At 45.3% G+C, this 72,089-nt stretch overlaps 1 long non-coding RNA gene across 1 annotated transcript in view; it reads left to right on the forward strand.

Moving 5' to 3' along the window:
• The window catches only part of LOC142738921 (uncharacterized), a 14,440-nt gene extending 13,788 nt beyond the window's left edge, over positions 1 to 652 (forward strand). The window contains exon 2 of the long non-coding RNA XR_012880603.1: positions 431 to 652. This is a non-coding gene — a long non-coding RNA (uncharacterized LOC142738921). The remainder of the gene's footprint in view (positions 1 to 430) is intronic.
• Positions 653 to 72,089: the final 71,437 nt, after the last annotated feature.

Consider the following 72,089-nt stretch of genomic DNA (forward strand, 5'->3'; position numbering starts at 1 on the left):
ACTGACCACATCTGCTGTGCTGCATCACGCCAGGTGTCGGCTGGCAAGGTCCCATTCGAGCCTAACCATTGCTACTGTCTGAACTACCACAGGTACCCTTACTTGGACTATAGACATTGACTTGGTTCTCTGTTTGGCCAGCTGCTATCCCGCTACGGCGGTACGGCCCAGCGGGTCCACATACCCACAGAACGTGACAATTTGGTTACTGTATGGCTTTATAATTTCAGTAACGTATGACTGTATAATTTGGGCATGGTAGGGCTGTATTATAAATAGGAGCCCTACATGTTTTTACCAAATTCTCCACAGTCCTTGAACTGACCCGTATGCTGTATGTGCTGCTTTTGCATGGGATTGTAATTTTCAAATATGCCTTTTTGCTTGACATTCTTCTGTATGTTGTTTAATTTATTTTCTTGTATTTCAGTCACAGCTGGCGGTGTGGAAGGACCTTGTCCATTCAAGTTACGAGTTAGTAGGAGAGCAGTCACCTGACGTATCTACTAAGACGTGCCCACCGCGGCTGCGGTGGCAGGGCTTGCGAGGTGACAATGTTGGAGAAGAACATATTCCACCCTGAGCTAGCTATGGACAAGGTTTCCTCCATACTTAAATAAAGCTGTGGCCTACTCCCACTTTATACCCACAACTAAGCCTCGTGTTTGTTATTTACTACACAGAATACAGGCCCTATGTATCCCGGTAGCCATCAAATAAAGCATATTTTATTCTACTCCATGGGAGAGATTATTAAACAAAGTTACTTTGCATATAGTAACTTAATGAGCTACAACGGGGACAGGGACCAATGTGAGTGATGACAATCTCTGTAGGGCATATGTTGGCGCATATGTTGGCACTCGCTACAGTATATTAATAAATTAAATAATAGTAATAATAAAATTAACACCTTTAAGAAAGCCAAAAAGCATGAATCACACATTAGAGCTGCATGCAATGTCTATGATGTAAGTGAGTGTTGTACTGCTATTACTGTATAGGTGGCCTACAGGAAATAGTATATAGGATGTTGTTACATCTTGTCACAGAGATTAAACAATTCTAACGTTTTGCTATAGATGTTGAATACTTAAAGTAACACTGACATGATGAAACCACAGCATGTAACCTACATTGTAGATCCATTACATCATCCGTTATGTCAGTAGTAATGAGTACATTGCCCACGCTGTGTACCATTACCTCATTGTTACGTGGCAGAACTTTGAACACAGCAGTTAGAATAGATATTTCTTTAATAGGCCTGGACATATTTTATCAGAACCGTGAACAATGAAGGTTCCCACTAATGGAGCCCCGGGATAAGATGCTTCTGCTGCAATGTAAATGTAACTCTGCAGGCAAAATGGTAGCATTATTAAATGTAATGAGGAGAACATATTAAGACTGGCGTGGCAGATGCCAGTCCTAAACTGATCTACGTTGGCGGTAAATGCGCCAAAAATATTTAGAGCTGCACACGTATTAATATATTTGGCGCATTTTTGTCTGTCCGTGCATCAGGATGCAAATCTACGCTTGCTATGATCAGGTGTAGATTTGCGCTATAACTTACGCCTCTTTATATATTCCCACCATTGTCCACTGAAAGCAATGACCGTCCAATTATTTCCGTCAACTCTTGTGATTAAGAATTAAAGGCTGCCCAGATCGACTCTCGCCCAGACAACGGTTCTACTCATGCGCTCTTTTCCATCAGCTCAACATGCCCTGGTAAGCAAGGTTGTTTGCATAAGTAATCCTTTCAATCCTTCCCATGTTTTTTGTTTTTTTTTGCAGCTTTAAAAGTATGAGTTTAAGTAATAACCAGATTAGCACATTGTTAAGCTTTGTTTGTACTTATTAGGCGGGGATCAGGTCCGTCAACCTTTAGGCCTTATTCACACGAGCATATTTCACATACGTACGCTGTCCGTTTAAATAACGGACAACACATTGATCAATGCAATTCAATGGGGCTACTAAGACGTTGTGTTCTTTCACGAAGTCTGTGTCTGCTGCATGTAACTCATGAGTGCGTGAAAACAATGGACAGCACACGGATGACATCAGTTGCTAAAGAATTTAAGAGAAAAATAAATATAAAACCAGAATGTGCTTCCAGAGTTGAATTACGGATGAGAAAAACGGCCCAATTTCTGCAGAGGCAAATTGGACACACACGTGAGAATAAGGCCTTAGGGTAAGTTCACGCGGGTGTATTGGTGGCGTAATTTCCATCCACATATATTATACAGCAATTCTGCAGCATATTTTAGTAGCAGCAAAGTGGATGAGATTTCGACAAATCTCACCCACATGCTGTGGGAAAAATCCACAGAAAACACAAGCAGATTCTCAATTTGTAGCATGTTCATTTTTCTTGCAAAAACGCTGCAGAATTTTCCACACAGAAAACCTGGTCGGTAATTCTGCAGTGTTTATACTACGTGTGGACGTACCCTTTAACCCCTTAATGACCAGCCTATTTTAGACCTTAATAACCAAGCTATATTTTACGTGTTTCCATCGTCGCATTCCAAGAGCTATAACTTTTTTATTTTTGCGTCGACATAGCTGTATAAGGACTTGTTTTTTGCGGGACAAGATGTATTTTTTAATAGCACCATTTTGGGGTACATATAATTTATCGATTAACTTTTATTAAAATTTTTTGGGGGGGTAATGGAAAAAAAACATAAATTTCACCACTTTTTTGCGTCTTAGATTTACGCCGTTTACCGTGTGGTATAAATAACATAATAACTTTATTCAGTGGGTCATTACGATTGTGGCGATACCAAATTTATATAGATTTTTTATGTTTTACTACTTTTACACAGTAAAAACACTTTTTTTCCAAATTATTTGTTTTTGTGTCGCCAAGTTTTAAGAGACATATTTTTTTTATTTTTATGCCGATGCAGTTATATGAGGGCTTGTTTTTTGCAGGACGACTTCTAGTTTTTATTGGTACCATTTTGGAGTACATGCGACTTTTTGATCACTTTTTATCAAGTTTCTCAGGATGTACAGAAAACAGCAATTCTGGCATTGTTTTTTAAGTTTTTTTTTACGGCGTTCACTGTGCGGGTTAAATAACATTATAGCTTTAAAGGTGGGATTGTTACGGACGTGGCAATACCAAATATGTGTAATGTTTTATTTTTTTCTGTTTTTTTTTCATATTAAAGTATTTTATAAGGGAAAAAGTGGGTTTTTAATTTTTTTTTATTTGGGATTTTTATTTATTTATTATTAACTTTATTAAACTTTTTGATAACTTTATTTTTAGTCCCACTGTGGGACTTCACTATGCGATCTCCTGATCGCTTTTATAATAAACTGTAATACTTCTGTATTGCAGCGTATTATTGCCTGACAGGCACCTGGCAGGTCATGCCTCAGGCCGATGGGGGGACAGAGGGAGCACCCTCCATCCAAAACACTTAGATGCGGCACTCGCTATTGAGTGCCGCATCTAAGGGGTTAAACGGGTGAGATCAGTGTTGATATCGATCCCGCCTGTTAGAGCAGGTGCCAGGCTGTCTTTAGACCGCCCGACACCCGCTTTAGCCGGCACAGGACACCCGTGCCGGGCTTATCTCACAACACTGTGAAAAGGCGGCGCTCTAAGTACCCTTAACGTCCACCGTGAAAAGGCGTATTGGCGGTCTAAAGGGGTTAAAGTAAGTTGGAAAGAATGGGAATGATGAAACAAGATGTGCTATACTGCCTTTCATTGAGGGCTCCTGCTAGACAGAGACATGTTGCAGCCATCAGTTCCTGAATGGTGTATTCATATGTTAATCTTCTATACACCACCTAAGTTGTACATACACACACCATAGAATATGATATTGTATGGTTGGACAGACTTATCATCTTCATAAACTAGTCACCAAGCTGTTCATGACTGTGGACATATACATGTGCATTATGGGTTATGTATCTAAGCCACATGTAAGTAAATTGTTATTTCATTCATATGTCAATAGGTGGCGACATACTCAACAATTTTAACTTATTGACTATACCTTACACAAGTTTGAGACTATCCCATAGAGATGAAACATAGACCTGTAGCAAATCCTGATGCAATGACAATAATTACTTCTGAAACACTGAGTAAAGCCTGAAAACATGACCTACTGGGGGTACTTGGGGACTGGAGTTTAGAAACACTGCCTTACACCATGTTTAGGTTAGAGTAATTTAGAATACATATAATTACATAGCAAACTTGGATTTAAAAAAAAAGACACATGACCACGTTCAACTAGGAAAAAGAAAAATACAAACAAGCCAATAGAGTGTGGCTGTGGCTTAGGGCTCGTCCACACGTAGTGGAATTGCTGCGATTTTTCCATCCGGAATTGCGGCCGGAAAATACGCAGCGGAATACAGTAGCAGCAAAGTGGATGAGATTGAACAAATCTCATCCAAACGCTGCGTAAATATTCCGAGCAGAAATTGACCTGTGGTGCGTATTTTTCGGACCGCAGCATGTCATTTCCTGCTGAGGAAAGTGGACTGCTGCGTTTTTCAGAGGAGATGTCACCATCTCCCAGTATTGTGATAAATGCAGCAAAATACGCACCATTTAATGCAGTTAAAAACACAGTTTTTGCCGCAGCGGAAAGTCTGCTATTTTCAACGGAATTCCATTACGTGTGGACAAGTCCTTATAATGTCTAGAGTTGGGGCTGACATTTTGTCCAAACAAACATTTGGCTAACAGCTGTCACTATCTAAGTGTAGTTTAGGCCAGGATCACGCACACAGTTTCATGCGGTTTTTGTGGCAATTTTTGGCTCCGTTTTTTTAGCCAAACACATGAGTGGACACAAAAGAAAGGAGATGCATCAGTCTTCTCTTTATAACTTTCTTTTCCACGTCTGGCGTTTGCTAAAAATAAAAGGAACCGAAAACTGCGTGTGTGATCCTGGTCTTAGGGCAGGACCACATGGAGTGGTGGTTGGACGACCAGGATGCAGGTTTTGAAATTGATCGTCAATTTCCGTACGATTTTGCCGCTAAACAGCAGTTTTATTGTTAATAGTCACACGGTTTTGCGAGTAAATTTGCTGTAGGATTCTATAGCTCCTGGCAGCCATTCTGGATACGGGAGCCATGGGGTCGAGCAGGACACTATCTACCACTGAAGAGTTATCAGCAGCCGGCAGCATGGACTTTACACAGGCCGTGAATCACTTCTGATGGCTATAGGATCACATTACAATATCCCCTATGACTAAATGAATGGATGGCATGCTTATCTACAGGGATTAGAGATCTCAACAACTGTAAACCCAGATTTAAAGCCGTTTGTTGAAACCATTTTCTTCAAGATAAGCAGCCCCAAAATTGTCTAGCAGGCGCCTTTTTCCTGCCGCCTTCAGGGATAACATGCTTGTTCGATGGAGTCAGGGAAGACAGCTGTCAGCTGAACAATCATTCAATCGTTTATGTCTAAGACCAGCTTAAAATGAAACCATAGCTACATGTGAATTACTTAAAGAGGTTGTCCAGGATTTAAAAAAAAACAAAAAACAGTACCACTATTATCCATGGACTGTGACTAGTATTACAGCTCATCCCCATTCAAGTGAATGTAACTGAGCTGCAATACCAGACACTGCCCATGGACAAAAGGGGCGCTGTTTTATAGAATTTTTTAATAATTTATTAGTAATGTCTTAACAATTTTCATTTAACATGTAACCATTTTTAATTTTGTGGAAGGCTATAGGGTAGTAGTCTCTGTCTAGCCTCCTGGGAATCATATATAAATTTTGCTTCTCTGTCACTAAGTGACATTTTCAGCCAGTAAGTAATTTGATGCGTCACACTGAGTCACGAATTGACGTTTTTGTCTTCCTTTGAAACACTGTGAGAAAAACTACACCATGAATCTCTGTGACAATAATGCCATTCGTGTTATGACAGACCACAGTTCTGCCAGTCATTTTGTAGTTCTTTATTGTTTTGACTGACTTTTCGTATAGTGAATAAAAACAAGTCTACAAGACAGGGGCATAGCTAAAGGCTCATGGGCCCAGGTGCAAGAATTCAGCTTGGGCCCCCCTACCCCTCCCCAACACCACTAAACCCCTACGCGTGCCTACGCCCAGCCACCTTGCCCAATGGCCCCCATAGCTGCCCCCACAGTATAATGCTCCCCATAGCTACCCCACACAGTTTATTTCCCACCATAGCTGCCACCACACAGTATAGTGCCCCATAGCTGCCCCCACACAGTATAAAGCCCCATAGCTGCTCCTACACAGTTTAATGACCCCTATAGCTGCCGCCACACAGTATAATGACCCCTATAACTGCCCCCACATAGTATAATGCCATCATAGCTGCCCCCACAGTATTATGGCCCCCACACAATATAATGCCCCCATAGCTGCCCCCACTCTATAATGCCCCCACACAGTATAATGCCCCCCATAGATGCCCCACACAATATAATTCCCTCCATAGCTGCCCCCACAGTATAATGCCCGCCATAGCTGCCCCTACAGTATAATGTCCCCCATAGCAGTATAATGCCCCCATGCAGTATAATAATGCCACCATATCAGACCCCTCCCATACCCAGTATAATGCCCCCATATGGCCAAGGTAGGAGGGATGCAAAAAAAGAGCCATTACTCACTTTACAGATCACCCTCGTTCCAGCGCCGCTGCTTCCGTTCCTCCCTGCCACTGTTTATTGACATGACGTGCCTATATACCCAGGCCCGGCCTTAGGGGTGTGCGACCAGTGCGAGTGCTTAGGGCGCTGCAACCTCCCAGCATGTAGGGGGCGCCACTGGGCTCTGCTTTGTCCTCTGCTTTTATTTACACACACGGAGTAAACAGGAGCTGAGGAGCAAGGGCAGATGAGGATGCTCTGCCAGCAGCCCATCCTGCAAGAAGCCTGTGATCCTGTCAGCAAGGTGGGATGGTAAATGTCTCTGTGTTTGTATATATTCCAGTGTGTGAGTGTGTGTGTGTGTGTGTGTGTATATATATTCCAGTGTGTGTATGTATTTTCCAGTGTGTGTGTGTGTATATTCCAGTGTGTGTGTGTGTGTGTGTGTGTGTGTGTGTATATTCCAGTGTGTGTGTATATATATTCCAATGTGTGCGTGTGTGTCTATATATGTGTCTGCTTGTGTTGATGTCTCTTTGTAAGTGTGTGTTCAATATTAAGGAAGAACAGATAAAATGAAAATATCTGTGCTGCACCTATATACTCTACTGGCCCCTATATAATATGCTGCCCCTATATACTCTTCTACTCTTTATATACCCTGCTGACCCTATATACTCTACTGCCCCTATATACTCTGCTGGCCCTTATATACTCTGCTGCCCCCTATATACCCTTCTGGCCCTTATATACTCTGCTGGCCCTTATATACTCTGCTGCCCCTAAATACTCTGCTGGCCCTTATATAATCTGCTGGCACTTATATACTCTGCTGCCGCTTATATACTGTGTTGGCCCCTATATACTCTGCTGATCCCTTTAAACTCTGCTGGCCCTTATATACTCTGCTGGCCCCTATATACTATGCTGCCCTCTACATAATCTGCTGCCCCTTATATACTCTGCTGCCCCTATATACTCTGCTGCCCTCTATATACTCTGCTGCCCCTTATATACTCTCCTGCCCCTTATATACTCTGCTGCCCCTATATACTCTGTTGCCCCCTATATACTCTGCTGCCCCCTATATACTCTTCTGGCCCTTATATACTTTACACCATATATATATATATATATATATATATATATATATATATGTCTCTGTGTGTGTTTATATGTGCCTGTGTGGGTATAGTTATCAGATTGTGTTATCTGTGGTGTTACATGGGACTCCAGGTAACATCTACTACATTAACTGTACTCAGAGAGTTATCACTGTGTTATCTGTGGTGTTACATAGGACTGCAGGTAACATCTACTACATTATCTGTACTCAGAGTTATCACTGTATTACCGATGGTGTTACATAGGACTGCATGTAAAATCTACTACATTATCTGCACTGTGTACATGTGTGCCTGTGTGAGTATATATGGTTATGTATGTGAATGTGTCTTTGTCCTTGTATATATGTGCCTTTTATGTATTTGTATATGTTCCTGTCTGTGTATTTATGTGCCTGTGTGTGTGTGTGTGTGTGTGTGTGTGTGTGTGTGTGTATATATATATATATATATATATATATATATATATATATGTGTGTCTGTAGGTCTATATATTTACCTTTATGTATGGATATATTCCAGAATGTGTGTATATATACTTGTGCCTGTTTGTCTAAATATCTGCCTTTATGTATGTACAGTATGTATGTACCAGTATGTGTGTGTCTATGTGGTTAATATTTGATTTGTGGAGGGCAACAATAGAGAGCCCCGCACAGAGCGCCATCCAACCTAAGGCCGGCCCTGCGTATACCCACGTTATCGCTGCAAGTACTAGCCTCACCGATCCTGTGCCATATACCCACTGAGATCAGTGATTGGCTGTAGCGATCATGTGGGTATACAAGCACATAATCACTGCAGTTATGTCAATACACAGAGGCGGGGAGGAACGGAAACAGTGGCGCTGGGGATTCGTGAGGTAAGCAATGGCTCTTTTTTTTTTTTGCCTCCCTCATACTGTGGACAATTTTTTAAATAACTCGGAAAACCCCTTTGAACTATAAGGCCCCATGCACACGAACGTGCATTTGCAGCCGCAATTCCCCCAATCCATGAGTGAATTGCGGCTCCATTAATTTCAATGGGCCCATGCACGTGACCGTGGTTTCCGCGGTCCGTGCATGTCCCAGGAGCCTGGACCTCAAAAAGAATGGACATGTCTTATTACGGCCGTGTTTTGCGGTCCAGGCTCATAGAAAATAATGCACGCGGCCATGTGCACGACCCACGATTTGCAGGCGGCTCGCGGGTGACACTCCGCAGCCGGCCGACCCGAAAATCACGGCCGTGCACATGTCTACGGTTGTGTGCATGAGGCCTAAGTCTGGAGCAGGGCCGGCCTTAGGTTGGATGGTACCCTGTGCAAGACTCTCTATTACTGCCCTCCACAAACCAAAAATTAACCACATACACTACCGTTCAAAAGTTTAGGGTCACTTAGAAATTTCCTTATTTTTGAAAGAAAAGCACAGTTTTTTTCAATGAAGATAACATTAAATTAATCAGAAATACACTCTATACATTGTTAATGTGCTAAATGACTATTCTAGCTGCAAACGTCTGTTTTTTAATGCAATATCTACATAGGTGTATAGAGGCCCATTTCCAGCAACCATCACTCCAGTGTTCTAATGGTACATTGTGTTTGCTAACTGTGTTAGAAGGCTAATGGATGATTAGAAAACACTTGAAAACCCTTGTGCAATTATGTTAGCACCGCTGTAAACAGTTTTGCTGTTTAGAGGAGCTATGAAACTGACCTTCTTTTGAGCTAGTCGAGAATCTGGAGCATTACATTTGTGGGTTCGATTAAACTCTCAAAATGGCTAGAAGAAGAGAGCTTTCATGTGAAACTCGACAGTCTATTCTTGTTCTTAGAATTAAGGCTATTCCATGCGAGAAATTGCCAAGAAACTGAAGATTTCCTACAAAGGTGTGTACTACTCCCTTCAGAGGACAGCACACACAGGCTCTAACCAGAGTAGAAAGAGAAGTGGGAGGCCCGCTGCACAACTGAGCAACAAGACAAGTACATTAGAGTCTCTAGTTTGAGAAATAGACGCCTCACAGGTCCTCAACTGGCAGCTTCATTAAATAGTACCCGCAAAACTCCAGTGTCAACGTCTACAGTGAAGAGGCGACTCCAGGATGCTGGCCTTCAGGGCAGAGTGGAAAAGAAAAAGCCATATGTGAGACTGGCTAATAAAAGGAAAAGATTAATAAGGGCAAAAGCACACAGACATTGGACAGAGGAAGATTGGAAAAAAGTGTTATGGACAGACGAATCGAAGTTTGAGGTGCTTGGATCACACAGAAGAACATTTGTGAGACGCAGAACAACTGAAAAATGCTGGAAGAGTGCCTGACGCCATCTGTCAAGCATGGTGGAGGTAATGTGATGGTCTGGGGTTGCTTTGGTGCTGGTAAAGTGGGAGATTTTTACAAGGTAAAAGGGATTTTGAATAAGGAAAGCTATCACTCCATTTTGCAACGCCATGCCATAACCTGTGGACAGCGCTTGATTGGAGCCAATTTCATCCTACAACAGGATGATGACCCAAAGCACACCTCCAAATTATGCAAGAACTATTTAGGGAAGAAGCAGGCAGCTGGTATTCTATCTGTAATGGAGTGGCCAGCGGAGTCACCAGATCTCAACCCCATAGAGCTGTTGTGGGAGCAGCTTGACCGTATGGTACGCAAGAAGTGCCCATCAAGCCAATCCAACTTGTGGGAGGGGCTTCTGGAAGCATGGGGTGAAATTTCTCCCGATTACCTCAGCAAATTAACAGCTAGAATGCCAAAGGTCTGCAATGCTGTAATTGCTGCAAATGGAGCATTATTTGACGAAAGCAAAGTTTGAAGGAGAAAATTATTATTTCAAATAAAAATCATTATTTCTAACCTTGTCATTGTCTTGACTATATTTTCTAGTCGTTCTGCAACTCATTTGATAAATATAAGTGTGAGTTTTCATGGAAAACACAAAATTGTCTGGGTGACCCCAAACTTTTGAACGGTAGTGTATATAGAAACGCACATACTGGAATATATATACTGTACATACATAAAAGGCACATATTTAGACATACAGGCAAATATATATACACACACACACAGGCACATAAATATACACATACTGGAACATATACAAATACATCAAGGCACATATATAAACATACAGGCACATGTGTACACAGTACAGATAATGTAGTAGATGTTATCTGCCGTCCTATGTAACTCCACACAGATAATGTAGTAGATGTTATCTGCAGTCCTATGTAATACCACAGAGAACACACAGTGATAACTCACTGAGTACAGATAATGTAGTAGATGTTACCTGCAGTCCTATGTAACACCACAGATAACACACAGTGATAACCAGGGCCGGCCTTAGGATAGATGGCGCCCTGTGCGAAATGATCTTTCACCACATCATTAAAAAAAAAATGCCCCATAAAAAAATTATAATGCCCTTTTAGTGCCCCCATACAGTATAATAATAATATTTAATAACTAAATATATTACAACCCCTTCAAGGACACAGTATTTTGTCCTCTAATTGTGCCCACAGTATTATGCCCCCTGTAGTACCCCTACTGTTAAGGATCTGCCAGGCACAGCTTCTGTATCCACGCCCATAGGTAATCAGTCTGCACCGGCTTCTATGTCTGTGAGACTGACTCCATCTTCCACCACTCAGGATGGCATGCTTAGGAGTGGGAGAGCCTATCACAGCCTGGCCAGATTGAGCTAGCTCCCGCCCTCTGTCTATTTATACCTGCTGTAATGGCAGGGGGGTAGGGAAACAGACAGTGAGCCCTAATCTACCCACCACTCAGTCCCTGCCTACTTGCAAAGACCCGCCCTAGGCGACGGGGTACAACTGGGCGACGGTCCCTACGCTCAGTTGGTGCACAACAGACAAGGGGACACAAGCAAAGGGAAATGGGGCAGTTGCCCACGGCAAAACTGTGAGCAACAAGAGAGGTGAACGAGCCGAGTCAAACCAAGAATGTACGAGGTACCAAACGCAGAGCAGGAGAGTAGTCAGTAAGCCTGGGTCAGTATGAAGCAAGGTGCAGCTAGGAGCTGCAGCAAGGCCAGGAAACCACACGAGAAGAATCACAAGCAAAGGAGGAACAGGAAAGGCAGGTATAAATAGACAGAGGGCGGGAGCTAGCTCCATCTGGCCAGGCTGCGATAGGCTCTCCCACTCCTTAGCCTGCCATCCTGAGTGGTGGAAGATGGAGTCAGTCTCAGAGACATAGAACCAGGTGCAGACTGATTACCCATGGGCGTATACACAGAAGTTGTGCCTGGCAGATCCTTTACAGTACCCCCCCCTTTTATGAGGGGCCACCGGACCCTTTCTAAGTGGACCTGGTTTATTGGGTAAACGAAGGTGGAACTTCCTGACCAATACCCCAGCGTGAACATCCCGGGCGGGTACCCAAGTCCTCTCCTCAGGCCCGTATCCTCTCCAATGGACCAGGTACTGGAGGGAGCCTTGGACCATCTTGCTGTCCACAATCTTGGCCACCTCGAATTCCACCCCCTTAGGGGTGAGAACGGGAACAGGAGGTTTCCTCGAGGGAGCCCAGGACGGGGAGCAGCGTTTAAGGAGGGAGGCATGAAACACGTCGTGTATACGAAAAGATGGGGGCAACTCCAGTCGGAAGGAGACAGGATTTAGGACTTCAATGACCTTATACGGCCCTATAAACCGGGGAGCAAACTTCTTGGACGGGACCTTAAGGCGCAAGTTCTTAGACGATAACCACACCACATCCCCGACCATAAACAAGGGGTTAGCAGAACGTCTTCTATCAGCCTGAGTTTTTTGTATACTCTGGGACGCCTCTAGGTTCTTCTGAACCTGGGCCCAGACTGTGCACAGTTCCCGATGAACGACCTCTACCTCTGAATTGTTGGAACTACCAGGTGAAACGGAGGAGAACCGTTGATTAAACCCAAAATTACAGAAAAAGGGGGAGACCCCTGACGAGTTACTGACCCGGTTATTAAGGGAAAATTCGGCGAGGGGAATGAATGAGACCCAATCATATTGACAGTCAGAGATAAAACACCTTAAATATTGTTCTAGAGACTGATTAGTCCTCTCAGTTTGGCCATTAGTTTCAGGATGGAAGGCAGAGGAGAAGGAGAGATCAATCTCCAACTTTTTACAGAAGGCTCTCCAAAACAATGAAACAAATTGTACCCCTCTATGTAATGGCAGGGGGGTAGGGAAACAGACAGTGAGCCCTAATCTACCCACCACTCAGTCCCTGCCTACTTGCAACGACCCGCCCTAGGCGACGGGGTACAACTGGGCGACGGTCCCTACGCTCAGTAGGTGCACGACAGACAAACAGACAAGGGGACACAAGCAAAGGGAAATGGGGCAGTTGCCCATGGCAACACCGTGAGCAACAAGAGAGGTGAACGAGCTGAGTCAAACCAGGAATGTACGAGGTACCAAACGCAGAGCAGGAGAGTAGTCAGTAAGCCGGGGTCAGTATGAAGCAAGGTCAAATAGCTAGGAGCTGCAGCAAGGCCAGGAAACCACACGAGAAGAATCACAAGCAAAGGAGGAACAGGAAAGGCAGGTATAAATAGACAGAGGGCGGGAGCTAGCTCCGTCTGGCCAGGCTGCGATAGGCTCTCCCACTCCTAAGCCTGCCATCCTGAGTGGTGGAAGATGGAGTCAGTCTCAGAGACATAGAACCAGGTGCAGACTGATTACCCATGGGCGTATACACAGAAGTTGTGCCTGGCAGATCCTTTACACCTGCCTTTCCTGTTCCTCCTTGCTTGTGATTATTCTCTGTTGGTTTCCTGGCCCTGCTGCAGCTTCTTGAACTACTTGTCCCTGCTTCGTATTGACCCTGGCTTACTGACTACTCTTCTGCTCTGCGTTTGGTACCTCGTACACTCCTGGTTTGACTCGGCTTATTCACTACTCTCCTGCTCTGCGTTTGGCACCTCGTACTCTCCTGGTTTGACTCGGCTCGTTTACTACTCTTGTTGCTAACGGTGTTGCCGTGGGCAACTGCCCCGTTTCCCTTTGTTATGTGTTTCCTTGTCTGGTTGTCTGTCGTGCACTTACTGAGTGTAGGGACCGTCGCCCAGTTGTACCCCGTCGCCTAGGGCGGGTCGTTGCAAGTAGGCAGGGACTGAGTTGCGCGTAGATTTGGGCTCACTTGTCTGTTTCCCTATCCCTGTCATTACACCTACACAGTATAATGTCCGCTTAGTGGCCCCACACAGTATAGTGCCCCCTGTAGATTTTGCCATACAGCCTCCCTGTAGACAGTGCCATAATCCCCCACCACCTCCTTGTAGATCGTGCCATACAGCCCCCCTCACCTCCCCCTTGTAGGCAGTGCCATACAGTCCCCCACCTCCCCTTGTAGACAGTGCCCCCAAACAAAAACAAAACTTTTACTCACCTAAGCCCCGTTCCAATGACGAACTGAGCTGCTCAACGACGGGATCCTGTAGCCTGGTACAGAGTTTCCCAACCTTTTCGGCCTCGAGGCAGTACTGGAAAAATAAAATTTCCTCACGGCACCCCTACCAAAAATTGTTTTGAGAAAGACAGAAAACAGCTAAAAAAAAAAAAGCACTACACTCGTAGGGTATGTTTACACAGCGTTTTTTGTAAGGCAAAAAAAATCTGACTCAGAATTCCTTCAGGAAGTGACAGCGTTGTTTGACATTTTATTTTATTTTTTTCTTAAGCCGTTGAAGCGAATGCAAAAGATGCAGGCAAAAAAGCACCAAACGAGCTCCGCAGGTATTTTCTGCCTTCTATTAATTTCAATTGGAGGTCAGAGGTGGAAACCACTTGCAGACTATCAGACCCACACTCACAGTAAAATGACCATCAGCCCGCCCCCCTGTAGATAGCGCCACACAGCCCCCTTGTAGATAGCGTCACACAGCCCCCTGTAGGGAGTGCCACACAGCCCCATGGTGGGGAGCACCACACAGCCCCCTGGTAAGGAGCGCCACACAGCCCCCTTGTAGGGAGCGCCACACAGACCCCTGGTAGGGAGCGCCACACAGCCCGCTGGTAGAGAGCGCCACACAGCCCCCTTGTAGGGAGCGCCACACAGCCTGCAGCTCCCTGGTTGGGAGTTCCACACAGCCCCCTGGTTGGTAGTGCCCACAGCCCCCTGGTTGGTAGTGCCACACAGCCCCTTGGTTGGTAGTGCCACACAGCCCCCTGGTTGGTAGTGCCACACAGCCCACAGCCCCCTGGTTGGTAGTGTCACGCAGCCCACAGCCCCCTGATTGGTAGTGCCACACAGCCCACACCCCCCCTGTTAGTAGTGCCACACAGCCCACAGCCCCCTGGTAGGTAGTGCCACACAGCCCACAGCCCCCTTGTAGGTAGTGCCACATAACCCACAGCCCCCTTGTAGATAGGACAGTGACATCAGGGGAAACTCCTGCAGCTGCAGCGGAATCTCCGTCCACAGCGTTGCCGACGCTGTGACCGGGGATTCCACTCCAGGGGTCTTACGTGTTCTGTGCAGACGGGCGCCTCAAAGAAGTGCATGTCACTTCTTGGGACGTAATTGGAGCCGTTTTTCATTGACTCCATTGAAAAACAGCTCCAATTACACCGCATTCCAAATTATTATGCAAATGTTATTTTTCCGCTGATTTTCCTAAATAGTCGATGCAAATAACAGTCAGTATAATCTTCAAGCCATCAACCGTTGGAGTATAATGCAAATATTATTGAACAAATTTCCTAATGATAACAAGTTTTTTATTTAGAAGTAAAAAACTCAAAATGCACTGTTTCAAATTATTATGCACAACAGAGATCAAAACATTTTAAAGGTTGTAAAGAGAACTAAAATGGTAATTTGTTGAATTTGCAGCATCAGGAGGTCATATTTACAGAAATCAAGAACTCTTTCAATCAAAAAAAACTTAACAGGCCAAGTTACATGTTAACATAGGACCCCTTCTTTGATATCACCTTCACAATTCTTGCATCCATTGAATTTGTGAGTATTTGGACAGTTTCTGCTTGAATATCTTTGCAGGATGTCAGAATAACCTCCCAGAGCTTCTGTTTTGATGTGAACTGCCTCCCACCCTCATAGATATTTTGCTTGAGGATGCTCCAAAGGTTCTCAATAGGGTTGAGGTCAGGGGAACATGGGGGCTATACCATGAGTTTCTCTCCTTTTATGCCCATAGCAGCCAATGACACAGAGGTATTCTTTGCAGCATGAGATGGTGAATTGTCATGCATGAAGATAATTTTGCTACGGAAGGCACGGTTGTTCTTTTTGTACCACGGAAGAAAGTGGTCAGTCATAAACTCTACGTACTTTGCAGAGGTCATTTTCACACCGTCAGGGACCCTAAAGGGGCCTACCAGCTCTCTCCCCATGATTCCAGCCCAAAACATGACTCCGCCACCACCTTGCTGATGTCGCAGCCTTGTTGGGACATGGTGGCCATTCACCAACCATCCACTACTCCATCCATCTGGACCATCCAGGGTTGCACGGCACTCATCAGTAAACAACACGGTTTGAAAATGAGCCTTCATGTATTTCTGAGCCCACTGCAACCGTTTCTGCTTGTGAGCATTGTTTAGGGGTGGCCGAATAATAGCTTTGGGCACACTTGCAAACCTCTGGAGGATCCCACACCTTGAGGTTCGCGGGACTCAAGAGGCACCAGCGGCTTTAAATACCTGTTTGCTGCTTTGCAATGGCATTTTAGCAGCTGCTCTCCTAATCCTATTAATTTGTCTGGCAGAAACCTTCCTCATTATGCCTTTATCTGAACGAACCCGTCTGTGCTCTGAATCAGCCACAAATCTTTTCACAGTACGATGATCACGCTTAAGTTTTCTTGAAATATCCAATGTTTTCATACCTTGGCCAAGGTATTGCCCTATTTCATGCATTTCGGCAGCAGAGAGATCCTTTTTCTTTCTCATATTGCTTGAAACCTGTGGCCTGCTTAATAATGTGGAACGTCCTTCTTTAGTAGTTTTCCTTTGATTGGGCACACCTGGCAAACTAATTATCACAGGTGTCTGAGATTGATTACAATGATCCAAAGAGCCCTAAGACACAATACCATCCATGAGTTTAAAGGACGGGTGTCGCAGATTTTTTTTTTTTTATATATATAATATTGCTTTTAGTATGTTATTAAAATACATTTTATTTATTTGTGTGTTTGTGTTTTACTTTTTTCTTTTTTCTAACTTTTACTTCACTATGGGGGCTGCCATTTTGTTTTTCATCTCTGTATGTGTCGATTAACGACACATACAGAGATGGAATACAGCAGCTACAGTGCATAGGAGTCAATGAACGGGAGCCGTTCCATTGACTTTGCTCTATGGCTCTGTACTGCGCAGACGCAGGTCAGAGTCACACAGAGCAGAGCAGCTGTTTGCAGGGAGAGAGCAGGCACCATCTTGAAGACCAGCTGCACTGCAGGTAAAGGCCTGTGTCTCTGCATGTCCCACTCTCTATCTCACAGACCGCCGCTCTCGTGACCCCCGACGGCCCCCCCCAACGCCCCCCCCCGACGGCCCCCCTAACGCCCCCCCCCCCCGACGCTCCCCCTAACGCCCCCCCTTGTATGAAGGACACACGATGCAACTGTACTGGGAAAGCCCTGAACGATAAATCTCTAGTTGTGCTGAGACTGAGAGGTTCATTAGTCACATCCCCAAACAGTCTCAGCACAACTAGAGAGATTTACCATTCAGGGGTATGGGAGAGCTGGGTGACCACCATTGCCCCTCCTACTGGAGTGTGAGAGGTTCATTAGTCACATCCCCAAACACACTCCAGTAGGAGTAATGGTGGTCACCCAGCTTTCCCAGACCCCTGAACGATAAATCTCTCTAGTTGCGCTGAGACTGAGAGGTTCATTAGTCACATCCCCAAACACACTCCAGTAGGAGTAATGGTGGTCACCCAGCTTTCCCAGACCCCTGAACAATAAATCTCTCTAGTTGTGCTGAGACTGAGAGGTTCATTAGTCACATTCCCAAACAGTCTCAGCACAACTAGAGAGATTTACCGTTCAGGGGTCTGGGAAAGCTGGGTGACCACCATTACCCCTCCTACTGGAGTGTGAGAGGTTCATTAGTCACATCCCCAAACACACTCTAGTAGGAGGGGTAATGGTGGTCACCCAGCTTTCCCAGACCCTGAACGATAGATCTCTCTAATTGTGCTGAGACTGATACGTTCATTAGTCACATTCACAAACAGTCTCAGCACAACTAGAGAGATTTACCGTTCAGGGGTCTGGGAAAGCTGGGTGACCACCATTACCCCTCCCACTGGAGTGTGAGAGGTTCATTAGTCACATCCCTAAACACTCCAGTAGGAGGGGTAATGGTGGTCACCCAGCTTTCCCAGACGCAGATATAACCAGGAAAGGGCTGGATTGACGGGCTGAGGGTGCACAGGGTTTTTGGTGACCCTCTCTGTCATGTGATCGGACCTAGGTTACCGATTCATCAGACGGGGTTCATGTGACTATAAATCTGTCCATAACAAGAGACCGTGCACTCAGGACAAGCCCTGCCCTCATGCCGTAGTTGTGTGGTTCTGTCTGCAGTGATGGTGGTGGGTGGCTCTGACACCCGCCTCCCCCGTCGGGTCATCTCAGGACAGAAGGGGTGTTCGGATTGGAGACACAGCGCCGCACCTGTCCTCAGGTTGTGTCTGGTATTGCAGTTCACCTCCATTGATGTGAATAGGACAGAGCTGTAATACCACACACGACCTGAGGACAGGTGCGGCGCCATGTTTTCCTGGACGACCCCTTTAAGACTTTTCCCGTGTGTGTGTGGCAGAGCGGAGTGTGCACAGGCGCCGCTGATACTTCATAGCCGCTTATCAGCTGTTTTGAAGAATCAGCGGCGAGCACCCCCCCCCAACAAACACACAAATCCCCCAAACACGCAAATTCAAGTGTAATCAAGCGTTTTTTAATGTGTTTTTTATTTGCACGTAAAATGTGCAAAAAAAAAAATCATGTCAAATACACGGCGTGTGAACCGGTCAACTGAAAAGTCATTCACTTCATTTTCATCATTCTAAGACCTAGTTTCAGGCGTAAACGAGGCATTTTACGCCTCGATTTACGCCTGAAAAGACGGCTCCAATACGTCGGCAAACATCTGCCCATTCATTTGAATGGGTTTGCCGACGTTCTGTGCCGACGACCAGTAATTTTACGCGTCGCTGTCAAAAGACGGCGCGTAAAATAACAGCCTCGGCAAAGAAGTGCAGGACACTTCTTGGGACGTAATTTGACCCGTTTTTCATTGAATTCAATAAAGAACAGCTCCAAATTACGGCCGTAATTGACGCCTCGCAAAACGCAAGTACGAGCAATTACGTCTGAAATGACGGAGCTGTTTTCTCCTGAAAACAGCTCCGTCATTTCAGACGTAAATGCAGTTAGTGTGTGCACATACCCTAAGGGTATGTTCACACAATGTTTTCAGCTGAAAAATCGGAAGCAGAACGCCTACAAGCATCTGCCCATTGGTTTCAATGGGAAATACGGCGTTCTGTTCCGACAGGGCGTTTTTTACGTGGTAGTTTTCCAAAATGAAGTGCACATCACTTCTTGGGACGTTTTTGGAGCCGTTTTTCATTGACTTTATAGAAAACAGCTCCAAAAACGGCCATTAAAAAACGCGAGTTTGATTAAAAAATGGCTGAAAATCATGAGCTGTTTTCCCTTTGTTTAGTAAGCATGTGAACATACACTTAGCCTTTTGGTGTGTCCTATAACTTCTTCCAGCTGCAGAATCACACCCAAATGGCTGCCGGACACTGCTTAGCAATTTGAAGACACCTTTTCCTGGCTTGTGATAGGGGGGGGGGGGTGAGGTTCCCTCCCACATTTACAGCAGCTGTGAGTCAGGTTGCTTTGCCTTATTCACCTTGCTGTAATTCTGGGAAGTGCTCCCCCTGGTGGCCAACATTGGAAAACATGTCAAATTATAATTTAGTTTGTAATACTTTCCACCATACAGAAAAAAATAAAATAATACAGCAAAAAACGTAAAAAATATAATATAAATAAGTAACGACACTTAAAAAATAAGGTTTAATTTGCGACACATTCCCTTTAGCAATTTGAAGACACCTTTTCCTGGCTTGTGAGAGGGGGGGGGGTGAGATTCCCTCCCACATTTACATCAGCTGTGAGTCAGGTTGCTTTGCCTTATTCACCTTGCTGTAATTCTGGGAAGTGCTCCCCCTGGTGGCCAACATTGGAAAACATGTCAAATTATTGTTTAATTTTTAATACTTTCCACCATACGGAAAAAATAAATAAATACAGCAAAAAATATAATAGAAATAAGTAACGACACTTAAAAAAAAAGGTTTAATTTGCGGCACATTCCCTTTAACCCCATTTTAGGCCCTAATGACCAAGCTATTTTATTCATTTTTCTATAGTCACATTCAAAGAGCTATAACTTTTTTATTTTTCCGTCGACATAGCTGTATGAGGACTTGTTTTTTGCGGGATTAGTTGTACTTTTTATTAGCACCATTTTAGGGTACATATAATTTTTTTATTAACTTTTATTAACTTTTTTTGGGGGGATTATAAAAAAAACTGAAATTCCACCATTGTTATATGCGTTTTAAATTGACGCCGTTCACTGTGCGATGTAAATAACATGTTACCTTTATTCTATGGGTCGGTACGATTACGGCGATACCACATATGTATAGGTTTTTTATGTTTTACGGTTCCAAGAGCCGTAATTTTTTTATTTTTCCATCAATGTAGTGATTTTTTGGGCTTGTTTTCTGCGGGACGAGACGTAGTTTTGATTGGTACTGTTTTGGGGTGCATGGGACTTATTGATTCATTTTTATTATGACTTTTTTGGATGGCAATGTGAAAAAATTGCAATTTCGCCATTGTTTTTTGTGGTTTTTTTTACGATGTTCACCTTGCATTTTCAATTACATATTAACTTTATTAATTGAGTCATTACAGTCGCGGTGATACCATATATGTGTACTTTTATTTATTTTTTACACTTTACTAAATAAAACCCCTTTTTATGGAAAAAAATGGTTTTATTTATTTTTTTACTATCATTTTTATTATTAATCTTTATTTCACATTTATTACCTATTTTATTAGACCCACTAGGGAACTTTACTGTGCAATCTTAAGATCGCTGCTATAATGCTTTTGTATACTTCGTATACCAGAGCATTATTGCCTGTCAGTGTAAATCTGACAGGCAATCTATTAGGACGTGCCTCCGGCAAGTCCTAATAGGCATATGTCCAGGGCAGACCTGGGGGCTTTTATCAAGCCGCCGGCTGCCATGACACCCCATCGGAGACCCGCGATTGCATTTGCGGGCCGCTGATGGGTGACAGGGGGAGCTCACTCTTTCTGTAAACAAGTTAAATGCCGCGATCTAAGTAAACTTCGATCGCGGATGTTGGAGCAGGAGCCCAGCTGTCATCAGACAGCAGAGCCCCGGCTCCAGCCTGCACGGGAGACCCGTGCAGGACTTAGACTGGGCCAACGTGAAAAGGCAACGGCCTAGCCTAAAGCCCCTTAGTGACCAACATGAAAAGGCGTATTGGTGGTCACTAAGGGGTTAACTACAATCTTTGATGTAATGGCTCTAAAAGGTCATGGCTAATGACACTATAATTCATGATAAATAAGAATGCAAAACGAAAAAGCATGTCCTAATAAATTATTTTTACTATATTCCTCATGACTAGTGTTTTTATGTCAAACTAATCTCTTTGTGAAGATGACTTTTTGGAGGGGCATTTACAGTAGTTCCCTGTTAAACATTGTTGAATTATGGCCTTGTAGTGAGGAGCATAGCTATATGGGGTGCGGAGGTAACATCTTCACCCGGGCCCAGAGGACCATTTACCGCATAGTTAGACCAGTACTATAAATGGCACATGATAGGTACGGGCGGCGTTATAGATTTTGCATTTGTGCCAATGAGCTTCAAGTTACACCTCTGTTTGCAAGTGGCCCAATAATAAGTGTACAGTTACTAGTAGAAAACTCAGAGTTGGATAACATAATGCCCCTCGTTGCAGTTTTTACTGTGGAATAGCTGCGTATCCACAGCAAAAATCGCAAGAGGAAAAAAACGCCCTTATTTCCACTCTAAAAAAAATAATACGCATACAGGCTGCAGCCTATGATTGACTAGAGTGGTCACATAGGGTCAAATGTTAGTACAAGAGGACGGCTGCACAGAGACCAGCAGGGGGAGCAGGGACACGCCGCTGAGTTCTTTAGCGAAGGTGAGTATGGTCTTTATTTTCCCGTTCTGCTTCTGCTTTCAGCAGTAATTCCGGCTGAAGATCAGTTGGTATTCTCTGTGGAATCTGGGTCGGATTTGCTGCAGAATTTTTCGTAGCAAATCCGACTCGGGTGAACAAACCCTATAGAGATTTGTCAGGACAAAAGTGATCATTAAAGCCTATTAAAAGGTCTTTAGTGTTATCTGAGATTCTAAACATATTTGCATACTGTTGACTCGGCTGTTTACATCAGCTGCATCTATCCTTATTGAGAGCAAGTACATAGCTTGCTATTTATTCTCTTGTTTGCCAGAAAGACTCCCCAACCGGCAGGTTCAGACAGGTGGATAATTAGTAAGACAAGCTGGGATTTCTAATGACATAAGTAATTTCCTGATGAAGCCTCCTTTTAATGGATTTAGCTTTATTCTGCATATAGTCAGCTGTTTAAGGACGCCTGCTGCTAACCTGCTTTTCTCCCAAGGAGTCGGAGATGCCAAAGGAAGACATGTTGCTGCATCACATGTACATGTCTTTTATTGTCATTTTTACCATATTGTACCTTAGTAATTTTTACAAGCAATAGCAGCTGCTGTTACTTTACATTTAGGCTCCAGGAGAAACGGACCTGTTGCCATTTTAGTTCAAATGTACTTTGTGCGCCATAACAGTATAGAGGACATGACAAGTGTGACTACACTGCGTGCCTCATGCTGGTGGCGGCGCTTAGCTGTTGAAAGGCACCTGTTCCCACCTAACAGGGAGAAGTGCTGCAGAAGTGCCTGTCAGGCATAGATAGATAGTGCCCCCTGTAGATTTTGCCATACAGCACCCCTGTAGACAGTGCTATACAGCCCCCTGTAAACAGTGTCACCACCCAACTTGTAGATAGTGCCACCACCTCCCCCTTATAAATAGTGCCATACAGCCCCCTGTAGATATCGCCATAAATTCCCCCTGTAGATAGCGCCATACAGCTCTCCCTGTATGTAGTGCCACACAGCCTCCTCCCTTGTATATAGTGCCACACAGCCCGCCCTTAGTGGATTGCGCCACAAACAGCCCCCTGTAGATAGCGCCACAGTCTACCCCCTTGTAAATAGTGCCATAGAGCCCTCCTAGTAGATAGTGCCACACAGCCCCCCCTTAGTAGTGTCACACATCCCCCTTAGTAGTGCTACACAGCCCCTTGTGTACAGTGCCGCACAACTCCCCCTTGTGTACAGTGCCACACAGCCCTCCTTGTATATAGTGCCACATAGCCCCCTTGTATATAGTGCCACACAGCCCCCTCTCAGAGGATGCAGATGCAAGTGAATATGGCTGCCGCTAGCACCGGGACCGATGGGGCCCGTGCCTTCAGGCCCATAAAGTTAGGGGCCGGGCGTCGTGGGCCCCGTAGTGGCATGGCTACCGCTGTAGCAGCCATAATGGCTACTAGCGGCACCACTGTGCATAGGGGGCCGTGTCGGCAGGCGGCACGGGACCCCTAATGCAGTGGGCCCCGTAGTAGCCGCTACGGGTGCTACAGCGGTAGTTACACCACTGTCTATGACATCAATATGCCCTAATAGTTCATATGGAGAGGGGTTGTTGTGGTTTTCTTATGCCCTGTACCACTTTATTATGTAACCTGTTTCATTACTCTGGTCATTTGGGATAACTATAGCATTCTTGCAAAACCTCTATTGAACACATATATACCACTTAGTGGCGGCCCGTTTTGTTATTGTGGAACTCATTATTATATTGCATTTTGAATTATATACCTAATAAAATATTGTTTTTACTTTGACCAAATGTTATTTTATCCCATACCTTGCCTGCGGCCAGCCTTTTAAATGTCCCGGACACAACACCTTTAATGCATTGTGCCCTGTTTAAAATAAAAAAGGGCAGTAAACCGTCTTACAAGATCCCTTTAACTAACACAAAGTTCCCAAACTAATATAAATATGGAGAGGAGCCTTTTTAAATTTACAATTTATTGGAAAGATTAAACAACATGAAGATATTTATAAAAAAAAAAAGATGACTACAACATACATATTTCGCCATACTGTGTGTATACCATATGTTTAATTGCTTTGCTTCCGGTGGTGTGTTAAAAACATGTTTTCCTGCATTTTATTAGGATGATATAAAAAAGTTGGCTGGGCTTTCCAAAGATTTCACTGAGTCTACCCTTAGGCTGTGTTCACACAGAGTTTTTTGCAGGAGGAAAATTCCTCCTGTAAAAACTGCTCCAGACGTTTTTTTCACAGTGGTTTGACAAAAACTCGTCAAAACACTCATCGAGGCGTTTTTTTCCTCTTTCTCACTGATTGAAATGTGGTTTTGGAGGCGGAAACCGCCTCAAGATGGGTCATGTCGCTTCTTTTTACCGCGACGCGTTTTTTTTTACTCGCGGTAAAAAAACTCATCCAACTCCCATTGAAATCAATGGGAGGCATTTTCGGGCGGTTTTTGACGAGTTTTTCGGCACGGTTTCCGCGTCAAAAAACTCATAAAAAAAACTCCGTGTGAACAGGGCCTTAGGCTACACTTATTTGAAGCATATTATTTATTTACTTAGATATCCATGATGTTCATTTTGAATAACTAGCAACTCATGGTGAGTCAGCACAAGATCATCCCATCTACAAGGCCTCATGCACACAATCGTATTGGTTTTGCGGTCTGCAAAACCACGGGTCCATTGCAGTCGTTCGGACCACAAAATCCCTGTTGTGCATTCGTGTGCCATAGGATGGGGCCCTAGAAAAGAATGGGTACGCAATTTATCTGCAAAAATGCGGATAAATTGCGGCCGCAAAACTACGGTCGTGTACATGAGGCCTAGAGACATCAAGCTGTTTTCATTTTGTTTAAACACGCAAATTAGATTCATGTTATAACTTCCCACCTTTAAAAATTAAACAGCTACAAGTCCTCAAATAATTTTCCAGTGTGCCTGACACGCAGTAACTATACTAAGTGCAGATTATGGCTGGGGTTGAAGAAATGCCATGCAATTGGTACTAGCAAGGCACTTCAAAAAGGTCCCCTTAGTCAATTAATTCATGCAGCACCCTAGATACACAAGGCAATGGCAATGTGGACCTATGTGTGAGAAGCAGATGTGCCATGTTTTTATTATGCCTCAGTAACATTTTGGTCTTGGAGCAAATGTCTGCCAACAAAGGATGTAAAAATAAAATACAATACAAATGAATAAAGAGGATTTTATAATTATTACATAAAGAATAAACATTCTTAAGCATTGGCATAACTCAGGCAGAACAATTATAAGTTGCGGATAAATAATTAAAGGTCATTAAAATATACAATGGAAAAGCAAGTATTATATTTGTAGTATATGTCCAAAATTATTTTGCAGCTATTTTTTTTTACTTGGAAATGAACATAAAGTTAAGTAGGCCTAAGTAAATTCAAATGTTCATTGTATATACTAAGTTTTTAAATCCCACTTACAGCTGAAATAATTGTAAGGCTGGGTTCACACGAGCATGTTACGTCCGTAATGGACGGAACGTATTTCGGCTGCAAGTCCCGGACCGAACACACTGCAGGGAGCCGGGCTCCTAGCATCATACTTATGTACGATGCTAGGAGTCCCTGCCTCTCCGTGGAACTACTGTCCCGTACTGAAAACATGATTACAGTACGGGACAGTTGTCCTGCAGCGAGGCAGGGACTCCTAGCGTCGTACATAATGCTAGGAGCCCGGCCGCCTGCACTGTGTATGGTCCGGGACTTGCGGCCGAAATACGATCCGTAATTTACGGACGTAACATGCTCGTGTGAACCCAGCCTCATAGTTTGGTAGGCAAGTAGCCATGATCACACATTGATGTAGTAGCTGTGGCGTAACTACCGCCGTAGCAGCAGTAGCGGCTGCTACGGGGCCCGCGGCATGAGGGGGCCCGTGTCGCCAGCCGGCACGGGCCCCCACCATGGCCGGAGGCTCCGCTAGCAGCCGCTATGGCTGCTACAGCGGGACGCCACTGAACACTACGGCAGAGCAGGGAGGTATCTCCCCGCTCTGCCATTAACTGGTTCCCGACCGCTGGCGGTATTTTTACGGCCAGCGGTCAGGGTCCTTAAAACCCGAGCCATAGACATTCTACGGCTCGGGTTTTAACTTGCTGCCCGCGCGATCGGGCAGCTGAATGTCGGGTCTCCGGCTGTCAGTGACTGCCGGGGACCCTGAGGAGAGGATAGAAGCAGCTTTCGCTGCTTCTGTCTTCTCTGATCACTTGTACACAGCGCTCAATGCGCGCTGTGTACAGGAATAGAGACAGCAGCAGCGGCGCTGTCTCTATTCCTCCCGGTGATCATGTGACTGGTCACATGATCGCCGGGTGCCGTTAGTGGCAGACTGCTGCTGGGTCTAATAAGACCCAGCACAGCCCTATTAGTGACAATAGTCACTATCAGAGGGCTGATTTCCCCTGTAACTGGGGCTGCTGTGCAGCTCCAGTTACAGTGGAAAAACATGGTGTAAAAGAAAGAAAAAAAATATATAAAGTTCCCCAAAGGTCTTCTTTGACCTTTGAGGGACAGACCATAGTAATAAAAAAATAATAAAGTAAAGTGCAAAAAAAATGTAAATAATAAATACACATAAAATACCCACCCCCCCAAAAAAAAACGTTCCCCCCGCCAAACATTGTTGTAACGCTAGCGCTGACCCAATTACCCTAATATAGACATGTAATATATAAAAATTTACGGTAGACAATGGCGATCACAAATAAAAGGTCTATTTTAGGGTAAAACTATGGTATTACCAAAAACAAATAGTTCAAACGTAAAAAAGCTTATTTTTTTACTATTATTTTCAAACTTTATGAATAAAAATTCTAAAATAGCAAAAAAGGTGTGTATAAAAACGATAAAAAATGAAACCTGCATTGTCTACGGAAAAAACGTCGCAAAAATCACGTCGTTAGCCCAACAAATAAAAAAGTTATAGCCATTTAACTAACACGTGCTAAAAATGGCTAAACGGTGTCTGGTCCTGAAGGCGCAAAATAGAGCAAAAGACCTGTATCCCCTCTCCACAGGATATCCACAGGACAGGGGATACATGTGTGATCGCTGGCATTGATAGGGAGAATGGGGGACTGAAAGTCCCCTGAAGTTCTCCATCACAAACCTCGGACTTCCGGGGTCTGTGTCGGCAGCTCCGGAGAAATGAATGGAGCGCCGGTCGTGCTTGTGCGCATGCGTGACCAGCGCTCCTTTCATTTTTATTGAGCTGCGCAGACGCCGGAAGTCAGAGGTTAGTCATGGAGAAGTTCAGGGGACTTTCAGTCCCCCGTTCTCCCTATCAATGCCAGCGATCACACATGTATCCCAGATCCTGTGGAGAGGGGATACATGTATTTTGTAGGACACACTGTAGGTCGCATTTTTGTTGGGAGGGGGGACGCTGTATGGCGTTCCCTACAGGGGGGGACGCTGTATGGCGTTCCTTACAGGGGGGGGGTGGCTGTATGGCGTTCCCTACAGGGGGGGAGCTGTATGGCGTTCTCTACAGGGGGGGCTGTATGGCGTTCCCTACAGGGGGGCTGTATGGCGTTCTCTACAGGGGGGGCTGTATGGCGTTATCTACAGGGGGGCTGTATGGCGTTATCTACAGCGGGGCTGTATGGCGTACTCTACAGGTGGATGTATGGCGCTATCTACAGAGGGGGGGCTGTATGGCGTTATCTACAGGGGGGGGGGCTGTAAAAAAGGCACTATCTACAAGGGGGGGGGGGTTGTGTGACACCCAGGGGAGGGGGGGCCCCAGTCAAAAGTTTGCTATGGGGCCCAGTCTTTCCTAGTTACGCCCCTGTGTAGGAGCTGCTAGACTGCATAGCCAGGAGTTCAAAGAGCAGGCAGAAACCTTGAAAGACTCAAGACTGAACTCGCAAGTATACTTAAAGAGGCTCTGTCACCAGATTCTCAAATCCCTATCTCCTATTGCATGTGATCGGCGCTGCAATGTAGATAACAGTAACGTTTTTTTTTATTTTTAAAAACTTTCATTTTTGGCCAAGTTATGAGCTATTTTATATATATGCAAATGAGCTTTGAAATGGACAACTGGGCGTGTTTTTTTTCGTATGTCCAACTGGGCGTTTATTGTGTTTTTCGGCGTGTTTACTTGTTTTACTAACTGGGCGTTGTGAATAGAAGTGTATGATGCTGACGAATCAGTGACCAATCAGCATCATGCACTCCTCTCCATTCATTTACACAGCACATAGTGTTCTTACTAGAACGATGTGCAGCCACATACACAAGTGTCCAGATACTGAATACACATGGCCTCCAGCCTGGACATCCTGTGTATTCAGAATCCTGACACTTCTGAATCTTTTCTATGAGATTCCAGCAAGCCACGTGTAATCTCGCGATATTACGAGGTAAACGATATTTCGTTTCCCTTGCTGGAAATCTCACAGAAAAGATTCAGAAGTGTTAGGGTATGTTCACACGGCCTATTTACGGACGTAATTCGGGCGTTTTTGCCCCGAATTACGTCTGAAAATAGCGCCTCAATAGCGCTGACAAACATCTGCCCATTGAAAGCAATGGGCAGACGTTTGTCTGTTCACACGAGGCGTATATTTACGCGCCGCTGTCAAATGACGGCGCGTAAATAGACGCCCGCGTAGAAGAAGTGACCTGTCACTTCTTTGGCCGTAATTGGAGCCGCTATTCATTGACTCCAATGAATAGCAGCGCTAATTACGGCCGTAATTGACGCGGCGTTCAAGCGCCTGCACATGCCGGTACGGCTGAAATTACGGGGATGTTTTCAGGCTGAAACATCCCCGTAATTTCAGCCGTTACGGACCCCCGCCGTGTGAACATACCCTTAGGATTCTGAACACACATGACGTCCAGGCTGGAGGTCATGTGTATTCATTATCAGGACACTTGTGTATGTGGCTGCACATCGTTGTAGTAAGAACACTATGTGCTGGGTAAATGAATGGAGAGCAGTGCATGATGCTGATTGGTCACTGATTCGTCAGCATCATACACTTCTATTCACAACGCCCAGTTAGTAAAACAAGTAAACACGCCCAGTTAAAAACACAATACACGCCCAGTTGGACATACGAAAAAAAACACGCCCAGTTGTCCATTTCAAAGCTCATTTCCATATATATAAAATAGCTCATAACTTGGCCAAAAATGAACGTTTAAAAAAAAACAAAAACGTTGCTGTTATCTACATTGCAGCGCCGATCACATGCAATAGGAGATAGGGATTTGAGAATCTGGTGACAGAGCCTCTTTAAGGTACAAGCTCACATCTATAAGACAGACTATTTACAAGTTGGATGATGACTTAATGTTAAAAATACTAAATATTTAAACCTAACCCTTTGTAAAATGGATTACAAAATAAATTAATTTAAATTACGGATCCAATTTTAGCTGTATGTTCTTTGTGCAGTACAAACATCACTCCTTAAGGGGGGATTCACACGAGCGTGTATTCGGTCCGTGCGGGCCGCGTGGTTTTCACGCGGCACGCATGGACCAATACAAGTCTATGGGGCAGTACCGGCAGTCCGTGCTTTTTGCGCAGCGTCTGTCTGCTGCGCAAAAAGCGCGACAGGTTCAATAACTCTGCGTATTTCGCACATTACGCACCCATTGAAGTCAATGGGTGCGTGAAAACCACGCAGGTCGCACGGAAGCACTTCCGTACGAACCGACTGAAACAGCGCACCAGCTGTCAAAAGGATGAATGTAAACAGAAAAGCACCACGTGCTTTTCTGTTTCCGAACATCCAAACGGAGTGTCTTTGCGATGAGCGAAGTCGGACAAGCGAACCGAGCTTCACCGGGTTCGGCCGAACTCGTTTTGGCCGAACCCGGCAAAAAAATTATCGGTACGCGGCGTCAGGAGATAGTCACTGTCCATGGAGCTGAAAGAGTTAAACTGTTTCAGCACCATGGACTGTGACTTCCGATCCCAATATACATGAACCTGTAGAAAAAAAAACTAAGTTCTGGCTTACCGATAACTCCCGGCATCTTCCTCCAGTCTGACCTCCCGGGATGACAATTCAGTCCAAGTGACAGCTCCAGCCAATCACAGGCCAAGCACAGGCTGCAGCGGTCACATGGACTGGCGCGTCATCCAGGGTGGTGGGGCCCGATGTCGAGAGGCGCGTCACCAAGGACGCGTCACCAAGGACGCGTCACCAAAGCAACGGCCGGGAAGTTCTCGGTAAGTACGAACTTTTTCTTTTTTTTCAACAGGTTTTTCGATATTGTGTTCGGTATTCACTGTCGAGGGTGCTGAAAGAGTTAGCTCTTTCAGCACCTTGGACAGTGACGGGCGTCGACTAGCCTCATCTCTATGATGGCGGCTGCGCGAAAATCACGCAGCCGCACATCATACACGGATGACACACGCAGCTGTCAAATGGTTTTTGCGCGCGCAAAACGCTGCGTTGTTTGCGCGCGCAAAAACGCAACGTCCGTCTGTATCTCCCCTAAGGCTCATTTACACAAACAGATAATCAGTTCGATTCCAGTGCTAGCGAGCGAGCATGTACAATAATCGCTTAATATAAAAAGGTGTAGCGGCTGAATGACTAGCGATAAAACACTAGTTGATCATACAAATAATCGTTTATGTTAACATAAAAATAGACTAGTGTATATGAGCTGATCACTACTGGCAGTGTAAAAACCAGCGTAGATAGTGCCACACTCAGTACCCCTTGTAGTGCCCCACACTGCCCCTTGTAGATAGTGCCACACACTGCCTTGTGTAGATAATGCCACACACAGCCCATGTAAATAGTGTCACAGTGCCGCAAGTAGATAATACCACATTGCCCCAGGAGATAGTGCCACACACTGCTTCTTGAAGATAGTGTCACACACAGCCCATGTAGATAGTGCCACACACTGCTCCCTGTAGATAGTGCCACACACTGCTCTCTGTAGGTACTGCCACACACTGCCCATGTGGATAATGCCACTGTGTCCCATGCAGATAGTGCCACACACAGCCCCCTGTAGATAGTCCCACACAGAACCTGGAAGATGGTGCTACACCCCCTGTAGATAGTGCGACGCACCGATTTGTAGATATTGTAGTGCCACACCCCTGTTGTAGATAGTGCGACACACTGGTCTGTAGATGGTGCCACAGTCCTTCCTTGTAGATCGTGCCACACACATCCCTTGTAGATAATGCCAGACACACCCCTCTGATAGTGCCACACACAGCTACCTTGTAGATTGTGCCACACCCCTACCTTGTAGATAGTGCCCCACACAGCCCCCTTGTAGATAGTGCCACACACCCCCTTTTAAATAATGCACATACTCCCCCTTGTAGATAGTGCCACCCGACTTGTGGATAGCGCCACACCCCACTTGTAGATAGTGCCATACCCCCCCTTGTAGATAGTGACACACACCCTCTTGTAGATAGAGCGACACACTTTCCCTTGTAAATAGTGCCACCCCTATAGATAGTGCCACACACTCCTCCTCTGTAGATAGTGCCACACTCCCCCTTGTAGATAGTGCCACACACACCCCTTGTAGATAGTGCCCCCAAAATAAATAAAAAAGCGTATGCTCACTCAGTCCTGCAGCCTATGAGGCGCTGAGATTGAACCCTTGCATAGGCTGGTGCGATCCAGTGACGTCATAGCGCCGGCCTGCGCAGGGATCCTGTCCCAACATCTTGTAGGCCGCAAGCCTAATATGGCCTGTAGCCTAGTAAATGGCAGAGCAGGGAGCTGATAGCTCGTTGCTCTGCCATAGTATTCAATTGTATCTGTGTCCTGTGGACACAGATACAATTGAATGTGGCAGTCACCAGGGCACCGGACCAAAAATCCTGGGCTACGGCCTCGGATGCCCGGTGCTAGTGACGCCGCAGGTCTCATAGTATGTAAGGGCCTTCCGACCCTGGTCACAGGGGGGTTTCCGAGAAACTGGAGACCCTCCCTGCATGTGCCCCTGACTGGCTACTGAATACCAGCTTGGGGGGAGATACACATAGGAGAGATAACAGCTGCTGAACCCGAGCTTGGGGGGTGCACATAGGAGAGAGAGCTGTCAACTTTTGCTAACTTTTTAGTATACAGAGTGATTACTGAACTCCGTCTTTACGATGCTAATCACCAGGAGAGAGCAACGCTTCATAATGCACTTGGGGACGCTGAACACCAGGAGAGAGAGCAGCTCTGCATTGTGTGCTTGCCAAGTATTCAGCACTGCTCTCTCACCTGGTGATCTGCGTGGCCAAGCGCATAATGAAGCGCCGCTCTCTCTCCCTATGTTCAGTGCCGCAAAGCATGCAACAGTGCTGGACACCAGGAGAGGGAAGTGTTCCAGCAAACCATGCCCCAACTGCCGGTTGTGGCACACGTTGCTGACCCCTGCCCTAAACTAATACAGACCTTTTAAACTAATACAGACCCCAGACCAGACCATCTAAATACAGACACCTAAAATAATACAGGCCCCAAACCAGACCCACTTAATACAGACCCCAACCCCCTTAAACTAATATAGACCCTAAATACTTACATAGCAGCTGACACACTTTTCTATGGAGTCTTCGGGTCCTGCCCACATTGCCATGTGGCCTTATGTCTGCAGGTCCTTTCGCAGGCCATACACAAAGCAATTTTGTCCAACAAAACTGCAATGTGTTTTTATTCTTTGAGCCCCGGGAGTATCAGGCCCTGGGCTACCGCCCTAAACGCCCCTATGGTCATTCACCACTATTGATTACTTACAGCAATCGTATTGACTATCGCTAATACGAATATCGGATCGTTTAAATGGACCTTAACTTGAAAGTAAAGATAACCTAAAAAAAAATGTACCCCTGATCAGTATACAGGGTTGGACTGGTTCCCTGGAGGTTCCACCAGTGGGCCCTCGATCCAAAATTATAATGCAGCTCAAACAAAACAAGCCAAAGAAAGCTTCAGCAGAGGACACCTGCACTTTGAGATTATATGCAGCTAGGCTTACAACCCCTTTTTGTAATGAAGCCAGTCTGGAGATTACTGACCGTATCTGATCCGGTTTCTGAAACCCCCGGGCAATCCGTTGTTATTGTCTGGGGAACTTGGGTCCAGCCGTACCACTTAATGGTCGTCCATTTAATATATGGATGAGTCTGGTCCGTCAGAGAGGGAGCTGCTGATACTTAGCAATGCTGGTTCAGAGGGAGTCCTGAGTAGAGGACCCCCTTTTATAATGTCCATATGCCCTAATTAGTAAAGGGGTTATTTAGCGGGACAACAACTTTAATAATTTTTGGAGCACAAAGGTTATTTGAGTCCTTATTGATAATGTGACTATAAAGTCTATAAAGCAATAAAAAATGTGTGTTAATTTATTCTGGAGGTTTATTTGTACTACAGACCGACTTCACCCCAGTTTACATACAAAACTATGATATCTTCAGAGGCTTTACAAAACTGCCAAATAAAATGAGGTGTACAAAATATAACCAAATAATATAAATATATTTGAAAGACAATTGTTTCTTAATCTCTTTGTAAAATTGTCTAAACCACCTTGTGCACAAGTTTAGAATAATCTCATTGGCCCGTAAAAAACATAAAGAATGCGGTAAATATAATCGAATGTAAACCAATTATGTTTGACTTAAGTTATTCCACTGAGTCTTTTCCATTTACGCACAAAAAATGTAGGCAATAAACATTGCATATGTAAAGAGCTTAAAGTAGAACTTTGTCTAACAATATCCGGAATGTTGTTTATAGGGCACTAAATAATTTCAGTGATACATTCTAATGGGATTTCATAATAAGTAGCTTACAGGAAATACCATCTCTTTATACTGTAAACTCTAGAAGGACAAGCAATGGTCTCCTAGGTCAGTTGAACTTGAATATTAAACATCGATTTAAGTTCATTTGGCAATTCACACTTTACAATCTGCACTATGAAGGTGATTTCACGTGAATTGACTACAGCACGGCCAAGGTACTGCTGCAATGGGCCAAAAAACTGTGGTAACGTGCAAATTAGCGCAGTCTTCAAATGCTTGTTAATTACCGCTCGTGTTTGCGGGTAAATTGCAGTTTTTGCTTTCAAAACCATATAGCCAATAACAATCAATTTGAAAACTTCCAAGATTTGTGGCTTAACTGCATGTTTGAGCGGTTTTCAGCCGCACCTCGACCGTTCTGTGGTTTCTGTGTGTGAACTTAACCTAAGTAGATGCAGGCAGTTTCTTACTTGCAGTGTGAGTTTGCCAAGGAAAATAGCTGGATGAGCTAAAAGAGTAGAAAGCTAGAAACCATAGGCAATGATGGAAAATAGACAAATATAAAACATGATAGATAGATAGATAGATAGATATTACATAGATAGATAGATAGATAGATGGATATGAGATAGATAGATAGATAGATAGATAGATAGATAGATAGATAGATAGATAGATAGATAGATAGATAGATAGATAGATAGAAAGATAGATAGATAGATAGATAGATAGATAGATAGATAGATAGATAGATAGATAGATAGATAGATAGATAGATAGATAGATAGATAGATAGATAGATAGATAGATAGATAGATAGATAGATAGACCACATAAATTGATTGAATGTTGAAACTTTTTAGCTGTCTAGATAATCTGCAAGCCTGGTACTCCACCAGTTTCAAGCATTAACTACTTTGTTTACTTAAGATACCAAATATATTTTTTTTACATAGTATTTATCTCAATTAAAGGGGGCATAATATAAAAGGAGCTAGCAGAGCTAATAGCAAGAACATTAAATTAGGCTAAATATTTTTGAAGAATTGAAATCATAATTTTTAGTATAAGAGTTTGTTCTTGACTAGTATCCCAGGCAGCGTGGCATTTCAGTAACATGTACTTCCAAAAAGATGTAGTAAATCAAAATGATGAAGGAGAGAGAATTTTATTCCAGCAATTCATTCAGCAAGCTTGCATTTAGAAAGCATTGTTGGTCCAGTTCCATGTTTAAGGTTTATGTCAATGCCTAAACTTAGATGGGTAGAGACTAAATGTAGAACATTATCTCAGTGTAGGAGTGGCAGAGTAGATGAAGTAGCTACAACACATATATGGGTACAAAATACACATTCCGTTTCCTTACAATAATATGACAGTCAGTATAACATATACAAGGATTATCAAATTGAATAACCTTTTTTTCATATAAATATATTTTTTCTTGTTCTAATAAAGTTGTTTTTTTTAAATTTAATTATTTTTTTTAATTGTTTTTATCTTTGGATTTGTATATTTTGTCTTACATGTGATATATCTTTTTTATCTTTATATATACTTCATACGTATTCAGTCATATTATTTATTCACTTAATGGATCCACTTATAACATAATATATATATATATATATATATATATATACACATATATATATGCATATATATATATATATATATATATATACACACGTGTATATATATATATATATATACACACGTGTGTGTATATATATATATATATATAGTAGGAATAAAGAACGAGTAACGGCACCAGGACTTCAGTGTTGGGGAGATGTTGGTTTATTCACCACCAGGTGGAAAGAATGAGCGACGTTTCGGTTCACACCTGAACCTTTCTCAAGCTAATTACAACAGTGCATAGTGCCACATATAAATAGGGATACAAAGCATATACATTCAACAGTGCAATTAATAATATATACGTAAAAAATACATTAATATACAACATATAGTTATACACAAGTAAATACATACCAATATGTGTGTCCAATACATGTGTTTAAGAAACAACATCTCATAATATGTGAAAAATAATACAAAAAAATAAGGTAATGTTATAATTACCCTAATCAAAAACACCAGCTCATAATGAGGGGGGAGGAGCAGAGGGAATGTTCCAAGTAGAAAAAGTAATATTACATCATAAAGAATCATAAAAACTTACAGTGTCAGCTCTCGGTGATACATGGAATAAATCATGGCGTCCCGCAGTCGATAATGCGCATGCGCAAGATGGCGAACTACCGGAAATGCGTCACGTGGAACGCATACCTGAAACACAGTATAGCCGCGCATGCGCAGACAGTGGATTCTGTCTCGACGTATGTTTACATCAATATGGAAAGAAAACTCAAAAGAGTATATAACCAACAATCTATAGTTTTTTATATATATATAGATAGATAGCCCATATTATATATATGGGAGATATATTCGAATGTCTATAATAAAAAAGATTCATTTATATAGTCTAAGGGGAATGGCCACGGATCACAGCATAAATGGGGAGAACGGCTATGTCTATGAATAGGTGGCCGTATCTCACAGAGACAACATAGTCTCAACCACCCACTCATGTCTTTTTTGAATTAAGGACCCCATTATAGACATAAAATAGAAGAGTAATGTTTTATCACATATATTGATTATAATTCATTCCACATGATTACCACAGAGAGCATGTAATACACATAGAAAGTTTCTGATATACATCAAAGAAAATCTATATATAATCCTTGGAACAAAAATTGTTGAGGAAACGTGACCTCTGCTCCCATGATGTACATCCCTTCATATAAGTTGGTATCTGTGAATAGAAATATTTTATTAAAAGTTAGAAGATATTCAAAAATGAATATACATAAGAATACACCTATAGTTATGTAAATTTAAAACAATGTCATGCTTGGGATGTAATATGTGTAATCATATGATTAACAGGTTCCCGACCGCTGGCCGTAAATATACGGCCAGCGGTCAGGGTCTCTAAAGTCCGCCGTATAGACTATTTACGGCGGCACTTCAGAGACTGTGCACGCGCGATCGCGTGCACACAGCTCTGTGCCCTGGCTGTTGCTAACAGCCATGGGCACTGGGCAAAATGTCAGGGGTCAATCTTTTGGCCCCTGAACATGTGATCGCTGTGACAACCAATCACAGCGATCACATGCATTTCTGCATAGAAAACAGTGTGCACGCGATCGCGTGCACACAGCCCTGTGCCCACGCTGTTACCAACAGCTCTGGGCACTGGGCAGAGTATCAGTGACCAATCTGATGGTCCCTGAACATGTGGTCGCTGTGAAAAACCTATCACAGCGACCACATTTGTTTTATTTAGACTTTTCTGGCAGTAAATCTCCTGCCTCTTTTCTTCTCCTCAAACATTGTTTCAGTTTGAGGAGAAGAAGAGACTCGGGAGAATTGCTGCCAGAAGATTACAGTTACAGTTTTACACAAAAAATACAGTTAGGGCATGACCACACGTGGCGGATTTCCTCCGCAACTGTCCGCATCAATGCCGCACAGAATCTGCGTTGCAGATTCTGCTGCGGATCTGCACAAAATGTGCAGTAAATTGATGCGGACTAGCTGCTGCGGACTGCGGTAAAAGTACTTCCCTTCTCCCTATCAGTGCAGGATAGAGAGAAGGGACAGCACTTTCCCTTGTGAAAGTCAAAGAAATTCATACTTACCGCCCGTTGTCTTGGTGACGCGTCCCTCCTTCGGCATCCAGCCCGATCTCCCTGGATGACGCGGCAGTCCATGTGACCGCTGCAGCCTGTTATTAGCCTGTGATTGGCTGCAGCCGTCACTTAGACTGAAACGTCATCCTGGGAGGCCGGACTGGAGACAGAAGCAGGGAGTTCTCGGTAAGTATGAACTTCATTTTTTTTTTACAGGTTGCTGTATATTGGGATCGGTAGTCACTGTCCCGGGTGCAGAAACAGTTACTGCCGATCGCTTAACTCTTTCAGCACCCTGGACAGTGACTATTTACTGACGTCTCCTAGCAACGCTCCCGTCATTACCGGAGCCCCATTGACTTCCTCAGTCTGGCTGTAGACCTAGAAATACATAGGTCCAGCCAGAATGAAGAAATGTCAAGTTAAAAAAGCAAGACGGATCCGCAGCACACATAACATGTGCATGACAGCTGCGGACTTCATTGCGGAAATTAGAATCTCCATTGAAGTCAATGGAGAAATTCCGCCATGAGTCCGCCACTGCTCCGCAACAGACAGAGCATGCTGCGGACACCAAATTCCGCTCCGCAGCCTATGCTCCGCAGCGGAATTTTACGCCTCGTCTAAACGAACACTGCTAAATTAAAGTGTAAGTCAATGGACAAACGGCTCCGCTGCGGATTAACGCTGCGGAGTGTCCGCAGCGGAATTTAAGTGAAATTCCGCCACGTGTGAACCCAGCCTTACACTCTAAAACATTCTCTGTATAGATAGATTTCTATCTATCTATACAATCTATCTATCCATCTATCTTTTTTTCTATATATCTACCATTCTATCTTTTATTCTATTAGAATAGGCAGGTAGGGAGTATATAATTATATATATATCCACATATAATATAATATATATAGCAATAGCGGTTCATTTTTTTGTTAGCGGTAGTGTAGATATATATAGCAGTTAGTTTGTGTGTTTTATATAAAAAAAAAAAAATAAATAAATAAATTTGTTTAGTTAGTGTTAGTGTTAGTTACGTTATGGCGAGGAAGTTGTTTAGCGCCGAGGAGGCATACGCCATGCTGTGGTCTGAGTCGGAGACCGCATCAGAGATGGCGTCCGAGATGGAACCTGTTTTAGGTAGTGACGATGACAGCGTCACTTCAGGTTCATCTTCAGGGGACGTTGTCCCTGATGCAGTTGAAACTGCAGAACTTGAAAGCGCAGGGCCAAGTAGCGCTGTAGCACGGGACAGCCTGGTCCCTTCAGTCCAGGCTCTTGTATGGGCACCTGCCCCATCTTTTGGGCCTAGAATCCACGGATTTACTGCCACTCCTGGCATAACCGTGGACAATACAAATTTTGTCCAAATGGATTACTTCCATTTATTTATAACGGACGACATCCTAAATCAGATTGTCCACGAAACAAATTTATATGCCACTCAATATATAAGGCAGAAACCTTCATCCACCCATGTCAGAGATTGGACGCCCACCAATTTGCTGGAATTAAAACATTTTTTGGGGCTCACCCTAAATATGGGTATTGTCAAAAAGCCCTCCATTATGTCTTACTGGTCAACAAGACCCGCCCAAGCCACCCCAGTATATTCTGCAGTAATGCCCAGGTCTCGTTATGAGACAATAATGAGGTTCCTCCACTTCAATGACAACGCACAGGCCCCCCCAAGTACCGATGCAAACCGGGATCGGTTGTTCAAAATAAGACCGCTAATAAATTCCCTGAATAATTTATTTCTGCAACTCTACACCCCTGAGCAGAATGTAAGTGTGGACGAATCCCTCCTCAACTTTCATGGCAGACTTAGCTTTCGCCAATATCTACCTTCAAAAAGGGCAAGATATGGCGTTAAGCTCTACAAATTGTGTGAAAGCGGGTCAGGATATACCACCGCCTTCAGGATTTATGAAGGGCGGGACCGCACAATAAATGTTCCTGGATGCCCCCCCCTGATCTTTCCACCAGCAGTAAGATCGTGTGGGAGATCATGCAGCCTCTGCTTCACAAGGGGTACCACCTGTACTGTGATAATTTTTATTCCAGTGTGCCCCTGTTTAGGCATTTGCATGCTGCAAGGACTGGGGCATGTGGTACCATGCGCAAAAACAGAATTGGTTTTCCACAGCAATTAGTGGGGAAGCGCATGGTAAAGGGGGCTCCTGTGCTTATGCATCTGAAGAATTGCTGGCGGTCAAGTTCAGGGATCGCAAAGTAAAACGCAAAACTAAAACCTGGTACAAAAAAGTGGCCATTTATTTGTTACAGGTGGCCATCCACAACTCATTTGTGCTCTACAAAAAAAAACAGAGGCAGAGACACATACCTGGATTTCCAGGAAAAAATTATTGAAGGCCTCATTTTTGATGTTCAGGACACCCGAGAATGCCCCCAGTCTGAGGATGTCACGCGACTGACTGAAAGACACTTCATCAGTCGGATTCCCCCAACACCAACCAGAAGCAACCCCCAGAAAAAGTGCCGCGTCTGCAGAAAAGACGGGCACCGCAAAGATTCCCGATATTTCTGTCCCTCACAACCAGGCCTGTGCATTGAGCCATGTTTTAAAAAATACCACACTGTTCTGAATTATTAGATTTTAGTTAATTCGTTGAAAATATATTTGCCCTACATTACGTTTTTATTTTTCCCCTGATTTTACTCCAAGGGTGAGGGAGGGAATGGTTGGGGGTGGATGTCATGTTTGCATATTCTCTAAAGTTCATCTGCTGGAGAGCTCCATTTGCATAAACCTGCAATTTCTTATTTTAGAAAACCCCAAAAAATAAATTCCCATTATACCCCTAGATGAATATTTTGGGATTTCTGCTTCAAGAGCAGATATTTTGGAAGTGTTATAGAAACTCTGTTTTGTAAAACCAGCTTTGAAAAAAAGCGATTTGTAAACTAAGCTTCTTCTATCGTCCGCCCTCCTACTTCTCTATGTTATAATAAGGCCCACATATTTGGTATCCCCATGCTCAGGAGAAGTGGAAGAATGTGAAAGGAGATGAATTTTGGCCGTGGTCTATGCCGTGTGTGAAAAATGCTGGTATAAACTGACGCATTTGCTAAAAAATTGCTAATTTTATTTTGATCCATCTTATTCAAGAAACTTTCAGAAGAAAACTGGACTGTCTAAAAATATGATAAACCCCTTGAAGAAAACCTTGTGGGGTCTACTTGCGTGAATGAAGTAATTTATGGGGTGATTCTAATCTTTCAGCAGCATTACGCTCCCCAGAAAACAGTATGCGGCTATAAAATCAAATGCAAAATTCCTGGACCGAAAAGGCCAAAAAGCCTCCTTTTATGCCAAGCCCTGGCACATGCCCGTGAATAAAGCACACATATTTGGTATCCCCATGCACAGGAGAAGTGGAAGAATGTGAAATGCGATGAATTTTGTCCGTGGTCCATTTTGTGTGTGAAAAAGCTAGCATAAACTGACGCATTTGTTAAAAAAAAAGGTAATTTTATTTTGTTCCATCTTATTCAAGAAACTTTCAGAAGAAAACTGGACTGTCTAAAAATATGATAAACCCCTTGAAGGAAACCTTGTGGGGTCTACTTGTGTGAATGAAGTCATTTATGGGGTGATTCTAATGTTTCAGCAGCATTAGGCCCCCCAGAAAACAGTATGCGGCTATAAAATCAAATGCAAAATTCCTGGACCGAAAAGCCTCCTTTTATGCCAAGCCCTGGCACATGCCCGCACAGTGAATAAGGCACACATATTTGGTATCCCCATGCACGGGAGAAGTGGAAGAATGTGAAAGGAGATGAATTTTGTCCGTGGTCTATACCGTGTGTGAAAAATACTAGCCTAAACTGACGCATTTGCTAAAAAATAGCTGATTTTTTTTTGTTCCATCTTATTCAAGAAACTTTCAGAAGAAAACTGGACTTGCTAAAAATATGATAAACCCCTTGAAGGAAACCTTGTGGGGTCTACTTGTGTGAATGAAGTCATTTATGGGGTGATTCTAATGTTTCAGCAGCATTAGGCCCCCCAGAAAACAGTATGCGGCTATAAAATCAAATGCAAAATTCCTGGACTGAAAAGGCCGAAAAGCCTCCTTTTATGCCAAGCCCTGGCACATGCCCGCACAGTGAATAAGGCACACATATTTGGTATCCCTATGCACGGGAGAAGTGGAAGAATGTGAAAGGAGATGAATTTTGTCCGTGGTCTATACCGTGTGTGAAAAATACTAGCCTAAACTGACGCATTTGCTAAAAAATAGCTGATTTTTTTTTGTTCCATCTTATTCAAGAAACTTTCAGAAGAAAACTGGACTTGCTAAAAATATGATAAACCCCTTGAAGGAAACCTTGTGGGGTCTACTTGTGTGAATGAAGTAATTTATGGGGTAATTCTAATGTTTCAGCAGCATTACACCCCCCAGAAAACAGTATGCGGCTATAAAATCAAATGCAAAATTCCTGGACCGAAAAGGCCAAAAAGCCTCCTTTTATGCCAAGCCCTGGCACATGCCCGCACAGTGAATAAGGCACACATATTTGGTATCCCCATGCACGGGAGAAGTGGAAGAATGTGAAAGGAGATGAATTTTGTCCGTGGTCTATGCCGTATGTGAAAAATACTAGCCTAAACTGACGCATTTGCTAAAAAATAGCCGATTTTTTTTTGTTCCATCTTATTCAAGAAACTTTCAGAAGAAAACTGGACTTGCTAAAAATATGATAAACCCCTTGAAGGAAACCTTGTGGGGTCTACTTGTGTGAATGAAGTCATTTATGGGGTGATTCTAATGTTTCAGCAGCATTACACCCCCCAGAAAACAGTATGCGGCTATAAAATCAAATGCAAAATTCCTGGACCGAAAAGGCCGAAAAGCCTCCTTTTATGCCAAGCCCTGGCACATGCCCGCACAGTGAATAAGGCACACATATTTGGTATCCCCATGCACGGGAGAAGTGGAAGAATGTGAAAGGAGATGAATTTTGTCCGTGGTCTATACCGTGTGTGAAAAATACTAGCCTAAACTGACGCATTTGCTAAAAAATAGCTGATTTTTTTTTGTTCCATCTTATTCAAGAAACTTTCAGAAGAAAACTGGACTTGCTAAAAATATGATAAACCCCTTGAAGGAAACCTTGTGGGGTCTACTTGTGTGAATGAAGTAATTTATGGGGTAATTCTAATGTTTCAGCAGCATTACGCCCCCCAGAAAACAGTATGCGGCTATAAAATCAAATGCAAAATTCCTGGACCGAAAAGGCCAAAAAGCCTCCTTTTATGCCAAGCCCTGGCACATGCCCGCACAGTGAATAAGGCACACATATTTGGTATCCCCATGCACGGGAGAAGTGGAAGAATGTGAAAGGAGATGAATTTTGTCCGTGGTCTATACCGTGTGTGAAAAATACTAGCCTAGACTGACGCATTTGCTAAAAAATAGCTGATTTTTTTTTGTTCCATCTTATTCAAGAAACTTTCAGAAGAAAACTGGACTTGCTAAAAATATGATAAACCCCTTGAAGGAAACCTTGTGGGGTCTACTTGTGCGAATGAAGTCATTTATGGGGTGATTCTAATGTTTCAGCAGCATTACACCCCCCAGAAAACAGTACGCTGCTATAAAATCAAATGCAAAATTCCTGGACCGAAAAGGCCGAAAAGCCTCCTTTTATGCCAAGCCCTGGCACATGCCCGCACAGTGAATAAGGCACACATATTTGGTATCCCCATGCACGGGAGAAGTGGAAGAATGTGAAAGGAGATTAATTTTGTCCGTGGTCCATACCGTGTGTGAAAAATGCTAGCATAAACTGGCGCAATTGCTAAATTCTTGCATTTTTTTCCAATTTTGCCCACTTTAGAGAAAAAAATAAAAATGATATATACTGACAAATGCCACTAAAACAAAGCCCTATCTGTCCTTTAAAAAGAGTGTAAAATTCAAAGATGAACTTTATTCACCTGCTGAGTTATAGTCATCTAAATAAGCGCATAGCAAAATTGTGAAACTTGCTCTCGTCATTTAGCTGTAAAACAGCCTAGTCCTTAACCGGTTAAGGGTGACAGTTTTTGTCATCCGCGAACAGGTAAAACTTTTAAAATTCATGGCTTCTATACCTGTAAAACCACCTTTGCAATTTACCTATTGATTTGTCCATGTGGCCTATATTATGTGGGTGAGACCACTACGGAAGTAACGCTTAGAATGAGGAACCACAAATCTAGTATTAACACCAAGAGACGAGATCTTCCAGTCTCCAGACATTTTGTAGACTGTAGACATAATGTATCCCAAATATGATTTAAAATTATTGATTCAGTACCCCTAAACAGACGAGGAGGTGATAGAGAGCTGGCCCTCAAACGTAAAGAACTTGAGTGGATTTTTACTCTTGAAACCATGTCCCCAAAGGGACTTAATGTAGAATATACATATTTCCCACATATCTGAAAGCTCATGTATATATGACATGATTGATTTTGAGTCCGATATATCTATATACGATCCATTCTTTTGAGTGTAGGTGGGATTTTTTTGACATTGTTTTTAAATTTACATAACTATAGGTGTATTCTTATGTATATTCATTTTTGAATATCTTCTCACTTTTAATAAAATATTTTTTCTATTCACAGATACCAACTTATATGAAGGGATGTACATCATGGGAGCAGAGGTCACGTTTCCTTAACAATTTTTGTTCCAAGGATTATATATAGATTTTCTTTGATGTATATCAGAAACTTTCTATGTGTATTACATGCTCTCTGTGGTAATCATGTGGAATGAATTATAATCAATATATGTGATAAAACATTACTCTTCTATTTTATGTCTATAATGGGGTCCTTAATTCAAAAAATACATGAGTGGGTGGTTGAGACTATGTTGTCTCTGTGAGATACGGCCACCTATTCATAGACATAGCCGTTCTCCCCATTTATGCTGTGATCCGTGGCCATTCCCCTTAGACTATATAAATGAATCTTTTTTATTATAGACATTCGAATATATCTCCCATATATATAATATGGGCTATCTATCTATATATATATAAAAAACTATAGATTGTTGGTTATATACTCTTTTGAGTTTTCTTTCCATATTGATGTAAACATACGTCGAGACAGAATCCACTGTCTGCGCATGCGCGGCTATACTGTGTTTCAGGTATGCGTTCCACGTGACGCATTTCCGGCAGTTCGCCATCTTGCGCATGCGCATTATCGACTGCGGGACGCCATGATTTATTCCATGTATCACCGAGAGCTGACACTGTAAGTTTTTATGATTCTTTATGATGTAATATTACTTTTTCTACTTGGAACATTCCCTCTGCTCCTCCCCCCTCATTATGAGCTGGTGTTTTTGATTAGGGTAATTATAACATTACCTTATTTTTTTGTATTATTTTTCACATATTATGAGATGTTGTTTCTTAAACACATGTATTGGACACACATATTGGTATATGTCTACTTGTGTATAACTATATGTTGTATATTAATGTAATTTTTACGTATATATTATTAATTGCACTGTTGAATGTATATGCTTTGTATCCCTATTTATATGTGGCACTATGCACTGTTGTAATTAGCTTGAGAAAGGTTCAGGTGTGAACCGAAACGTCGCTCATTCTTTCCACCTGGTGGTGAATAAACCAACATCTCCCCAACACTGAAGTCCTGGTGCCGTTACTCGTTCTTTATTCCTACTATTTTCATTCCAAGGAGTTGATTCATCCTTACTATGGTAACGTGCACATGGCCTGATTTCCTTTCCAGTCTGCATTGAGTGCTGTGTTTTTTGCATCTATTTGAACTATATATATATATATATATATATATATTTTTATATATATATATATATATATATATATATATATATATATATATATATACACTCCTCAACATTGAAATTGCAACACCAAAAAAGAAAAGTTTTGGAATTGTGGAAATCAAACGATCTATAGACATGTTAATGATATGCAAATGATAAAAAACTGGAAACAAAATATTCCAAACATCTTGATTTATTCAGTATTGAGTATAAGCAACACGCACAGAAATACACGCACTTACACGACTTGGCATGCGATCAATGGGGTTATTAATGGTTGTCTGAAGAACGTTATGCCACGCTGAATGCACTTGGGCATGCAAATCATCAAGATTGGCTAGTGGCAACTCCCTTTGCGATTGCCGACCAATGACATCCCAGATGTGCTCGATGGGAGACAAGTCCAGAGATGTTGCAGTCCATGGTAGCACGTTTAGGCCACGCAGGCTGCTCTCAGTAGCTTGAGCAACATGCGGCCTAGCGTTGTCCTGTTGAAAAATGGCTTCTGGGACACTTTTGGAGAAATGGCCGTATCACTGGTTCCACGACCAAATCAATGTAACGCTGAGCTGTTAGTATACCTGAAATGAAGACCATAGCGGTCAAGCAAGCGTACCTTATGCGACCCCCGCCACACCATAACCCCTGGAGTAGGACCGGTGTAACATTCCCTTTCGAAGGTATCTTCATAGCGTTGCCCACATAGTATCCAAACCAATCTCCGGCTATCATTGCGTCCAAGACAAAAGCGGGACTCATCGCTGAAGAGGATTGACCTCCATTCTAGCCTCCATTACCGTTTTGCTGTGCAGCACGATAGCCTTTGAGAGCGGTGACGTGTGGTGAATGGAACACCTGTAGCTAGACGTGTGGCTCGAAGCTCAATCTTGTGCAAACGCCTTCTAATTTTTTGTGTCTAAACTGATTCCTGCCCTAGGCTTGGGATGTGACGTCCAATTTTACTTGCTGTACAGATTGAATCACTACGCGCTATTCTTCTAATCAGATGATCTGTCCATGCAGTGGTTCGCCCCCATGCACCTCTTGCTGTCGTTCCCATTTGTTGTTGTTCTCCCAACCTCCAGGACACGCAAAGTTGAACAGTGCTGACATCTTGGCCTAGGCGTGTAGCGATCTGCCGGAATGATAAACCAAGGTCTCTCAGTTCAAGGATTCTGTCCCTCTCAGTTTGCGACAAGTAGCGATAACAAGCACATTGACGAACATCCCACATTCATGCCACACCACTTGATCCGATTTTTGAGGTTTCATGTGCCTAAAAAACTTTGCTTTCAATCTGGCTTTTATGCCCCTGCCACATGCCACAGATTGATCTAGGTGCTTGAAAATTTGAAAAATGCTCGATTTGCATAGCCTTACGACTTTCGCTTCTTGGTATTGCAATTTCAATGTTGAGTAGTGTATATATACTGCATTTGGAAAGCCTTCAGACCCTGTCACTTTTTCCAAATTTTGTTATGTTGACTCCTTTTGCTAAAAAAAATAAAAAAATGTTGCATTTTTCCCCATCATTCTGCACTTAATACCCCATAAGGGCAAACAGGATTTTAGAAAATTTAGCAAATTTATTAAAAATTATGAACTCAAATTTCACATGGACATAAGTACTCAGACCCTTTGCTATGACACTTAAAATTTAGATCTGCGGGCCTACCATTTCTCTAGATTATCTTTGAAATGTTTCTACACCTTGATTGGAGTCCACCTGTGATAAATTAATTTGATTCGACATGATTAGGAAAGACAAAACCCTGTCTATATAAGGTCTCACAGCTGACAATGCATATCAGAGCAAAAACCAAGCCATGAGGAGAAAAGAACTGCCTGTAGAGCTCAGAGACAGAATTTTGTGGAGGCACAGATTTGGAGAAGGGTGCACCTTGGTAAGAGAGGTGACTAAGAACTCAATGGTCACTCTGGCTGTGCTCCAAAGATCCTGTGTGCGGATGGGAGAAACTTTCCAGAAGGTCAACTATCACTCCAGCACTCCACCAATCTGGGCTTTATGGCTGAGTGGCCAGAAAGAAGACTCTCCTCAGTAAAAGACATATGAAAGAACGTCTGGAGTTTGCAAAAAAAGCACCTAAAGAACTCTCAGACTGTGAAAAAACAGATTCTGTGGTCTGATTAAACGAAGATTGAACTTTTTTGTCTCAATTCTAAGCGTCTTGTCTGGAGGAAATAAGGCACTGCTCATCACCTGCCCAATACCATCCCCACAGTGGAGCATTATGGTGGCAGCATCATGCTGTGGGGGTGTTTTTCAGCAGCTTGGAGACAGGTCAGGGTTGCGGGAAAGATGAATGGACAAAGTACAGAGATGTTTTTAATGAAAACCTGATCCAGAGTGCTCTGGACCTCAGACTGGGCCAAAGTTTCACCTTCCAACAAGAAAATGACCCTAAACACACAGCCAATACAACACAGGATTGGCTTACAGACAACTCTGTGAATATCCTTGAGTGGCCCAGTTAGAGCCCTGACTTAAACCCATTTGAACATTTCTGGAGAGACCTGAAAATATCTGTCCACCGATGGTCTCATAGTATATAAAGAGAAGCATGAGTCAAGATATGTCTATTTTCTTTTTGCAAAATATATTTTCATATGGATGAAAATGTCTATGTCAAAATACTTTACATGTTTTTAAAACAGTGAAATATATCATCCAGTGTGCCAAAGTCCGTTTTAGAATCCAGAGGTTTTTCCTTTGCCGGTATCTTTATTCCTGTCCACCGACGGTCCCTATCCAACCTGACAGAGCTTGAGGGGATCTGCAGAGAAGAATGGCAGAAAATCCCCAAATCCAGGTGTGCAAACCTTGTGGCATCATACCCAAGAAGACTGGAGGCTGTTATCAGGCCGGTGTTAGGGAGGGCAAACTGGGCAATTGCCCAGGGACCCCATCTCTAAAGGGGCCCCCTCCTTTAGCATTGCTGTTCAGCTGCCTGTCTGTGAAAGCAAGCGGACGGGTAGCTAAAAAGCAGTAACAGCCAGGTAGTTTCTACCAAAGAATAAGCATGGAGGAGCGCCGCCGGATTGTCGATATTATCACTGATAATAGTGGCGATCTGGCATCACGGCGGTCCTCCGTGCTGATTCTGTGGTGGAGACTCTCTACCTGAGTGTATATGCTCCTTGTAGGCTCGGACATCACACGATCATATGTCTCTGAGCTCACGTAACCGCTTTCAAACTTTTTCCAGAGCACGCAGAGAGCGAGTGGATGGCAGGGGACATGCTGTGTATGGTTAGTCTGGAGTCTGAGTTAGAGGGGGGTGTGCTCAAGGGTCTGGTCTGGAGTTTGTGTTGGGGAGGGGGTCAGATCGAGGGTCTTGTCTATTTTGGGTAGGGGGGTCTGTGTTGGGGAGGGGGTTTCTGTGTTTGGGGGGGTCTTTGTTGGGTGGGGGGGCCTGGTCTAACTTGGAGAGGGATCTGCTCGAGAGTCTGGTCTCTGTTGGGGAGAAGGGCCTGGTCTGTGTTGGGGAGGGGGGTCTGCTCGGGTGCCGGGGAGGGTCTGCTCTAAGGTCTGTGCTGGGGAGGGAGGTCTGCTCTGGGTTCTGGTCTGAGTTAGAGGGGGGTCTGTTTGGGGGTCTGGTCTGGGTTGGGGAGGGGGGGTCTGGTCTGTGTTCTGTGTTGGGGAGGGGGGTCTGCTCTGGGGTTTGTGTTGGGTGGTCTGTGTTGGGGAGGGGGGAGTCTGCTCTCGGGTCTGTGTTGGGGCGGGGGGGTCTGGTCTGAGTTGGAGGGGGGTCTGCTCCAGGGTCTGTGTAGGGGAGGGAGGGTCTGCTGTGGGGTCTGTGTTCGGGAGGGGGGGCTTTTAGTCTTTGTTGGGGAGGGGTTGTCTACTCTGGAGCTGCTCTGCTGGTGGACGCCAGCACTGCTCCTAACGTCACTATCCATATATTTGCAGTCATATCAGGAGTTTGAGTTTCCCAGGAATGGGAAGTATAATAATTGTTTTGCTTTTTTTTGTGTTTGTATTTTTTTACAGGTTCTGTTGTTGGACTACTCTGGATTCAAGGACTACTTCGATTACGGCATTGTTTTTATTTTTATTAAAATGGTCCACGAGGGTTGTGCGGGGGGGTGGGTTTGTTTCAATAAAATATTTTTTCTGCGTGTCTGTTTTTTTAAACTATATTACTACTGCCTTAGTAATGGCCGATGTCTGATTGACAGTGTCCACTACTAAGGTGGGGCTTAGTGTTAGCTGGTGTAAACGCTAACACTAACCCTCCATTGTTAAACCAGTACCCACCATCACCAGGGGTGCCTGGAAGAGATCTGTAGTGATTGCAGGTAGCGGGGCAGCCGCAGGCTGGTATTACTAGACTGGGAAAAGCCAGAAACCGTAGCGTTCCTCACACTGGTAATGCTAGCCTGCTGCTGCTATGTTGTATCTGGCTGGTTATGAAAAATATGGGGGAACCCCACGTCGTTTTCATTAAATGAATTAATAATTCTAAAGAACCATGTGGGGTCCCAACCCATTTTTCAAACCAGCCAGATACAACATAGCAGTAGGCTAGCATTACCAGGGTGGGAAGGCACATTGTTTTTGGCCTTTCCCAGCCTAATAATACCAGCCTGTGGCCTCCCCAGTACCCGACCATCACTGTAGATGGTCGGATACTGGATTGTACCCGGCTCTTCCTGGCAACCCTGGTGGCGGTGGGTACCAGGGTAATAATGGGGGTTCGTGTTAGCCTTTTCCCCGGTTGACACTAAGCACTGCCTTAGTAATGGATGCTGTCAATCAGCCAGCGACCATTACTAAGGCGGTAGTAATAAAATGTAAAAAAGCACAGACATAGAAAAAAATATTTGATTAAAATAAAAAATCCCTCCACAACCCCCATTAACCATTTTATCGAGAATAAAAAAACGCCGTCATCGAAGTAGTCCTCGAATCCGAAGAAGTCCTACAACCGAACCTGTAAAAAAAACAAAAAATAAATAAATTAGTAACACATATGTAACACCTGCAGAGAAAGCATTGTGTATAGTGGATGCTGCAGTTAATGCCAAGCAGGGACTCACATCAACTTAGCACTTCTTCTGAAGTGAAGTGGACTACATGTCCCAGCACCACTTGCTTCTCTATACCCCTGCAGCCTAGGGGAGGAGCAGCAAAGGGGAGCACTGATTGGCTGAGCAGGGGATTGTGGGACAAGCCTGAGAAGGGAGGAGAGACAGTGGCCATCTTTGGGAGACACACATGGAGATAGGGAGACTGTGAGTGCATTGCAGAGAGAAGAGAGTCCTGCACTGGGGCACACAGCACAGAGACCCAGAGACAGTCCTGACAGCCCAGCAGCTCACTGTATGAGAGGAAGAAATGCTCCAGCAGCATCACCTCTGCAAACAGACTGATTCCAGGGAGGTTCCCTGGTCTGCAGCACAGGAGGATTTTGCCTGCCACTCCATTGTCGTCCACGCGTCTGAACGCTGCGGCCCCGAGTTGGATCCCGGGAAATATCATCTTTGCTGCAAGAGGTAGTGAGTACACATTGCTGGAACTTATTGTGCTGATATTGAGGACTTAGTGAGAGAACTGTTCTTGAGAGGAATTTCAGTATTTAAGTGCACCAACGGTTTCTGAAAAGCGCGCCAACGTCCGCGGCAACAGGGCCCCAACGTTTGGACTGTGTTCATTGCATTACTGCAGCCATTAGTAATTGTGTATTTTGTGCTAGCTATTACCAGCAGCATAAGTGTGGGTGAGTAACCATTATCCTGTGTGGGTCACTGATATACTCTATGTTACGTCTATGGCCGGGGGTCGTCGTTCTGACTTACCCCTTGACGATCCCGACCATGGACGTCTCTCTTCTCGGCGTGCGCTCCCTCCAGGGAGATGCCAGCACTCTCTTCCGGGTCCTCGGACTGTGTCCCGCAGGGCGCGCGCGCCCGCGCGTGCACGGCCTTAAAGGGGCAGTACGCGTCCAGCTGCCTAACATCAATTATCAGCCCAAATGGCTGCTGGACTATAATAAGGGGTCCTGCCCACTGGTTCCTTGCCTGAGCGTTGTTGTATACCCTAGTTCGTCTTGCAAAAGGTCTCCCAGTGTTTTCCAGTTCCCAGTGTTACCCGTTCCTGCTGCCTGTACCCTATTTACCGTGCTATCGTTACCTGCTGTGAAAGTCAAGTCGTGTCTTCCCGCTGCATCCGCAGTGTTACCTGCAGTGAAGATCAAGTCGTGCTCCTGCCACTGTCTACATTGCCTCAAGTACCCGTTCAGAACTATAGACATTGTTTTGTACCTTGCTGGCCAGCTGCTACCCCGCTACGCGGTACGGCCCACACCCCGTGCCATGACAGTACGCTCAGGCCATGGACCCCGCTGGCCAAGTCAAGAGCCTGTCATCGTCCCAAGCCATGCAGGCGGACCTGCAGGATCTGCAAGCACGACAGGATCAACTCATTGTGGCAGTAGACTCCATGGCACAGCATCTTGGTGCGCTAGTTACTTCCGCCACCACTCCAAGTCAAGCTCCTCCGATCGACCCTCCTGCTACACCTCCTGGCAGCTCCAGTTCGGACTCTCGGTTCTCGCTGCCATTGCCACCTCGGTTTCATGGAGATGCAAGTTCATGCAGGGGGTTCCTGAACCAATGTCAAATCCACTTCACTCTGCACGCCCAAGCATTTCCTTCGGACGGAGCCAGGATCGCCTTCATTATATCCCTACTCGCCAGCAAGGCCTTGGCGTGGGCGAATCCAATCTGGGAACGTCAGTGACCCGAGACCAGAGACTTCCAGGGGTTTGTGCGGTTGTTCCGTTCCGTATTTGAGGAGCCTGGACGAGTCTCATCGGCAGCCACTGCTATCCTTAACCTGCGTCAGGAGGACGCCTCCGTGGGCGAATACACCATCCAGTTCCGGACTCTGGCAGGAGAATTGTCCTGGAACAATGAGGCCTTGGTAGCATCCTTCTGGCATGGCCTATCACCTGAGATCAAAGACGAACTGGCTGCTTGAGATCTCCCAGCTGCCCTGGATGGTCTGATTCCACTGGCTACCCATGTGGACATAAGGCTCAGAGAGAGATACCAAGAGATTCTTCAGGAAAAACGGCTTCCTAGACTGGCGTCCAACTTCCAGCAACCCCTCTTGCCTTGTTCTTCTGCTGCACCCGAGGTTCCGTCGCAGGTGGATCGGCTTAAACTGTCCGATCAAGAAAAATAGCGCAGGCGCACCTCTGGACTCTGTCTGTACGGCGGCCTTGCTGGCCATGTCATGCGTCTGTGTCCCCAGAGGCTTAAGAAACCCCAATGCCTGGGATTGGTTGGAGAGACAACCCTGGGTGCTACGGCACTTGATAGAGAACTCTCGTCTAAGCTGTTTATTACTGTGACCATCGTCGCTGGCGAGAGACCTCATCCAGTCTCTGCCTACCTGGACTCTGGCTCCGCGGCCAATTTCATCTGTCAAGGCCTTATGGATCTTCTTCAGTTGCCCACTGTTTTGCTGGAGAGACCGTTGATCGTTGCCTCGGTAGATGGACTGCCTTTGCCTGACCCAGTATTGTCTGTGACCAAGCCATTGAGACTCCAACTGGGAGCTCTTCATTCCGAGCTTATCTCCCTGTATGTCCTGCCCAAGGCCGTCAACCCCGTGCTGCTGGGTTTGCCTTGGCTCCGTCTTCACGCCCCAGTCCTGGATTGGAACTCCGGAGAGGTTCTTTAGTGGGGTCCCAAGTGTCTAGACCGCTGTCTGGGTCATGTTCATCCATCCCAGCCTTCTTCACCTCAGTCATTGACAGGTTTGCCTCCTTGTTACTCTCAGTTCGCTGATGTCTTCGACAAAAAGGAGGCAGAGATATTGCCACCACATCGAGAATACGACTGTCCTATCGACTTGGTACCTGATTCGTCCCCTCCTTGCGGTAGATTATACCCTCTCTCCTTGCCAGAGACCCAGTCTATGTCGGCCTACAGTAAGGAGAATCTGGAGAGGGGCTTCATACGAAAGTCTTCATCCCCGGCCGGAGCCGGGTTTTTCTTTGTCAAAAAGAAGGATGGATCCCTTCGACCCTGCATTGACTACCGGAGTCTCAATCAGATCACGGTGAAGAACAGGTACCCCTTGCCGTTGATTTCTGAGCTCTTTGATCGTATACGGGGGGGGGGGGGGAATTTTCCAAGTTTGACCTGCGGGGGGCTTACAATCTAATCCGGATCCGTCAGGGAGACGAGTGGAAGACTGCATTTAACACACGTGATGGACACTACGAATATTTGGTCATGCCCTTCGGCCTGTGTAAAGCTCCCGCAGTATTTCAATAATTTGTGAATGACATCTTTCGTGACCTCCTCTATGTCTGTGATGTGGTGTATCTCGATGATATCTTGATTTTTTCCCAGATCTTGTGACTCATCAGGGCCATGTCCGCCAGGTGTTGCTTAGATTAAGAGAGAATCATCTTTACGCCAAGTTGGAGAAGTGCGTGTTCCAAGAGAAGTCTCTGCCCTTCCTGGGCTACATCATCTCTGATCAAGGTCTCAAGACGGACCCTGAAAAGGTCAAGGCTGTCCTGGAGTGGCTACGTCCCCAAGGCTTAAGGGCCATACAACGCTTCCTAGGATTCGCCAACTTCTACAGACTATTCATTCCCAACTTCTCTTCTCTGACAGCCCCCATCTCCACCCTCACTAAGAAGGGTATGAATGCCAAGGTATGGACTCCAGAGGCGGAAATCACATTTGAAACCTTAAAAAAGGCCTTCAGGTCTGCCTCCATTCTGCACCATCCTGATGTATCCCTACAGTTTTCATTAGAGGTGGACGCCTCCTCTGTTGGTGCCGGTGCAATATTGTTCCAGAGGGGTTCGAAAGGCAAGACTGTGGTATGTGGTTACTACTCCAAGCTGTTTTCTTCTGCAGAGCGCAACTACTCGATTTGAGATCGGGAGTTACTGGCCATCAAGCTGGCTCTGCAGGAGTGGAGACACCTACTGGAGGGCGCAGCTCATCCTATCCTGGTCTTCACGGACGACAAGAACTTGACCTACCTACAGACGGCTGAACCCTCGTCAAGTAGCTGGTCATTGTTTTTGGCACGATTCCGGTTCGAACTCCACTACCGACCTGCTGACAAGAATGTGAGTGCCAATGCCTTGTCTAGGTCATTTGAGGCAGAGGACACTGTGGAGTCCCCACAGAATATTATCGATCCTTCCTGCATCTACTCTGTCAACCCTCTGCAGGTTAAAGACATTCCTCCAGGAAAAACTTTCGTACGGCTGGCAGACAGAGGAAGAATCCTTCGCTGGGGTCACAGTTCCAAGCTGGCAGGACATGCGGGTGCCCGTAAGACCCGAGACCTAATTGCTCGTCAGTTCTGGTGGCCGACGCTGCCTAAAGACGTCATAGACTTTGTCTCCTCCTGTACGGTGTGTGCAGCCAACAAGGGTGCCCACTCCAGACCAGCCGGTCTGCTCCGACCACTGCCTGTGCCCGATGCCCCCTGGTGGCATATTGCTATGGATTTTGTTATAGATCTGCCTCTCTCTGCGGGATGCAGTGTGATCTGGGTGGTGATGGATCGTTTTTCTAAAATGGCTCATTTTGTTTCCCTGACTGGTCTGCCTTCTGCCGCTCGACTGGCTGATCTCTTCATGCAACACATCTTCCATCTGCATGGATTACCTCTGCATATTGTCTCGGATCGAGGGGTCCAGTTCACCTCTAAGTTCTGGAGAGCACTCTGCGGCCTACTCGGTGTAAAGTTGGACTTCTTCTCAGCTTACCACCCTCAGTCCAATGGGCAAGTTGAGAGGATTAATCAAATTATGGAGAACTACCTACGGCACTTTGTCTCCAGAAGAAATGATGACTGGGTGCAGCTACTCCCATGGGCGGAGTTCTCTTATAATAACCATACCAGTCAGTGAGTCCACCACCTCCAGCCCGTTCTTCATAGTCTACAACCAACATACTCGAATACCCCTGTCCAGCTCTACTATGTCTCAGGTGCCTGCAGCCGACTCTACCTTCAGAAACTTTCTGCAGATATGGCAGCAGACTTGACCTTCTATTCTGCTGGCGGTGAAGAGAAAGGCAGACACTAGAAGACGAGAACCTCCACAGTTTCTTACAGGTAAAAAGGTCTGGCTGTTTTCCAGGAATATCCGGCTGAGGGTGCCATCTTGCAAATTTGCTCCCAGGTTCCTTGGACCCTTCGAGATTTTACTACAGATCAACACTGTGTCGTACAAGCTTCGACTGCCTCCTACCCTCAAGATCCCTAACTCCTTCCACATCTCCTTGCTAAAACCCATGGTTCTGAACCGCTACTCCAGGACTCCCAGTTCCGCAGTGGCTCCTGGCGGTTCATCTGGAACTTTCGAAGTGAGGGAAATCCTGGCCACCAAGAAAGTAGGAGGCAGGACGTTTTACCTGGTGAATTGGAGGGGATTTGGTTCAGAGGAGAGGTCTTGGGAGCCAGAGGAGAACATCGATGCCCCTGTCCTCATGAAGAAGTTTCTTTCCCACTTTGGTCCCAAGAAGAGGGGGCGTAAGAGGGGGGATACTGTTTCTTGGAGGGAGCGCACGCCGAGAAGAGAGACGTCCATGGCCGGGATCGTCAAGGGGTAAGTCAGAATGACGACCCCCGGCCATAGACGTCTCTCTTCTCGGCGTGCGCTCCCTCCAGGGCACTCTCTTCCGGGTCCTCGGACTGTGTCCCGCAGGGCGCGCGCGCCCGCGCGTGCACGGCCTTAAAGGGCCAGTACGCGTCTAGCTGCCTAACATCAATTATTAGCTCAAATGGCTGCTGGACTATAATAAGGGGTCCTGCCCACTGGTTCCTTGCCTGAGCGTTGTTGTATACCCTAGTTTGTCTTGCTAAAGGTCTCCTAGTGTTTTCCAGTTCCCAGTGTTACCCGTTCCTGCTGCCTGTACCCTGTATCCCGTGCTATAGTTACCTGCTGTGAAAGTCAAGTTGTGTCTTCCCGCTGCATCCGCGGCGTTACCTGCTGTGAAAGTCAAGTCGTGTCTTCCCGCTGCACCCGCGGCGTCACCTGCTGTGAAAGTCAAGTCGTGCTCCCGCCACTGTCTGCATTGCCTCAGGTACCCGTTCAGAACTATAGACATTGTTTTGTACCTTGTTGGCCAGCTGCTACCCCGCTACGCGGTACGGCCCAGTGGGTCCACACCCCGCGCCGTGACACTGTATATGTTTGGTGAACACAGTATCCTAACCCTTTGTTATCCCCAAAACATTTCAGGGAATATTGATATGTGTTGTACCAGCCAGGCTTGGCATATAGTCCATGCCCACCACTAGGGGGTCAATCACACAGAACTGTAAGGCTAGGTTCACACAGAGTTTTTTTACGAGGTTTTTGACGTGGAAACCGCGCCAATAAACTCTTCAAAAACGGGAGGCGAAGGCCGTTTTTTTCCCGCGAGCGGAAGAAACGCTCGCGGGAAAAAGAAGCGACATGACCTATCTTGAGGCCGTTTCCGCCTCCAAAACCCCATTGGAATCGATGGGAGGCGGAAAAACAGCGTCTCGAGCTGTCGAGGCGTTATTTGACGCAGATTTTGTCAAATAACGCTCGCGATATTTCCGTCTGCAAAACACAAGCCCAGCCCAAAAAAGGGGCTGGCATCTGATGCAAGCTGGAGGCAGCCATTTCCAAGTTTGAAAAATCGTGCAAGAACTCCCATGAGGATAGGAGCTGCAATTGTCTGAAAACCACCATAACAATTGTAAAAAAACTTAAGTACATTACTTCTCATATCTGCCATACATGCCATACATGTAGGCAGATGTGTATTGTTTTATTTTTTCCTAATTTTTTATTTATTTATTTTTTGTTTGCTGCACTTCATTTCACAAATTATTATTTTTTACGGCGTTCACCGAGCAGGGTAAATAATGATATATTGTAATAGTTCAGACTTTTACGGACGCGGCGATACCAATTATGTTTATTTATTTAATTTTTATTACTATGCTCTAGGGGTAAAATGGGAAAAGGGTTTTTTTTTTAACTTTATATTTATTTTTATTTTTTTACATAAAAAAACCTTTATTTAACTAATTTTTACTTTTTTTATTAGTCCCCCTAGGGGACTTCCACCAGCGATCGTTAGATCGCTTGCACGATATACTGCAATACTAATGTATTGCAGTATATCGTGATTCTGACAGGCATCTATCAAGCCCTGCCGGAGGCATACAAAGATGGCGGACCTGGGGGGTCTTCATTAGGCCCCCAGGCAGCCATATCAACCATCGCCCCCCGGGATTGCGTTGTGGGGAGCGCGATGAGCTGTTAGAGGGGGTCACCCCCCTCTATGTACCTATTTAAATGCTGCGATCGGTATTGACCGCAACATTTTTAATGAGTTAAACAAGCGGGATTGCGCTCGAGCGCGATGCCGCTCATTACTCTTAAGTGTCGGCTGTAACATACAGCCGACACCAGCATCGTATGAAGCGGGGTCACTCCGTGAGCCCGCTCCATACTTCCCCTACCCGTCTATGACGTAACTGTATGTCATATGTCGGGAAGGGTTTAAATGGACAAGATCATAGTTCTCCCTGTTCACATTTTCATACCGATGCAACTACAAAAAATAAAACAACACACCATCGCAGTTCTGTGTACAGATGTCCAATATGTCCCCTCTGTGGCCGAAGTTCATTTATGGGGTGTACTCAGTACCGACGGTGCCGTTCTCTCCATCGCTCTTCCTCCTGTGAAAAATGTGGTGTTGAACAGTAATGAATGCTTTATCTAAATTTTGCTAATAAAGGGTAGAAAAAGTGTTGGACAAAACTTACCTGACGCAACCTACGCCGACGCACAACGTTGATCAACACCTTCATGAGGAGGCGCATCTTACGCCTCCTCACCTTTATTCGTGGCTGTGGTAATGCCACACTGCTGCGCTCTTCTGGATTTTGGTCCATAGCTGTTTCTCCAGCAGTTTCTCCAGCAGTTTCTCCAGCAGTTATGTGTATATAAAATGGCGACTGGGAGAAGGCTGGGAGGAGTTTTTGCCCTCTTGGGAAGTACAGCCTTTTCCTGAGGGATGTCTTAAAAAAACCGCGTCAAAAACCGCATCGATTGTAAAAAAAACGGTCAGGAAAAACCTGAAAGGATTTTACAGGTGAAAATTCCACCTGCAAAAAAACTCTGTGTGAACCTAGCCTAACTGTTATGTAATTTGTGCTTTATTTCTTTATTTGCATCATTCTTATTCAAATCGCCCTTGTTTACCTTTCCCTAAATAAAACGGTTGAGTAGTTTCACCATAACCGCTTATGAGTGTGTACTGAGCTCAGGTGGGGGCTTCCCGAGTCGACCCCTGGCAGAAGAGGAAGACCCTCCTGCTTTCCTATAGAGCTCCTAGCAAGATTCGGGTGGAGGCACTGCGCCAGAGTGATTTGAGAACTACAATACACCCTGCCTACAGAGGTCGGCCCAAAGGGGTGTTACAGTGGAGGCACTGCTGAGATCCGACAGAAATAGCTGCCATGGAAACGTTCACCGAGGGAAATGTGTACACATGGTGTGAGGAGATGAGCGCTGCTGAGGAACATAGTTTTGTAGTGTGCGGCGATCTCTTTAAAGCGTCTAATGATGACATACTGCAGAACAGGCTTCATGGGATTGTCCACCCCAAAGTGATTGACCAGCAGGAAGAAGGGGGGCAATTGTCAGCAGCTTTAATAGCAACGAAAAGGGTTTTCAGAAAGAGAATACTTCCCATCTGTTATAGCTGTGCCACAAGAACATGGTCGGCAATGGAAGATCATATGGCCTATGAGGCCTGCAGCAACCTTGCACCAGGATCCATTCATTCAGAATAGGAGGCCCAGTAGATGTTTACCTACTACTCCACCTAAGGTTAAGTCAGAGGAGACTTCTGCTATGGCTGGTGTGCTGATGGCAGCCATGGAGAAGTTAGTCAACCAATTTGCAAAGATGCAGCCTAAGGGGAGCTACCGCCGTCTCAGGACATTCTCAGGTGTCACCTCTACCCCAGCTGGAGAAGAAGGGTATGACACATGGAGAGATGTTACCCTGCAGTACCTAGAAGTGTGGCAGTGTACTGATATTGCAAAGAAGCAGAGAATAGTGGAGAGTTTGAGGGGTCCGGCTAAGGAAGTCGTACAGGCTGCATGGCGAAGCAAGCCCCAAGCAACTTCCCAAGACTATATGGCTGCTCTTGAGGATTCTTTTGGGTCCCCAGAGGATGCCACAGACCTACTTTATAAACTCTGTACTACATACTAAGATCCTGGTGAGAAAATGTCTGACTATCTTTACAGGCTGGACAAACTGGTTCACAGAATAGTATCTAAAGGCAGGCTTAGACCTGGAGAAGTTGACCGGTGCCGTATTGATCAAGTACGGCGTGGAGCTCTGACCCAGGACCCTATCGCTCAAAGATTGCGGTGCTGCGATAAAGAGAAAATTCCCCATTCCTTCCCTCAGTTATAAGGTAGAGCGACTAGAGGATGTTACTTTTGCCGCCAGGGAGCAGACACCCAAGAGGGTAGCTGCTGTTGCTCTAAAGCCTATGCCAAGTTGTCATGAGGAGGATCTTCTTAAAATCATAGAGAAGCAGGGAGAGCAAATTGCACAACTCTTAAGTGCCCAGGCTAAGGAAGTGGAGTGGTTAAAACAGGTTGCTGAGGCTGTCACTGAGAGACATCAGCAGTCCCTGAGAAGGGCAAGTGATGATCCACGGAGAGGTAGAGATATGAAAACAGAGGGGTGCTTTGTGTGTGGGGATTCCAGCCACACAGCTCGCCAGTGCCCGAAGAGGTGGCATTCCAAGAAGTCTCTGTCTCCTCCCCATCAGAAGAATAGGCTGTCGGGAAAGGGGGCCAGTAGAGTCCCATACTGGCCCCCCATCAACATCAAAGGCATACTATACTGCCCCATCTACTGTTGCTCGGTTGGAACAACTTCCTGAAGGTCTAGTAGGACCGGCCCCACATGTACCAGCCTGTATCAATGATCAACCATGTACTGTGTTGTTGGATAGCGGATGTCAAATCTCCATGATTTTTGAGAAATGGTACAATAAATGCATGTCAGACGTGCCCATACAGCCCTTATCGGGACTCGTGGTTTGGGGGGTTGAGTGAACATAGCTACCCATACAGAGGATATATGTCTGTTATGCTACGGTTCCCCAAGACAGTTGCTGGAGTGGAGAAGGGGATACCCATTATAGCACTAGTCTGTCCAGAGATCTGTGCCTATTATAGTGGGAACAAATGCGAACATCTTCCAAACACTAGCACAGTGGTGCCGAGAAATCGGGGGCAATAATTATTCACAGACCCTCACTGTTCACCCAGCCTGTCTGGCTGCTTACGTGAGAAAGGAGGCGTTAAAAGAAAGGGAACTACCTCCTGAATACTTCAATCCCTGTTTTGAAGATAGTGACCTGCAGAAGGAAAAAAAGGGGTCACTAATATAGGGCCTGATGGAGCGTTGTGCCGCCTTCTCATTAGGCGACTGCGATATGGGCCTGGCACAAGGAGTGGAACACTGCATCCGACTGAATGATGAGAAGCCTTTCCAAGAGAGGTCACGAAGGCTAGCTCCTGACGATATTGAAGAGTCAGGCAGCACCTAAGAGGCCTGCTAGATACTGGAGTCATCCTAGAGTCCAACAGCCCATACGCTTCTCCCATAGTGGTTGCTCGGAAGAAAAATGGGGATATCCGGATGTGTGTGGATTACATGAATAAAGAGGATCAAGAGAAGACCGCTTTCATATGCCCCATTGGGTTCTTCCAGTTCCACAGGATGCCCCAAGGAGTTACTGGTGCTCCCGCCACTTTCCAGAGGTGCATGGATAAGGTGATGGGAGACATGAATTTCCGGGAAGTACAGGTCTACCTAGATGACCTGATTGTGTTTTGGCAAACCATAGAAGAGCACAACCAGAGATTGTTCAAGGTACTGGATCGGCTGAAGAATGCTGGGCTCAAGTTGTCCCTCTGCCAGAAGACTGTGAAATATGTGGGACACATTGTCAGCCGGGAAGGGATCTCTACAGACCCAGCCAAAGTGGAAGCTGTAGTCAAATGGCCCAAGCCCACCAAATTGGGGGAGCTCCGGTCTTTTCTAGGATTCTGTGGGTAATACAGAAGGTTTGTACCACAGTACTCGAAGATTACAAAGCATCTGACTGCCCTCACCCAGGGGTATCCTCCTCCTAGAGGGACAACTCACTCCAAAAAGCCAGCTAAGCAGGCCTACTTCGAGGTTAATGAGCTGTTTGGAGAAAGATGGACGCCTGCATGTGATGAGGCATTTGAAAAGCTGAAGTCCTGCCTTACACAAGCTCCAGTATTGGTCTATGCGGACCCCAGCAAGGAATACATGCTGCATGTGAATGCTTCCCTTGAGGGGCTCGGAGTCGTCCTTTATCAGGATCAAGGTGGTTCTCTGCGACCAGCCTATTACATCAGTCGAGGATTGACTCTGAGTGAGCGCAACTACCTATCACACAAGCTTGAGTTCCTAGCATTGAAGTGGGCAGTGGTGGACAAGATGCATGATTACCTCTATGGGGTACAATTTGAAGTTCACACCAACAACAATCCACTGACATATGTGAGGACCACTGCCAAGCTTGATGCAACTGGGCATCGGTGGCTTGCAGCGCTGGCATTGTACGACTTCAGCTTGAAGTACCGTCCGGGCACCACAAACATTGATGCTGACGCACTATCCCGTCTGCCCAGGCAGCTGCTGTATGATGACGAAGAGACCTGGATAGAGGTTCCTGCCCCAGAGGGGAAAGCCGTGTGTCACAGACAGACACCAAGCCAAGACTGTTCGTTTACGGGGCTGCGCCCATTTCTTAGGGGTTTCAGAGGAGGCCCTTCCACCCTTGTTTTGCCAGTTGACTAAGGTGAACCCTGAGTCCCTGCCTCAATTGACCAGAAGCCAAGTAGAGAAGGCCCAACAGGAAGATCCTTCTGTGGGAGTGGTCCGGTGGTCAGTGAAAAGGGGCTGGAGACCTGAGAGGAATGCTCTGAAAACATAAGAGTCCATCTTGCTTGCTCGCCAGTCCGAGTTTCTAGTAGTAAGAAATGGACTGCTGTATCGAGAGGCTAAACGACAAAATGGAGAAATGTAGAAGACAGCTGGTGCTACCTGGCCAGTCTAGGGAGATGTCATGAAGGCTTTGCATGATGACCACGGGCATCTTAGCATTGAAAAGACAACTGGTCTTGTTGCAGACAGATTCTACTGGCCAAGAATGGAAGCAGACATTGAGGGCTTCTGCAAGTCATGTGCACGGTGTGTTCTGAGTAAGACTTTGCCCACTCGATCAGCCTCTCTTGTTAACATCACAAGTGATGGCCCACTGGAGGTAGTGTGCATTGATTTAATCTCCATTGAGCCTGACAAGGGCAATGTCAGTAACGCTCTAGTGGTCACTGACCAATTTACCCGTTATGCGCACGTGTACTCCACCAAAGATCAGAGAGCGGTCACCGTGGACAAAACATTGTGGGAGAAGTACTTTGTACATTATGGGCTGCCAGCCCGCATCCATACTGACCAAGGAAGAGACTTTGAGAGTCAGCTGATCAAGGAGCTGTGTGAGATCTGTGGGAACAAGAAAACTAGAACCACACCTTTCCACCCCAAAGGGGATCCTCAACCAGAGAGATTCAACCATACCTTCTCAACAAGTTGGGCACCTTGGACCCCAAGCAGAAAGGACGCTGGAGCTGACACATAAGTCAGTTAGTTCATGCCTACAATTGCACCAAAAATGAGTCAACTGGGTACTACCCCTACTTCCTCATGTTTGGTAGGGAAGCCCGACTACCAGTGGATATTAGCTTTGGAGTATCACCTGACCAATCATCGGGAAATACCTATTTGAAGTATGTGTCGCAGTTAAAGGAAGAACTGAAGGAGGCTTACAGATTGGCTGATCAGGCTTCCGCTCGATCAGGAAGGCGAAACAAAAACCGTTATGACTGCAGAGTCCGAGAGCAAGTTCTGCAGCCTGGGGATAGGGTCCTCATTCAACAGCTGGGCCTTCATGGAAAGCATAAGCTTGCTGATCGTTGGCCTGGCCTCCTAAAATGAGTGTCCGCCATCGACGAGGGATCAGCCCAGTGCTTCCCCCTGAAGGAAGTGATAGTGAATCTGTAAAGGATCTGCCAGGCACTGCTTCAGGGTTAACTCCCAGAATTAATCAGTCAACACCTGAGTGTACATCCCTGAGACAGACACCAGCTTCCTCCACTCAGGCTGGCAGGCTTAGGAGTGGGAGAGCCTATCGCAACCTGGCCAGACTCAGCTAGCTCCCGCCCTCGGTCTATTTAAGCCTGCTCTTCCTGTCCATCTGTGCTTGTGAATTCTTTCCTTGAGGTTTCCTGGCCCAGCTACAGCTCCTGCTACTTTTTGATCCTGCTCCATACAGACCCTGGCTTACCGACTACTCTTCTGCTTTTCGCTTTGTACCTCGCACTCTCCTGGCTTGACTCGGCTCGTTCACTACTCTGTTGCTCACGGTGTTTCCGCGAGCAACTGCCCATTTCCCTTGCTTGTGTTCCCTTGTTTGTTTGTCGTGTTTGTCATGCACTTACTGAGCGCAGGGACCGCCGCCCAGTTGTACCCCGTCGTCTAGGGCGGGTCGTTGCAAGTAGGCAGGGACAGAGTGGCGGGTAGATTAGGGCTCACTTGTCCGTTTCCCTACCCCCCCCCCACGATTACAAATTCACAAGCCCTATACCTAGTCTACCCTGGTCCCTGACACCATTATGGAACCCCGTGAAACCCTGGCTCAGCAAATGCAGGGTCTCTCCCTACAGGTCCAGGCCCTGGCTCAGAGGGTCAACCAGCCTGATGCTACCTTGGTAGTTCCCCTCACCGCACCCCTTGAACCCCACCTCAAGTTGCCCGACCGGTTCTCAGGTGACCGGAGGGCTTTTCTCTCCTTTCGGGAGAGTTGTAAGCTTTACTTTCGCTTAAAGCCTCACTCCTCAGGTTCTGAGAGCCAGCGGGTGGGTATAATTATGTCCCGGCTCCAGGAAGGGCCCCAAGAGTGGGCCTTCTCCTTGGCTCCTGGCGCCCCTGAACTTTCCTCCGTTGATTGTTTCTTTTCTGCCCTCGGACTTATTTATGACGAGACTGACAGAACTGCCTTTGCCGAGAGTCAGCTGGTGACCTTACGTCAGGGTAAGAGACCTGTTGAGGAGTATTGCTCTGACTTTCGGAAGTGGTGCGTAGCTTCTCGGTGGAATGACCCTGCCTTAAGGTGCCAGTTTAGGTTGGGTCTGTCGAACGCCCTGAAAGACCTGCTAGTTAGCTATCCCTCTTCTGACTCCCTAGACCAGGTTATGGCTTTAGTGGTACGACTTGACCGACGTCTCAGGGAACGACAACGTGAACGTTTATGTGTTTTTTCCTCCGACTCCCCCATGATGCCTCCCGAAGTCCCGTTGCTTCGTTTGTCCCCTAAAGACTCAGAAATACCTATGCAACTCGGGGCCTCCGTGTCCCCTCAACAACGTAGAGAATTCCGCAGGAAGAATGGTCTCTGCTTCTACTGTGGGGATGTCAAGCATCAAGTAAACAACTGTCCCAAGCGTAAGAATGCTGCCAGAGAGCTCCCGCGTCTAAGTGATCATCGGGGAGGTCACTTGGGCGCACAGGTATTTCCCGTAAATATGAAACGTACTAAGATATTGCTTCCCTTTCAGGTCTCGTTTGGTGGTAGGTCTGCTACCGGCAGTGCCTTCGTGGATTCAGGGTCCTCTACTAATATCATGTCTGTGGAATTTGCTATGTCTCTTGCTATGCCTCTGATTGATTTGCCTAAACCTGTTCCGGTAGTGGGTATCGACTCCACTCCTCTTGCTAATGGTTATTTTACACAGCATACCCCTGTTTTTGAACTCCTTGTTGGCTCCATGCATTTGGAGCAGTGCTCTGTACTATTGATGCAGGGATTATCGTACGATTTGGTTCTAGGTCTTCCCTGGTTGCAGTTGCATAATCCCACGTTTGACTGGAATACTGGGGAGCTAACCAAATGGGGTAATGAATGTTGTACGTCATGTTTTTCTGTTAATTCTATTTCTCCCCCTAAGGAGGTGAATACGCTACCCGAGTTTGTTCAGGACTTCGCTGATGTTTTCTCTAAAGAGGCCTCCGAAGTATTACCGCCTCATAGAGAATACGATTGCGCTATCGAATTGGTACCAGGAGCTAAGCTTCCTAAGGGTAGAATATTTAACCTTTCCTGTCCCGAACGTGAAGCCATGAGGGAGTATATCCAGGAATCCCTGGCCAAGGGTTACATTCGTCCCTCTTCTTCTCCGGTAGGTGCTGGCTTCTTCTTCGTAGGGAAGAAGGATGGGGGTCTTAGGCCATGCATTGACTACCGTGGCCTGAATAAGGTCACGGTAAGGAACCAGTATCCCCTTCCTTTGATTCCTGATCTCTTTAATCAGGTTCAGGGGGCCCAATGGTTCTCTAAATTGGATCTACGGGGGGCGTATAACCTTATTCGCATCAAAGAGGGGGATGAGTGGAAGACTGCGTTTAACACGCCCGAAGGCCATTTCGAATACCTCGTCATGCCCTTTGGGTTGTGCAATGCCCCTGCGGTCTTCCAGAACTTCATAAATGAGATTTTGAGAAATTACCTGGGGATATTTCTTGTAGTGTACCTTGATGACATATTGGTGTTTTCCAGGGACTGGTCCTCCCACATAGAGCATGTCAGGAAAGTGCTCCAGGTCCTTCGAGAAAACAAACTGTTTGCCAAAATCGAAAAATGTGTATTTGGGGTACAGGAGATACCATTTTTAGGTCAAATCCTCACTCCTCATGAATTCCGCATGGACCCTGCCAAGGTTCAGGCTGTGGCTGAATGGGTCCAACCTGCCTCCCTGAAAGCGCTACAGTGTTTTTTGGGGTTCGCTAACTATTACAGGAGATTTATTGCTAACTTCTCGGTCGTCGCTAAGCCTCTTACGGACCTCACTCGCAAGGGTGCTGATGTCCTCCATTGGCCCCCTGAGGCCGTCCAGGCTTTTGAGACCCTCAAGAAGTGCTTTATCTCGGCCCCCGTGCTGGTTCAGCCCAACCAAAGGGAGCCATTTATTGTGGAGGTTGACGCGTCCGAGGTGGGAGTGGGGGCCGTCTTGTCCCAGGGTACCAGCTCCCTCACCCATCTCCGCCCCTGTGCTTACTTTTCTAGGAAGTTTTCGCCCACGGAGTGTAACTATGATATTGGCAACCGCGAACTTTTAGCCATTAAATGGGCATTTGAAGAGTGGCGCCACTTCCTGGAGGGGGCTAGGCACCAGGTAACGGTCCTTACCGACCACAAGAATCTGGTTTTCCTAGAATCTGCCCGGAGGCTAAACCCGAGACAAGCTCGATGGGCGTTGTTTTTTACCAGATTCAATTTTTTGGTTACCTATAGGGCCGGGTCTAAAAATATTAAGGCGGATGCACTGTCGCGTAGCTTCATGGCCAGCCCTCCTTCGGAGGAAGATCCTGTTTGTATTTTGCCTCCAGGTATAGTCATTTCCTCTATCGAGTCCGATTTAGTCTCTGAAATTGCTGCTGATCAAGGTTCAGCTCCTGGGAACCTTCCTGAGAACAAGCTGTTTGTTCCCCTGCAATTCCGGCTAAGGGTACTTAGGGAAAATCACGACTCCGCACTATCTGGCCATCCAGGCATCCTGGGTACCAAACACCTCATTACCAGAAATTATTGGTGGCCTGGTTTGCCTAAAGACGTTAAGGCCTACGTCGCCGCCTGTGAGGTTTGTGCCAGGTCCAAGACTCCCAGGTCCCGACCAGCGGGCTTTCTGCGTTCGTTGCCCATTCCCCAGAGACCTTGGACACATATCTCCATGGATTTTATCACCGATTTGCCTCCATCCCAAGGCAAGTCGGTGGTGTGGGTGGTGGTAGACCGCTTCAGTAAAATGTGCCACTTTGTGCCCCTCAAGAAACTACCCAACGCCAAGACGTTGGCTACCTTGTTTATCAAACACATCCTGCATCTCCATGGGGTCCCCGTCAATATTGTTTCTGACAGAGGGGTACAATTTGTTTCATTGTTTTGGAGAGCCTTCTGTAATAAGTTGGGGATTGATCTGTCCTTCTCCTCTGCCTTCCATCCTGAAACCAATGGCCCAACGGAGAGGACTAATCAGTCTCTAGAACAATACTTAAGATGTTTTGTCTCTGACTGTCAATTTGATTGGGTTTCTTTCATTCCCCTCGCCGAATTTTCCCTTAATAACCGGGTCAGTAACTCGTCAGGGGTCTCTCCCTTTTTCTGTAATTTTGGGTTTAATCCACGGTTCTCCTCCGTTTCACCTGGTTGTTCCAACAATCCCGAGGTGGAGGTCGTTCATCGGGATCTGTGCACAGTCTGGGCCCAGGTTCAGAAGAACCTAGAGGCGTCCCAGAGCATACAGAAGGCTCAGGCCGATAGAAGACGTTCTGCTAACCCCCTGTTTGTGGTCGGGGATCTGGTGTGGTTGTCATCCAGGAACTTGCGTCTCAAGGTTCCGTCCAAAAAGTTTGCTCCCCGGTTTATTGGGCCGTATAAGGTCATTGAGGTCCTCAGTCCTGTCTCTTTCCGGCTGGAGTTACCCCCGTCTTTTCGTATACACAACGTGTTTCATGCCTCCCTCCTGAAACGCTGCTCCCCGTCCTTGGCCCCCTCGAGGAAACCTCCTGTTCCCGTCCTCACCCCTGAGGGGGTGGAATTTGAGGTGGCCAGGATCGTGGACAGCAAGATGGTCCAAGGCTCCCTCCAGTACCTGGTCCATTGGAGAGGATACGGGCCCGAGGAGAGGACTTGGGTACCCGCCCGGGATGTTCACGCTGGGGTATTGGTCAGGAGGTTCCACCTGCGTTTCCCCAGTAAGCCAGGTCCACTTAGAAAGGGTCCGGTGGCCCCTCATAAAAGGGGGGGTACTGTAAAGGATCTGCCAGGCACTGCTTCAGGGTTAACTCCCAGAATTAATCAGTCAACACCTGAGTGTACATCCCTGAGACAGACACCAGCTTCCTCCACTCAGGCTGGCAGGCTTAGGAGTGGGAGAGCCTATCGCAACCTGGCCAGACTCAGCTAGCTCCCGCCCTCGGTCTATTTAAGCCTGCTCTTCCTGTCCATCTGTGCTTGTGAATTCTTTCCTTGAGGTTTCCTGGCCCAGCTACAGCTCCTGCTACTTTTTGATCCTGCTCCATACAGACCCTGGCTTACCGACTACTCTTCTGCTTTTCGCTTTGTACCTCGCACTCTCCTGGCTTGACTCGGCTCGTTCACTACTCTGTTGCTCACGGTGTTTCCGCGAGCAACTGCCCATTTCCCTTGCTTGTGTTCCCTTGTTTGTTTGTCGTGTTTGTCATGCACTTACTGAGCGCAGGGACCGCCGCCCAGTTGTACCCCGTCGTCTAGGGCGGGTCGTTGCAAGTAGGCAGGGACAGAGTGGCGGGTAGATTAGGGCTCACTTGTCCGTTTCCCTACCCCCCCCCCCACGATTACAGAATCCAGTGATTAATGGGGTCCAGACTACAGATGGGTAAGCAACCCAGGCCCTATCATCAAAGATGGTACAGATCGGTTGCTTGATGTGAACAACCAGGAAGAATCCAGTCTATAAACCAGCATACAGTGTCCCGAGTCGGGGGCGAATTTAGAAGAAATAGTCACCAGGTGAAGAAGTAACCATCATGGAACCTGAGCCTGAAAGTCAAGAGCTAGGGGTCGAGGAGGGGGCTCCCACAGTACACAATCGTCCCAGACGGGACACTAGGCCCCCAATGATGCTAACCTATTATTGAATGGGGCATGCTACTGAGTTACCCAGAGTAGTACACCCCAATTTCATTGACATGTAGCCCTCTGTGCCCATGTGGCATGGAAATGGTATGTGCGTGACTGATTGTGGTATTGGTCAGGATGCTCTAACGCCAATTTGTATTTCAGGTGGTGAGTCTTCACTTTGTGCTTGGACACTAGCAGCGACTCACCAGGGGGAGAGTGTAACACCTGCAGAAAAAGCATTGTGTATAGAGGATGCTGCAGTTAATGCCAAGCAGGGACTCACCTCAACAGCACCACTTGCTTCTCTATTTCCCAAGTCGACCCCTGGCAGAAGAGGAAGACCCTCCTGCTTTCCTATAGAGCTCCTAGCAAGATTCGGGTGGAGGCACTGTGCCATAGTGAGGTGAGAACTACAATACACCCTGCCTACAGAGGTCGGCGCAAAGGGGTGTTACACATAAAAAAGCAAAACAATTATTATACTTACCCTTCCTGGGTCCAGCGCTGGAGCCGCAATGTCAGTGAGCTACGCTGTTTCCGTAACTTTAGGAGTTATAGGGGCGTCAGCACTAAATGTGCCTAGGGCAACATCAACTCTAAATACGACCCAGCTTTCACCTACACTCTCTCCCCCCCCACTTAACCTTTGCCTCCTTTTATACCCCTCTCTCCCTTCCCACAGAGCCTCTGCCACCATCTGTGCCCCCCAACACAAATAAGGTTCAAAATCCTCTTCAATGTCCCCTGCACTCCATGAGACCCCCCCTGCCAGTTTTTTGGCCCGCATGCCATCATTTGTATTCCCTGTACCACAACCTCATAGAGCCCCGGGCACATTCTGACCCCATAAAGAGCCCCTTCCTCCGACTTCTGTCCCCCCCCTCACCTGTCTTCTGCTGTCTATCCTGTCCGTGCTCCCTCGCAGAGCCCTGTCACCTTCTGAACTCTCCTCGGTTCTTCGTTTAACATCTGCTGTTGGTGTCCGAATTGCAGAGAAATCGGCCAAAGCTGCAGCACATGGTATATATATACAAAAGACAGAGGATTGGAGCAGCACTGTGGTTTCATAGCCGGTGCTATGCTTCAAACAAAGGAGTGACCCTTCCTTGTATGATGAACGTCAAAAAGACAGAAAGCGAAGCAGCACTCAAGCAATGAAAATGTGAAACGTTGTAGTGGATGTTGGATAAATAAACCCATTTATTTTTGAGTGCTGCTTCGCTTTCTCTCTTTTTGGTATATATAAACACCGTATGACAGCTTGTTTTTTGCGTGGCGAGTTGTAGATTTTCATGGCACGATTTAATGTACCAAATAATGTACCGGGAAACTGGAAAAAAATTCTTTGTGGTTTGGAATGTGAAAAAAAAATAGTGATTCCTTCATTTTTTAGGGGGATTGGTTTTTACGGCGTTCACTGTGCGTTAAAAATGACATGTTAACTTTATTCTGTGGGTCAATACGGCTACAGAGATACCAAATTTATATTTGTTTTCATTTACCAAATTGACTGAATGTACGGTAACTATGTTGTTGGCACATAATTGTAAAATTTGGAGCCCCTCTTGCGATTTTGCCCAGGGCCACACTTTGCCTAAAACCGGCCCTGGCTGTTATAGCTGCCAAAGACACTTCAATAAAGTAATTAGTAAATGGTCTGAATACTTATGTCAATGCAATATTTTAGTTTTTCCTTTTCAATAAATTAGCAAAGATTACTAACATCTGTTTTCACTTTGTCATCATGGGATATTGAGTGCAGAATGATGGGGAAAAACTTGATTTTTTATTTTAGCACAAGACATTAACCCCTTCAGGACACAGCCTGTTTTGGCCTTCAGGACACAGCCGATTTTTTCAAATCGGACATGTGTTACTTTATGTGGTAATAACATCAGAATACTTTTACCTATCCAAGCGACTCTGAGATGGTTTTCTCGTGACATGTTGTACTTTGTTAGTGAAAAAATTTGTCTATAATTTCGATATTTATTTCTGAAAAACACCAAAATGTAGAAAAAAATGTGCAAAAATTAGCATTTTCTAAATTTAAACGTATCTGCTTGTAAAACAGATAGTAATACCACGCAAAATAGTTACTAGTTAACATTTCCCTTATGTCTACTTTATGTTGCATCGTTTTTTGAACGTTCTTTTATTTTTCTAGGACGTTACAAGGCTTAGAACTTTAGCAGCAATTTCTCACATTTTAAAGAAAATTTAAAAAGGCCATTTTTTCAGGGACCAGTTTAGTTCTGATGTGTCTTTGAGGGCCTTATATATTAGAAAATCCCCAGAAGTCACCCTATTTTGAAAACTGCACCCCTCAAGGTATTCAAATCAGCATTCACAAAGTGTTTTAACCCTTTAGGCGTTTCACAGGAATTAAAGTAAAGTAGAGGTGAAATTTACAAATTTTATTTTTTTTGCCGAAATTAATTTCTAATACATTTGTTTTTGTAACACAGAAGATTTTACCCGAGAAATGCAACTCAATATTTTATTGCCCAGATTCTGCAGTTTTTAGAAATATCCCACATGTGGCCCTAGTGCGCTAATGGACTGAAACACAGGCCTCAGAAGCAAAGGAGCACCCAGTGGATTTTGGGCCTTTTTTTTTTAGAATATATTTTAGGCACCTTGTCAGGTTTGAAGAGGTCTTGTGGTGCCAAAACAGTGGAAATGTCAGGGATCATTACTATGTATATTGTTTGAAAAATATTATCCTCACACATATGTATATACATTTCAGTTCTTTGTGTAATATACTGATATATATAACAAGTTCTTTGTTCATGTCGGACACACCTATGGAAGACACCGCCCCCTGGAATG

The sequence above is a fragment of the Rhinoderma darwinii genome, chromosome 1 (assembly GCF_050947455.1).
Source record: "Rhinoderma darwinii isolate aRhiDar2 chromosome 1, aRhiDar2.hap1, whole genome shotgun sequence".
NCBI lineage: Eukaryota > Metazoa > Chordata > Amphibia > Anura > Rhinodermatidae > Rhinoderma > Rhinoderma darwinii.